Below are 72,089 nucleotides of genomic sequence, written 5' to 3'. Positions count from 1 at the left end.
CGTCCACATAAATTTTTGGAGAAGAATCGTTTTGGAACATTGCCACGTGGTAAAGTTTCAAGATTTGAGTGGTCTTGGGAAGATCAACACAATAAGGATATTAATATCGGCGATGGCGATTGACTGGACTGGGCTTAAGGGTGCCTGTGTGCGCAAGCCCGCCCATGCCATCCTGAGCCCTAGCCTGAGCCCTAGCCTGAGCCCGAGTCCGCATGGGCTATGCTTTTCAGCTCGCAGGTTATGTCGGATTCGGCTCCTCTCTTGCGAGCACCCTGTCCGGTGAGTGCCCAGTGAGGCATCCAACCGCGGGGCTGCTCTCAGAGCACTGGGATATGTACCTGGTCCCATCTCAACACGTATATCGGTGTGCACAGAGCAATCATGCCATTGGATGCCCCACTGAGCGGGGAGCTCGTTGTAGAGGAGCCCAATCTGGTAATGTCAGGGCTAAGATTTCTAGGTTCAGGTCAGGCTGGGCCAAGTGAGGTCAGGGTTGAGGTCTCTGCCAGAGTCCAATCCGACCTGGTTACAAATGATGTTGTAACCTAATTTGTCATGCCCTCATTTTTTTGTCATTGTGTGAGGATTTTTTAGGTTAAAATATTCAATTACAATACAACCTTTGAATCTTCACTTTTGACTGAAATGAAAATTACTAACTGGAACTGTAAGGGAACGGGGAGGCCCCTAACAGTTCAAGCTCTCAAGAACCTCTCCAAAACAAAATGCCTTGATATCATTTTTCTCATGGAAACTCGTTGCTCGGCAAGGAAGTTAGAGTGTTTATTGAAGCAGCTTCAATTGACAAATTTTTTCTCAGTTTCTCCAATAGGTACAGGGGGTGGTCTGGCAATTCTTTGGTGTAATCCTGTGGAAGTTCAGGAACTATTCTCCAATAATCACATTATGGACTGCTAGGTCTCTTCTCCGAGTCGGCCAAGTTTCTTTTGTACAGGGGTGTATGGTGATCCAATTAAAGCTCGAAGGCAGGTAATAAGCGTTTGGGTTCGGCTAACATTCGCATACGCTTTGACCGAGCTCTCTCAAATGCAGCATGGTGCACCAATTTTGAAGAGGTTGTCGTATTCACAGGGACAGCCATTGGTTCCGACCACTGTCCAATTATTATTGATACAAAAGGACAACCAAGCAGAGGACCTAGACCATTTCGCTTCGAATCTATGTGGCTTCGTCGCCCGGAATGTGATAGAATTGTTTTGAAGGCCTGGACGGCACAGTACCTGGGTCACCCGAGCTCTACTCTTCTTATGAAGCTTCAGCGATGTGAGAATTCCCTGAAAAACTAGAATAAGGAATCATTTGGGCACTTACAAACGCAGATTCAGAAGCTCCAACAGGACTTGAAGCATCTTCAGAGCTTATCGGTTTCAGCTGCATTCCAAGCTCGCGAGAATGATTTATCAAAAACTCTTGAGGAAGCCCGAAAGTGTGAGGAGGATTTTTTGTTACGAAAGTCCATAATTTCATGGCTCTAAGGGGGCGACAGGAACTTGGCCTTTTTTTCATGTTGTTGCTGCAATGAGGAAACAGAGAAATCGAATTTTGAAGCTAAGATTACCTTCTGGCGTTTGGACAAAATCAGAAAATGAAATTTATAAGGCTGTAGAGGGGCAGTACCAAGGCATCTTCAAATCAGAAGGACATGAGGAGGAGGCTTTGCATAGTGTTCTAAATGCTATCCAACCATCGATTTCAAAGAGAAGAGAACGAGAAGCTCTGCAGAATCCCTACTGTTGAGGAGGTGAAGAGTACTTTATTTTCCATGGGCCCTTTACAAGCTCCATGTTCTGATGGCTTTCCCCCTTTGTTTTTTCAAAAAAATTGGGAATTATCGTATGTGGATCTCTATGCCTTTGTCTCTTCCTTTTTCTCTATAGGAATCCTCCCATCTAAATGTAATGAAACCTTGATATGCCACATTCCCAAGGTCGCAAACCCAGAGGAGATTGATCACTTTCGCTCGATTAGCTTGTGCAGTGTTGCTGTAAAAGTGGTCATGAAGATCATTGCTACTCGCCTCAAAGAAGTGCTTCCCAGTATAATCTCCAGTTCCCAATCGGCCTTCATCCTAGGGAGAGCTATCGTAGAGAACATCTTCCAAGCTCACGAAGCTTTCCATTACATTAAAAAGAAAAAGAAAGGAAAGAAGAGGTGGATGGCTCCAAAGATCGATATGAAGAGAGCATATGATCATGTGGAATGGCCTTTCCTAGAGCAGATTTTACTCCATTTCAGTTTCAGCTCAAATTTTGTCGCTCATATCATGACTTTCTTAACCACCGTCAACTACTCCATACTGGTTAATGGTTCAGAGCGATGTTTAATCAAGCCACCTCGGGGATTGAGGCAAGGCGATCCGCTCTCCCCTGCCCTCTTTATAATAGTCTCACAAGCTCTCAGTAGCTTCCTCGATCAAGCTAAAGATGAAGGCCTTGTTGGCGGCATGAAGGTTAGAAACCGATCGATCTCCACCTCTCACACATTTATTGTTTGTCGATGATTGCATCTTGTTCTCAGAAGTTAACCTCAAGGAAGTTCATAATATAAAGGATTGTGTGGATATATAGTGTAAGACAAGTGGGCAATGCATCAATTTGGAGAAATCCAACTTATGCTTCAGCCCAAATACCCCCCCCAAAAAAAATCAAACGGTGGTTATGATCCAAATCCCCATGATTATTTACATGATTTTCCCCAATCAAGACCTAAGACCTTGTCGCCAGAGGGGCCATGGTAAACTCTCGAAGAGTCCCACTCAAAAGGCAGGATCGCACCCGCATCTAGAGGCCGCGGTACCTACAGAAAGTTCCCATGATGAGCTACAAAATTGGTCTTCTTATCGGAAAGTGTTTCAAATGGAAAGTCCTTAATACGTAAGGTCTAAATCTGGTATTAATCCTTTGCGGAATTGGATGGAGGCTCTGGCTTTATAGGGAAGTTTGGACTCCTTCGAGAAATACAAGCCTTCTACGGCATGTGCCAGGCAAGTAGTATTTATGCATATCAGGTGCGCTCCCCTATGCCACTTGTTGAAGAACCCTCAATCTTTTAATGCATATCATCTTTGAATTTGTACAGACAACATAACTCCCCCAAAAGGAGACATCTCATTTTGTAGCTTTTCTTCCTAATGAAATTTTGACCTGAATAACAAGAAGGGGGCGGGGGCTGATAACGTTTGCTAAGTTCACAAAGTGACCGCTTTGTAGGAAATCATTGCACATTCTTTCACATAGTTTGCTACTCATATGTCAAGTTTTAGCTTGAACAAAGTTAACCATGTGGCAAACCAAATTATTTAAAAAGTTAGTCAAGTGGCAAAGTAAAACATTTAAAAATGTGATTTTCTTATTGACATCCCTCAAGGTGTTAAATAATTTGTAACCTTACTTTTTGACCTTTTAGTATGAAGGGCATCGCACTAGTGTTTCAATTCAAGTATCTCATACAAAAATCATAAACCAAAAAATTCGATAAACACATCTGTAACAAAATCCTGTTAGGGTTTGATGGTTACCTTTAACACATAAGTGACATGTTCCTCCAAAAGAATGTAGCACGAGGTCGCGAACTCCATTGAGATGGCACCACCTTCAATGCTCTAAACCCTAGCTTGAGGAAGAAGAAGACTCTCTTTTTCTCTCCTCAAATCTCAGTCTTAATTGTGATGTGAAAAGTAGGGTTTGAATAACAAGAAGGGGGGGGGGGGGCTGATAACGTTTGCTAAGTTCACAAAGTGACCTCTTTGTAGGAAATCATTGTACATTCTTTCACATAGTTTGCTACTCATATGTCAAGTTTTAGCTTGAACAAAGTTAACCATGTGGCAAACCAAATTATTTAAAAAGTTAGTCAAGTGGCAAAGTAAAACATTTAAAAATGTGATTTTCTTATTGACATCCCTCAAGGTGTTAAATAATTTGTAACCTTACTTTTTGACCTTTTAGTATGAAGGGCATCGCACTAGTGTTTCAATTCAAGTATCTCATACAAAAATCATAAACCAAAAAATTCGATAAACGCATCTGTAACAAAATCCTGTTAGGGTTTGATGGTTACCTTTAACACATAAGTGACATGTTCCTCCAAAAGAATGTAGCACGAGGTCGCGAACTCCATTGAGATGGCACCACCTTCAATGCTCTAAACCCTAGCTTGAGGAAGAAGAAGACTCTCTTTTTCTCTCCTCAAATCTCAGTCTTAATTGTGATGTGAAAATTAGGGTTTGAACCTAAGTCATTCTTATATAGAAAAACTTAGTAAGAATATTCCAATCTAACGGACATGTTTGCGCCAAGTGGTATGATCTTAAAGAATTGCCCTTTAAGTTATCTTTAATTGTACCAAAGGACATCCCTACAAAAGAGTAACTTGAAAACCCCAATGGTAGAAAAGTTTCATTACACTTTACCCACGTACTTACAACACCCGCGATGGACCTCGACATGTATGGAATAAAAAACATCATCAGGAACCCTAATCCATCGTCCACAAAATCGTGAGTGCCAAGACAATTAACTGGGTCAAATTATTTGAAAAACCTCTCAAATAATAATATTACATATAATATTATTGATGCCCTGAATTCTAACTAATCAAAATCTGACAACTCAAAAACTTGGATGTTCACCCTAAACACAGTGTGGAAACCTTATCGAGGTCACTCTCATTCACGTTTATACCCTATACATTGAGCGTCTAGTGTAAAGTCAATCTTATCGGTAGATATCTACCATTGGAATACCACAACGCATAAAATATAGACACAACACTAAGTGCCTCCTAGATACGAGAAAAGAAACCACCAAAAATTCCCGTAGCGAAAACAATAGGAGGTGCACCATTCAAGAATTTCAACGGATGTTCAACACACTAAAGTGTCCACATTTACATTTTCCCACCATTAACCATCGAGAGAAATATACAATGTGGCAAACCTAGAACAAAGTGTCCAAATTTGTCCATAGTTGTGAATAATAACAATAAAAAGTGGAGTATGCACATAATCGAAATAATCACAATAAGCACATGAAATAAATTATAATAATTAATTTAATTACATTAAATTGGGTTTAATGGACACACGTCAAATTCAATAAGTCTAACATAGTATGGTACACAATTTTTGTTTCACTGAAAGTAATATTGTCATTTCACATTATACAAGAAAAATGTGCATAATAATGACACATTTTGATAACGACACAATGATATATATATTGCTTTTAAATTTGTTTTGAGAACCCTTTTATACCCGTATCTTAAATAACTTTTGGGAATAAGACAAGGGCAACTGAAAAACGAATTCTAAATACACCTATAGAGGTGTCGTCCAGACACTCCCTTTACAAATGGATCCATCATGTTGCAACTAAAGTGATGAGTTGAGAAGTAACCTTCTTTGGGTTGCCCTTCTCTTATTCCTAAAATTGCTTTACGATAGGGGTATAAAAGGATGTTCAAAATAATTTGAAAGTGGCTTATCAGGATGTTATTCTAAAGAGTTGCCATTGTCTTGCATGTTTTTCAAATACACATGTGAATTGATAGGATTTTAACCTATTTGAAAGAAGAAATGTATTAAACTGAAGAAAAAAAAATTTTAAAATTTCAGGCTTACAATTAAACAACATGGCTATACATGGGGAGTACAATGTTGAATTGGAGCTTAAATTTGACAACTAGTCAATTCAGATCATTTCCTAAAACTAAATCACCCTTCCACGTGTCATAACTAGTCATGTTGGCTAAGTAAAGTCATATGATCTGAGGGATTAAAATCCTGTCCAATTCCCTAAAAGTGCAGTGCAGTGCAGTGCAATTCGGGGTTGAGAGCTCGACACATAGAAGATGCTAAATCCAATGGTGCCAAGCTCGATTGACCCAGTTTTCTTTTCTTTTTTTTTTCTTATCAGTTCCACACCATTGGATTTTAAATCTTCCACGTGTTGAGCTCTTAGCCCTGAACTGCACCACTCTGCACTTTTTGAGGAATTTGAGTGGATTTTTTCCTTGTCGGAGCAGAGTAGGAAACCTTTCACCAAAAATGATAGCTTCTTCACAAAAATTCAACCCATTCAACCTAAATTAAACCTTCATATTTTTCCTCCAACTTTCTTGGAAGGAGCAGTGAATTTACTCCCTAATACGTAATCACATACACAGTCAAAGAAGCAATCCCAAAAACTTAGCACTTGTTTGATCATTTATAACTCACGCCTTGGAAATCAAGAAATTCCTTTCACCTGAGTCCTTTCTTCTTTATTAATTCTCCAACAGTACCCAGTAGCTTCCTTTCTCCGTCCAAAATTGAAGTTGGCCTTTTTCATGATTTTCATTCCGCCCACCTGACTACATAAAAACGCGGCTCCTCACAGCTATATATATATATATTTGCAATCTCTAAGAACACAAATACTTCAACCAGAGAAGCTTTATTAATTAAGTGATTAAGATCACAAAGAAACATCAAAAGAGATTAATTAATCTAATCATCTTTTGTGTTTTAATTATCATTGCAAGGTGATATAGAAAGAATGAAGAACTGCAAGCAGGAGTTTGAAAGTGTCTTCCACTACTTAGACAAGGATGGAGATGGCAAGATCTCACCAGTTGAGCTCCGGCAATGCATAATGAAAATAGACTGCAAAGCATGGCTTGAAGATGCCGATGAAGCCATAATCGAATCGTTAGATTCAGATGGAGATGGGTTATTGGATTTGGAGGATTTTATTGGATTAATGGAAGTTGATGGAGGAGAAGAAGAAGAAGCTAAGTTGAAGGATTTAAGGGAGGCATTTGGTATGTATGAGATGGAAGGAACTGGGTATATTACACCCAAAAGTCTGAAGAGAATGCTTAGTAGAATCGGTGAGTCGAGAACGGTCAATGAATGCGAAGCAATGATTAATCTGTTTGATCTCAATGGAGATGGTGTGATTAGCTTTGATGAGTTTAGACTCATGATGCTATGATTAATCTTTCATTCTTTTGTCACCCAAAAAAAAAAAAAAACTTTCATTCTTTTGTATTTGTTTCTTATTAGTATTCATGTGCCATTGGCTGTGGCTGATTAAAAGAATTAAAAAAATAAATAGTACGTTGTAATCAATTCAAAGGAGATTGAGAAAGAGGTGTAGTGATATCGACTCCACTGGGGATCGAACCCAGAATCTCTGGTTCCGTAGACCAGCGCCTTATCCATTGGGCCATGGAGTCTTTGTTATTAATAATTTGAAAATAATATTTTTTCTACTTAGAAAAAGGAGAAAAGCATTCCCTCCATTTTTTTTTTTTTGATGAGAACAGAAAAGGATAGTACTTAAGAAACCTAATAGAATACATATTGTTTGTCTTGCTCATAGGTCGCAAGGTTAAGGGCTATGGCTAGACATAAGTTATCTTTAAACTTGGTAAAGGATATATCTAGAGATCTATCACTTATATACATTAGATCTTTAATATAAAGATACACCCAAGGATAGTTAGTAGGGGATGGAAGAGCATTGGCAATAATTTGATTTGAGCACCAAATTTCCTTGATCTCCAAGCCTGTATGCGTTGCATGATCTAGACCAGTCCTGATGCTGTACAATTCTGGTTCCCAGACCGTAGTAGACAAAATATTCCCTGCAGCAAAACACAAAAACCTTCCATCCAACAAAAAAATGTACAACCAGCCTCCCAGTCTTACTCTTGGAGTCTAGATTCTTGCACACATTAAAATAGGATATTTAAGCTGAGGAATAGATAACCATGAAACCAAGTTACAAATATTGTCGTGCATCTTAAGTACTTTATTGGGAGAAAGGGGAGGGGGTTGTAACTGTAAATCCGCTATCCAGCGTGAGACTTGGTTAATCACCCATAAAGCATTCGGTTTCTCAGAACCAAAGATAACTTTGTTTCTGGCTGACCAAATGAAGTAGCATGTAATAATAAACACCTCAAAAAACCAAATGGTTGAGGCCTTATCTAACTGTCTTGAAGAAAAAAATTTAAAACAAAAGTCGTTCAGGGAATCGTAAACCAGAGATTCAGTACGTAGACCCAGAGGTCCAGCCACCCAAATATGTTTGACCAAATCGCACGAAAGGAATAGATGCCAGTAGGATTCAATACAATTTCCGCAAAAAGGCACAGGAGGGGTCGATCTGAAGCCATTTGGAAACGGAAGCCTTAACCGATATTCCTGCATGTATCACACGCCAGAAGAAAATTTTAAATTTGGGATGAATCTTGAGCTTCCAAAACAAATTCCACCATGAGGAAAAACAAAAGATTAGAGGCAGCAGGGGAGGAAAGAAGAAAATTAGCAGCAAGTTTAGTACTAAAGATGCCATTTTTGGCCAAGATGCACCAACATCTGTCATCAGAATTATTTAAGTTGAAATTAAAAATCATAGGATGCAGGCTAGCAGGGATTAGAGATTTAACAAAGTTAAGAGTAAGATTTGCCTCCAAGTCAATTTGGGCCATGGTGGTCCTTTTGTCCTTGATGGAGAGACAGGAGGTGGTGTAATTAATTAGGCTATAGGGAAGAGATGGATTCCACCTATCAGTCCAGAAGAAAGTATTTTCCCCATTCCCTAATTTCCTGATAACCATCTTTTCAAGGATGGGGGTTATGTGAGCAATACTGTTATAGATTTGTGAACCTCTTTTGGATCTTGTGGCTGGATCAAAGAGCGACGTCTTAGGAAAGTTTTTGGCCTTGAGAATTCTGGCCCAAAGAGAGTTTGGTTCGGTGATTACCCTCCATCCAAGTTTTAATAAAAGTGCCTTATTGTGGGTTTTGGCCTTTCGAAAGCCAAGGCCACCCTGAGATTTTGGGCGACACATTTTCTCCCATACAACGAGAGTAGAATTCCTGTTGCTGTCCTTGTTCCCAAGCCATAACTTGAGACAAATTGAATCAATGTCCCTGCAAATTTGACCAGGTAACAAGAAACAATTCATAAGAAAGGCTGGGGTAGAAGCTAATACCGATTGGATTAATACCCTACGACCTGCATAGGATAATAAATTAGATTTCCTTACAGTAAGCTTCTTTTTCATTCTATCCACAACTCCACCAAATTCCTTTTCTTTTAACCTGCAAGGAAACAGGTTAGTCCCTAAATACATAGAATTTTTTGCCATTTCTTTTATTCCAATTACATCAGAGAGGGACTTCTTAATTGAAGAAGGCACATTTCTGCTAAAATGGAGGCCACTTTTAGCAAGGTTCATTTCCTGTCCAAATAGATCTGAGAAGAGGTCAAGAATTGCTTTAATGGTTAGCAGATCTTCAGAAGAGGCCCGATAGAAAATGAAAATGTCATCAGTGAACAAAAGATGAGTAATTTCCAGGGCATTACGAGAAATCTTGATGCCCCAAACAAGATTCAAATCTCGATAAGCACAGATTAATCGAGATAAAGCTTCCATGGCTACAATAAAAAGATAAGGGCTGAGAGGGCAACCTTGACGAAGACCTCTAGAGGCCTGAAAAACCTCAAAAGGACTGCCGTCCAACTTAATTGAAAAAGAAGAGGTGGAAATTAGGGCATTAATAAGATTTTTCAATGATTGCCAAAACCCCAAAAATAAAAAAGAGATGTAACGAGTCCCCATTCTAGTTTATCATACGCCTTAGATATATCAATTTTTATTGCCACAAAACCCATTTTGCTTCTGGTATGTTTAAAAAAATGAAAAATCTCATGGGCTAAAATAATATTATTAGAGATTTGACGCCCAGGTAGAAAGGCAGCCTGAAAAGGGGAGATAATAGAAGACAGGATGGCTTGAGTCTATTAAAATTGATCTAGTCCATCAAGCGTGATTGATCTCAGCGTGACACCCATGCATTAAACCGGTCTGGGCTTGAAGCCCGGCCGGATCTTCTTTTTGTTCCTTCATATTCTAGGTACGGCACAGTTAGTTTATTGGTCTAGTCAAGTTCATTTATGGTTAAGATCTATGGGGATTACTTTCAGGTTAGCCAAAATTGATACTTAATCGGTTCTGGCCCTGATTGGCCCTGGCCCTGAGTCAGGGTCGGGTCGGGTTAGGGTTGAGACCTCGGGTCAGCCCGACCCTGATTTTGGCCCTGAAGAAATTTCTTTATTTATTAAAAAATAGAAGCTATTATTTATATATCAAGTGCTTAGCGCATTTGGTAGTTTGTTTTGTGTAAAAACCAATTCCAACCAAAAGATCTTGGGTTCAAGCCTCCTCTCTCACATCTTTCATGGTCTTGTTATTTAAATTTAATTATTATAGGGCCAGGGCCAATCAGGGCGGGCTTGGGCTGGGGTTGGCCCGTCAGGGTCAAGGTATTTAGGCCCTGAGTCAGGGTCAGGGCGGGCCTGGGCCCAGCTATGGGGACTCAGGGTTGGGCTAGGGTTTTAAAAAACCCGGCCCAACCCGACCCTGTTGCAGCCCTAGTTTAAACTGTTTAGTTAAACAACTCGGTTTGATTTTGACACCCTTACACAAACATCTATGGTCCATGGTGATTAGTGATCCATTAATAGATCCAACCTAATTGATTTTCTCTTGGGGGGATCTATCGTATCTAACTGCCCAATGGGATCATGATTTAAAGTATCGGTCTTGGATCGGTGGAATCGCCCGGATAGGATCGGTATCTACCAAGTTTGATCCCAATTCTTAGTTGATCCGATACCGATCCACAGGTATGACCTAAGGGTAAAAAGGTAATAAAAATCAAATTTTATTAAAACACAAGGACAAATCTGTCTGATCTGGCCCGATTCAAGGCGATCTGGATCTATATCGGATCAGTATCGATCGAGACCAATCTTTATTCGATTCACGAAAACAAAAGCCTTGAATGAGACAATATATTAGGAGGCAACCCTTTCAAAGCTTCTCCCACCTCCAACATTCTTTAGTATATTTTGTCCAATTTCAACATCGAAGAAATCAAGAAGTTTTCTAACAGATCAAAACATTGCTAAACACCCAAATGGATCAAAAAGAAACCTAGGGCCTACCTTTTTGTATCGAAAATCCCTCTTGAACTCATTGTTAGGTCTCCTTCAACCCAAGGCATGTTTTCCCTCAATCATGCAACGATCCTAAAGCTCCAAAACTCCCTTTTTCTTTTTTCTCCTTTTCCTTTTTATTTCCTCACTTCTCTATCTTTTCTATCTTTTAAATGACCTAAAATGAGCCAAAAACGAATTTAAAAGGGCTGTCTTGCGCTCTGACGGTCAACTGTAGGCCACCGACCCTCTTATGTGACTTTGACGGTTGCTTGACGGTCGACCAATGATTGACTATCATGATCCAGTCGACCATCAGCTTTGACGGTTTCAATTGTCAAGTTGCTAGAGGCTATGCTGTTACACCCGCGCACAAAATACACCCTAATATCCCGGGCCAAATTGAATTTTTTATGATGGGTGTCGCCACGATGCCAACGGTCAACACCTGTGACCTTGGACCTTAACAGTCAAAGGGAAAGCTCAAACACAAGGATTGTATTCACACCTTGATGGGTGAGTGGACCACACAATGGGTAAGCTTTGAACCCTAAATGTTTGATAAACATACTCCCCTTGAAGTCCTTGAAGTGCGGGTCAAAGCTTGACAACTTTCTTCATGTTTTTAGCCCTTACAGCAGCGATGGAGTCACGAACAGACTCACGAGACTGGTTCCGTCCGTGGATCCATCGGGGTTGTTCCTTACTTTTTAATTGTTTTACTGTGTGGGGCCCACGTCGCTGTGTCCTGGACCTCGGGGCCCTGCCCTCGGACATGGTGGACCCCACCCTAGACCTTTGAATGTTGATTGTGCTATGTAGTTGGGCCCACAAGATTTAACTAAAACAAATAATGGTTTTTCTTTTAATTGGACCAAGCCAAACAAGCCCTAGACTAAAACATATTTGTTGGCCTTAAGCTAAGCCAAACATACCCTAACTAATTGGACCTAAGGGCTTAGAACCTTAGCCAAACTAGCCCTAAGGCCCAACTTGAGTTAAAATGGGTTTTGGGGTTTAAGGACCTAGGCAAACTGGCCCTAAGGCCCATTTCATTTATAAAGGAGGAAGCTCTTAAGCTTTTCCTCATTTCTCCAAAGAACAAAAACGTGGGAAGGAGAGGACAAAAGGAAAGGAAGAAGGAAGGAGAAGAAGAAGAAGAAGAAGAAGAAGAAGAATTGGAAGGAGGGATCAATGGAGGGCTGAAGTGGAGCTCATTTAGAGGTAAGCTATCTCTCTCTCTCTCCCTCTGTATTTTATTTTTAGTTTTGGGGGAAACTCTCCAAGAGATGGGTTGACCTAGGGTTCCACTTGGGACCCAAGTTGAGACCATGGCCTTGTAAAGGACTCCATCAATGGAGTTTTGTACACTAATTTCGACCTTGAAAGGCCTCATTTGCAACCAAGTTGTTGTCCTAAGGTCCTCATGACCTAACCCCATGTAATGAACTAGAAAGGGATTCCAACCCATTAATCCTTAGGACCAATGATTAGGCTCGGTCACTAAGACCCTAATGAACATTAGGAACCATCCCTACAAGCCCTTGAAGCCATTAATGGCCTTGGGGATCGATTTGGATCAAGTTCGGAGTTGAAAAACTCATTTATGCTGCGAATGGACTCAGCGATGGACTCATCATCGTACCTCTATCCATGGTTCCATCTCCTCTCGAGTGTGTCTCAGGGTTCAAATGGATGCACGGACGGATTCACACAAGTGCCTCCGTTCGTGAATCCGTCCGCTGTTGACAGTTTGACTGATGCTCAGTATTTTGGCCATAACTTTGTCTATATATATCGTACAGATACGATTCAAGTTGCGTTGTAAAATAGACTCAAAGGGATATATTTTCTATGGAGGAAACTTGGACCCCAATCTGAATGAAAGACCCTCGAAAGTGGGTCCAAACCTAGCTGAAGTATTTTGACAGCAACTTTAGAACATAACTTTAGTCCGGTGACCTCACCCACATTGTGGCTGCTTGTGTAAGACTTAATAAATCTTATTGGGGGTTAATTAGCACCTAAATTATCCCCAAATATATTAATTAAATGACCTATCGAGGTGCCAAGGTCTACCCTTGATACCCTTAAAACCCCTTTGCTGTCCTAAGGGACTTGTGACTTCATCCTAGAATTTGGAAAACCCTAAAGTGATTCCAAATCTGTGAATCCCAAGACTAATGCTTAGGCTAGGCCATGATGGTCTTGTTGGATGTTGAGGTGATCCTCTTAGGGTCCTAAAACCATAACACCTATAGAGATGAAGATTGGAAGTGAATGACTTAAGAAGTTTGTGTTGTATTTTATCAAACTTAACAATAGTAACACTTGGGGAATCCTCATGGGATCCCACTTACACACTTCTAACACTATTCTCACACATTCCTAGGTTACTTAACTAGTACGAGAGAGCATATACCGAGGCAAACCTTATTAAATACCTCAAGCCGTGATCGAACAACAGGTGCGTGGGTTTTGGGTGATTGTTTGGATTTGCTTATTATTAAATATTCATTTACCATGCTACTTGTATGATTAAAAAGCATATTGCATATTTGTATTATTTATCTAGATTGTGAACTAATTCGAATGTGGATATGTGAATTACTTCATTATTGTATCGGATTACGGTGCCGGGTGTATCGGCACCGAAACCCCAGGAATGTTTATGAACTCTTATTGTTTATCATATTGGCCTGTATGCGTCGTGTCATGCTGGTACCCAGGTGTTAGATGAAATGGGACGTTGATGCACCCGAAATACCTCTCGAGACGATAGGGTTTGCATGTAGTATAACTGTTGTTAAGATCTTATTTTCCTATGCTACGACCCTTACCAATAGGGGTTTAGGTGTTGGGTGATCAGGGTTCCATGTTGCCTGTGGGGGAGAGAGGCCAGGTCAAGGAACCACTGATCATCGGGGTCTATCACTGGGTGATTTTGGTTGCTTCGACCGGCATAGGCCCTCTGTGACGATTGAGGTTTCATTGTGGCAATAACATAAGTGACCCACAGTGTCTCCCGAGTCGTCATAGTAGCATATACCCGGACTTAGAATTGTTTGTTAGGTGGAAAATGTACTAACATTTACATGCATCGTGGACTATGTGTGAATTATATGTTTGTGCATTCCCCATCCCCTCATTGGGTTCAGTGGAGCTTATCCCCGTTGCGCAACCCTTTTTAGCTGTATGCAGGTGATGTATGATGGTGATCCTCTTTTTTTGGTGTGGACTGATCGGAGCCCGTGATTTTGGACCTTGATGATGGCATACACTCATGGACTGTGCCATTGGGGCACAATTATATCTTTTGTTATTTTGTTTATCATGAGTATTGTATATATTTTGTATTATTTCTACTGTTTCAGTTTCTAGTTAATCTTTTGGGTCGAATATAAAACATTAAACTATCTATCGCGTAGACTTTGAATTCTTTATATTTGTAACGCTTTCGCTTATTTTTGATCTTTTGGAATGTAATATTCCTTTACTTGCCGCACTCTGATATTACTGTAATTTAATATTAGTTCAAGACTGTGAGTTGGTCACTGCATCGAGATCTTGATAGTGGTTAGGATGTTGGTAAGCATCCTAGTCATACCCCTCTAATAGTATTTTATCCCTTGCCGGGATGGGGGTGTGACATATGCTCTGGTGCAGATTTTGACCGACCAATCAACGCAAAATGCTCATAACTTTCTTGTCTTAACTCCATTTGACCCCGATTCTTTTTTCACAATACATGTAACTCGATTATCTACATTTTTTATGTTTTGGGATTCCCTAAATTCTGACTTTAAGGTCCTATAAAACTAATGTGAAGTCAAGACTTCACCTAAACTATAAAATTATCATTCTTTTCTCTTCGGTGTGGAACCTCGTTAGGGTCCACACTATACATAGGATCATTTTAACTTACGTAATGCGTGTAAATGATGAAAATTAATATTTACCTTTTGCTATCAAAACTCCTCAATTCGGCTGACTCTAACCGAATCCTATCAAAATGAACCCGTCTACGTTTGATTATCAAACAAAACCCAATATTAAATATATTTATGAGGACGAGGTATTACATTTAGGGTTTCATTTTTGTTCTCTCTTTATCAGGAAGACGAAACCCTAATGCCTTCAAGACTCATGTATTCAAGTTGTCAAGCCTTCAACCGAATCAGTAGCTGCTCTTGCAAGGCGGCAACACAGGTTTTCTCTCTCTTTCTCTCTCTTTTGCTTTGTACTTGTGTATTGGTTGATAATTTTTCTTTTTCCTCTTTATATGATGAAATACCATATATTGAATCAATGATGGTTATGAAAGTATGTTGGGGATTTAGTTTGGATTTGCTTTAGCTTGATAGAATGATTGTCTTTCTAGTTTTGCAATCCAAAGATTCAAAATGAAGATTTGATCTTTGATTGACAATATGATCCCTTCTGCCAAAGAGAGAGAGAGAAAGAGATGTTGAGAACTTTGAAGACATGGTTGGCAATTAGGCAATTGTTAGGAATTAAAAAAAAGAAGAAGAAAAAAAAGCAGAGAAAATCCACTTGTCAACGTAAAGAGTATCCCCATTCATAGATTAGCTTAGAAATATATAAAATACACATAGAGAATGTATAAAGGTGATGCGATTGGAAGTTGGAACTATATTCTTAATAGTTCTTAAGACTTCTTCAAAGTGGGTGCAAGTTTGGCCTTGTGAGACCTTGAACACTTAATAAATGTTAAATTTGAGTTATGTCATCTTAGGGGAAGAGCTAATACAAATACTCGTTATTGAAATACAAATTCCTGTAGAAATTAACTTAGCCAATCCTTACCCAAAACACTTTACAGCAACTAACACTGTCACTTTGAAATCTCGATGAGCATGCCTGCAACAACTGCCCCTACATCTCCCTTCACCCCCTCATGGTTAGGACCAATCAGGGTCAGTCCGGTCCAGCCCTGAGGGCGGGTCAAGGTTCGGTTTTTCTAACCCTGAGTCATGGCTGACCGGGGTCAAGCTAAGGAGGGACTAAGGATTAGAATAGGGTTTTGAACCCTAGTATTACATTTATTGGGAAAAAATTGTATACCATACTAAAAGGACAAAAAAAGTAATGTTACAAATTATTTGACACATTGAGAGGTGTCCATAAGAAAATCCCTTATTAATAAGAAGAAATAGACAAAGCTCCATACAAAATCAGGCTGTAGCCATCTCTTTAGATGCTGAAACATAAAGGAAAAACAATAAACATAGGAGCTAGATAGACATCGATTCACCTCTTACTAAAATTTCCATCCCAACTGGACTTGAGTATGGCCTCGAAGACATCACCACTGCATGATCTGATCACTTCCCCAATCCTTAAGGTCCTGGATTCCCAAAAGATGAAGAACCATCAAAGCTTTGTTTCAGCACTACTACTGGTGGAGGAAACCAGAAGTCTTCTCTAGCTATGGGTCTCTAAGTATATTTAGAATTGATTACATTTTCCCATTATTTTGTAAACAAATACATAGATTGATGGAACCTCCCTGAACAACTGTTAGTCATAGCCCAAGGGGCAACAAGTCAACAACCCTTGTCTTAATCCTTTCAAACAACATATTCTTCTGGAGAGTACAAATAAAGTAGATATGAAAAGGTTTATTTGATATCAATTAGTACAATTTGGAATAATCTCAATCATGTATGTATGGTTAGGAAAGATAAACTGCTTAAAAGTTGTCCCAGCCAAGATGCCAAAGTCCTTGAATCATTATCATTTGAGACACATATAAGCATTGCTTGATTGCTATCCAAACAGAATCTGATGGCTTAAGTTGGGGGTTATTTGCTTATCCAACTAAAAAAAGAAAAAAAAACCATTTACTTGCATTACGCATTAAGGCAACCCGGCCATTCCAGCCAAACTCACTACTCTAGTCTGGGGCATTGGAAAGGTAACATTGAAAGAAAACATATCCTCTCGAGGTTGAGGACTTGAGGTAGGTAAAGTGAGAAATCTGTCATTTTAAGGGCACTTTTGAAACTCCTCCTTTCACCTTCTTAGGCCCTTTTCTTGTATTTTCTTGTATTCACTACTGTCAAGAAAGAGGTCAAAGAAGCTTATACCCAAAACTAAGGCTGTGTTTGATGGATTAAAATCCTTTACAATGCGGGCATCTTGCGGTGCACTGCAGCGTGGCCTGAGAGCTCGATATGTGGAAGAAGCTTCATCCAACGGTGTAAGGTCGATGCAAGGCAGTTTTTTGTTTCTTTTTTCTTGAGCTTGGCACCGTCGGATGTCGTATTTTTCACGTGTCGAGTTCTCAGGTCCACACTGCAGTGCACCGCAAGACTAGGGCATTGTAGAGGATTTTTTTTTTTCCGTGCTTGATATGCATTCTCGGAATAGATTCTGGGCCTATAATATTTTCAGAAGCAGTGAAACTCGGCTCTTCTATATTTTGTTGCTTTAGAATGTGTTTTAGATGACCCAAATCTATTATGAGAATCCATACCAAACAGTTAGAATAAACAAAATAAATAAGCGAAATATATAAAATATGGTTCCATCTCATATGCCCCTCTCCTCCTCCCCCCACTCTCTCTCTCACACGGCGGGAAACGGCTTATTTTGGGGAAAGCGTCCCTCCAAAAGCCCGACTCTCACCTTCTTCAAAACCCTAAGAAAAAAACAAAAAATATTTAATCGAAAATAAATATAAAGAAAATTTACAGATTCACTGATTGTTATTGTTCCTTTGCTTTTGTTATGGTCTCCCTCCCTTCCATGGCGGTACCGTTGCAGAAGTTCATGCATGAAGAAGAAGAGAACGACACCGGAACTCCAAGAAGGTACCTACCCCTCCGCCACGTCTATTCGGCTACTTCTCCTTGCGTTAGCGCTAGTGGATCCTCGAACGTTATGTCGAAGAAGGTGAAAGCTCGAAAGCTTATCGAAGAACCCCTCGGTGACCCTATTGACGATTCAGGTAAAAAAGGGTCGCAGTCGCAGAAGCCCCCTCTCATTCATGTCTACACCAGGAGGTTGAAGAGGCCCCGGCATTGTGCGGATAAGCTCTCATTCTTCGATTATTTACTGAAACGAGTCGAATCAGAATCGAAGAGCTCTAATGGAATTGACCCAAGTGAAGATTTTGGAGGAAATCGGTTTGGGGGTAGCGATATTGACGACATTGGAGATGGTAATTTGGGGAAGATTCGAGCTGGTGAATCGGAGGTTGGGTTCGACTCGGTGAAGACCAAAAGAATCGTTAAGAGTAATAAGAAAGTGGGCAAGAATGAGCTGCTCAAATTGGGTGTAGATTCGAGTGTTTTTCGGGGTCTTGATGGGCCTTGGTCTTGTGAGAAGAGCGATACTGATGGTACAAGGAGACTCAGGTTGTCAAAGGGAATGCAGAAATCTGATACGCAGAAGGGCTCCTCTTGTTCATTTCGCACAAAGAAATGGGTTGAGTGAGTTTCGTTTATTTATTTAGTTTTTAGATAATTGATGCAAGCATTAATTTATTTTCAATTGAAAATGAATTTTTTCACTCCACCTGGTTAGCCTAATCTATAAGTAGTAGCTATATCGTGAAAGTAATACTTAGTTAATGTTGCAGGCTAAGTCTTGAGGATGTTAAACCAAACATATTCATCGGCTTAGAATGCAAGGCAAGTAGTTGTGCTGTCCATATAGACTGTGCTTTGTTTATTTTCAGCTCCATGATGTGAGTGCAACATGGTAGACAGAATAAAATATAGAGTCTAATGTTGTTCTTGTATGTATTTGATCATATATGATCCTACTTTCTAACTTACTAGCTAATTGAATACAGGTCTATTGGCCATTGGATAGTGAATGGTATTCTGGTTGCATCGTTGGGTATAATTCCGACATGAATCAGCATCGAGTATGGTTCTCACCTTCAACATTTAAATTTGGTTATCATATTGTTGTTCGGGATATTCTGACACTTTGATGTGCTAAAAGTTTAAATTTTGTTGTGGAGTCTTGGGCCATAGTTATCAAGGCATTGCCTATGCGACAAGGTGGCGAGACATGTCCAAGGCAACTAGGAGCCCTATCTATCTAGGCGCCCTGACCTGTTTTTGTCTGAAAATGGGGAAAATAAGTGAAGAAGGGGGGTGGGTGGGGAGGGGAAAAAGGGGAAGAAGAAGAAGTATAAAAGGAAGAAGAGGGGGAAAAAAGAAAGGAAAAAAGACAGAATAAGAAAACACATCTTAGAACAAGAATCAACACATGTAATGCGGCAAATTTTCCTCAAAAAGGTGCTTGCCTTGGTGCCCTGGCCTTGTCTAAGCGTTACCTAGGCACATAGCAACTGCCGTGGTTCACCTTGGTGTGGTGACAGCTGTGGCCTTGGTCTTAACTCCTAAGTTCTGTTTGCATTGAACTATGCTGTGTCTATATGGTCAAAATTCTGATGCATGATGAACAAAAGTGCAGGTTCAATATGTAGACGGTGATGCCGAAAGTTTAATTCTCTCAGAAGAGAGGGTCAGATTTTATCTCTCTCGTGAGGAAATGCAGCGATTGAATTTGAGATATAGTGTTAAGAGTGTGGATATTAATGGCCTGGATTATGGTGAGATGGTTGTGCTGGCTGCTGGTTTTGAGGACTGTCAAGAGCTTGAACCGGGAGATATCATATGGGCAAAACTTACAGGTTTGGTAGCAATTTACCTTTTTTTTTTTCCGGTTAATTTATTTTATATAATTTGAGGAGGATATTATCCTCCGAATTTTCATCCCAAGGCAGTTAAAAGTTGATTGTTGTAGATTCCTGAGTAGAATGTACCTTAAAACGTAAAACTGTATAGAAGATTTTCGCTGTGCTGTGTGGTTCCTACCACACAGTTGTTAATTCCCATTTTCATTTTTGGGGTGGGTAAAAGTTGATTGTCATAGGTTCTCAAGTAAACTCTCTTAAAAGTTTAAACTGCATATGAGAATTCCTTTGTGATTTGTTCTTCCTATCACATAATTTTTGGTGGCTACCATTGTTGGTTTGAAATCGCAGCTTCCTCAAAATTATATTGGCTCATTTGATTTCCTTTTCAATAAATGAGCTCATTTGAATTTATGAGGGACAAGAAAACCTTGTAGGAGATATCCTTGTTCTTATATTACATATTATCAACTCAATTTCACCTTTAATTAATGTAAAAGGGTATTCTTTTTCACAATAATTAGCTTAATATTATATGCAGATCAATGCATTTTTGAATGGATAGTGATAGGACAGTTATTAGAACGTCAAATCAAATGGTTTCATTAATGGAATAGGCCGCTTGTATGGAGGACCAGTCCCAAAGATGCAAAGGGGCAACTAAGAAAGCGGCAACAAAAGATACAATGAAACTTATCCGAAAAATAGTTAAAAAGACAAAAGATAAAACTAAACTTGTCCAAAGATAATTAAAAAAACAAAAGATAAAACAGAAACGAAGTCAGCATTGCATCATCTTCATTGAGGATGCCCTTGTTACGTTGCCCTTTTGTTTAGAGTAGCGGTTGGAGGATTTTGATCTCCATTGGTTGAGCTGTTCTGACTGCAGCCAAAAACTTATCCTCCTGATATGATAGTCTATATGCATGGATAATTGGATGCTTCTAAGCTGCCTTTAATCAGCAGCCTCTAAGAACCATGGGAAATAGCTCTCTGTGCATGTGGTTGGAGATTATGAATGATTCTGGACTTATGGATTACAAACACATGCAATCAGTATGGAGAGGATGGAGAGGAAGGTTGGACCTGTCTTAAAATAATCATAATATATTTTGCTTTGTTGTTGTTTTTCTAATTAGAGTTCTTAAGCTAGATTCTTGAGCAGCGAAGAACTGATCAAAATGACTAAAGGAATTTTCATATTGATAGTGGCCGATCCCTGAGATGGCCATTCTAACACGACTTTATCTGGTTTGTTCGAGTCCGAGTATTCCTCCCTTGACCTCTCATTCTTGAGGACTAGTACTCGAGGCTTGTCCTTGGGGATTTCCTATTCAATCACGATTTCAGCCTGATAGGTCACCAATACCTGATTTGAGAAGAGAAATGGTTGATCTGTAAACCGTGGGGGAATAGTTGTGTATTGTGAGGTTGGTGTTTCTCAATCTAAATGGGGTCGGCTACATGGATCCTTTCCCTCCAATCAGCTTGAATCAAAGCCATACTTGTAACAAGGCTAACCTATGCACATCTTTCCTCACCATTTCTCCTAGAGTCATTTTAGGTCTACCCTTGGCTCGTTTTGGCTCCTTCAATCTGAATCAAATCACTCCTCCGTATTGGAGCACCTAAAGGCCTCTGTTGCACTTGTCCATGCCACCTCAAACGACATTCTCGCAACTTACCATGTATCGGAGCTACTCCTAAATCAACTATAATACGATAATTTCTTATTTTATTATTTCTAGTTCTATCTCTCGTCCATCTCAACATCCTCGTCTCAGTTTTTTTTTTTTTTTGATGAAAAGAAAAGATTATATTAACTAAAATCTTTTCTTTTCATCATCTCAGTTACATTAAGTTTATCTATATGATGTTTCTTTACTGCCTAACAGTCAGCCTAATGCATCATTGCCGGTCGTATGACCGTCGTATATAATTTTCCTTAAGTTTTAAAGGAATATGTTGATCACACAGCACTTTGGACGCACCTCTCCACAGGATAAATGATTAATTATCCAACACTCTAGGGCTTGAGGTGATACTTTGCTGTGACTATATTTGCTGGACAACTGGTATCTTCTCTGGTATTTGTGTGTCAATGTTCAGTGCATGTGTGTGTGATATATCTTTGTTTCTGTCATGCATAGCTCGAAAATTCGGTTGAAATGACTGAAACTTCGTGAAATATTTCTGTTTCATAGAAGCCTCGAAACAAAACAGGGGTCGACTCTACAGCATACCAAATTCCGATCAAATTTTTTTGGCATTTTGGCCAAAATTTTGGTCATTTCGACTCATTGCGGCAAAATTTCGAGCTTTCACCCCCTTTCACTTGAGAACTCTAGAATTGCTAGAAAACCTCAATTTTTTTTTGGTAAAGTCCTTCATTTTTCTACTGAATCAAGACTTTGTATTTGTGTAGTTGATTTAGAAAGTTTCTTGCATGCCTAGAATACAACAACAACATCTTCTAATGAGGTAAGCTAGGCTGAAGTAACAAACAATAGCAAATCTATGAGAAACCAGAATCGCAGTGAACCAAGAAATTGAGAATATGGGCAGAAATTGAAAAAGGACTAGAACTAACAAACCATAAATATGATGGGGCTGATAATAGAGGTCCTAATGGGGTGAGTATGTGGTTAAAATACCATAGCGAACTGACGGTTAGATTAGGAGATATGAGCATGGACAGAAAATAGAAATTAAGAAAAACAAGAAAATAACAAGGAAGGAGAACTTAAATAATTCTCAATCCATCAGTGCGATGGTGCTCAAGTTTGGGTCGAATGGAGTAGAAGGGGAAGGGAATAACATATCCAAAATCCAGCTTAAGTTGATGGTTAAATGTTTTGAAATCACATACTCAACTTCAGCCTTATAGGTTGTCAAATAACCCTATTTTAGATATGAAACAGTGCTTAGAATTAACAGAAGATAAAGAGAACTTGAAGAGCAATATTAAAAGATTAATTAAACTCAAAAAGGACAGAAACCACCTAATAGAAGGCCGCGGTAGAGGGAGAAAGTTTCTGGAAAACCTGCAGAACAGTAAGGGAAAAAAGAGAGAAGAAAAGGAAAGAGGAAGAAGAGATATGGCTTGGCTTCACCACTAAAGCCTGCGGTTGGGCTTCACCACCCTCCCTCCAAAGCTTCAACACCGGGGCTGACTGATTCACCATAATGCACACTCACATAGAGCTAGTTTTTCAAAACATCCAAATTGTTGGGCTAGTGTGCCCCATCTCCTTTATTTATAATAGCCAATGGCCAGATTACAATAATAGAAACTCTCCTTGCTACTTGGCTGCCAAGTAAAGTCTAGGATAGAACCTAGGATGGAATCCTTCTATCCATTGTTAATTATCAAAATAGAAAAACTGCGTTCTACTACTACTTATTAGGGGCGTCAAAATCCAACCCAAATCGGCTGGGCTGACTGGACCAATCGAACAAAACCGGACCAAACTGAAATCTAAACCTTATCGGGTGGTTTCAGATTGGGTTTTTGGAGACCGGTAAAAGCCCAAACCAACTGGACTGACCGACTGAAGTGCCCAACTGAGACCGGAAGCTGAACTCGGAACCAAACTGACAGGAAACCGGTAAGAAACCAAAACAACGGAAAAAAATTTCTTTGTATTACCGTTTTTTCAAATACTTGTATGTAACAGCGAAACCGGTATTGGACCAATAATAATCCAATAAGAGAGCCTATAAAAACCCAGACCGAAACTGACTGAAATCGAACTCCAGCTTAACGGTTTGGTTTTGGTTGGCCCAGTACTAGACTGAAATCGGTTCAGCCCAACTGAATTGGACCGAACTGACTGATTGACACCTTTACTACTTGTTACTTTTATAAAGTGCATCTCCACCCACTCTTACTGTTTGTGTTTGAAGAAGCACCTCAATGTTTGCCATTTTTATGCAGGTCATGCTATGTGGCCAGCAATAGTTATGAATGAGGAACATATTAGCGCTCATAAAGGTTTAAAGCCAACTTCAGCAGAGAGATCAATTCCGGTGCAATTTTTTGGAACCCATGATTTTGCCAGGTTTGTGGGTACTTAGATGTATGAAGAGATTGTGGAATTTGACTCTGAGCTTGCAATTTACATCTATGCAGTGTAAAAATTCTTTTTTCCTTCATGCTGATATTGATGAAGTTCATAATATGCAAATGGTGGGCTTTGGTTTACTCAATTGTTTTAAATAGACTATACTTTTTGGTTTTCCTTTGTGGTGATTACCAGGATTAGTATGAAGCAGGTCATCTCATTTCTTAAAGGCCTTCTTTCTTCTTTCCATTTGAAGTGCAAGCAGACACGATTCCGTCGAAGCTTAGAAGAGGCAAAAATGTAAGGCTATCTATGAGAATCAATTTCCTTTTAGTAGCTTATGTCACCATATTTTTACTGCAGGGTCTTGCATTCGGGAAGACCCTTAATTATTTGCTGAAATAGTTTGATATGATATAATGAAGAGATTTCCCTATTATTACTTTTGCATCCATAGGAGTATGGGAGACTGCGACTGTCTGGTGCCTTTGCTGTTTAGACAGTTGATAGTGTCTGCGAGTCTCCAAGGATTTCCTTCTCATCCATCTTTCCAATGGCATTAATTAGATCTCTTTCCACCTCTAGGACACCCAATACTTATCTTTTTGAGGCCTTGTAGAACAAATTTGGTAATGCTTATCTAGATTAATTTGCCCCAAGTGTAACCATAATTCAAAAACTTCCCGAAATTTCGACATGTCTGAGACAAAACAGGAGTGAAACCTAGAATCAGCACTGTTTCGCTGAAATTTCGTTTATTTCTATCATGTTTACATTGTAGACAAAAATGCATTGTTTCGGCGAAATTTCGGCTGTTTGCCACTTTGCCCCCGAAACAAACAACAACAACAATTCAGCCTTATCCCAACTAAATGGGGTCTGCTACATGGATCTTCGCAAAGAAAAAAAAAATAATAAAAGGAAAAAAAAGGAAAGGAACATAACTACAACTACTACACTCAGTCTTAAACACGCTACCTGTGGTCTGCTACACGGATATTCCAGCTTTTCAGAAATGATCAAAAGGATAAGTTGATTTTATGCTGTTGTTACGGATATTCCAGCATATTGATCTCTTTAAAACATCTGTTCTGGTTGTTTGTTCGAGACTGAATTCTAATTCTGGGGTTCTGTTCTTGAATGTCCTAACCTCAGTAGGATTTTCTCATAACTCAGAACCCTTGGATTGGTCTCAGAAACAAACAACCAGAATAGATGTTTTAAAGAGATCAATATGCTGGAATATCCATAACAACAGCATAAACAGGTAACTGAAATAAGTATTCAAAGAATTAAGCTCAGAAATCAAATAAGTATGAAACAATATCAGAAAAAGATAATCAGTAAGCAAGAGAAAACAGTATATGGACAAGTATGACCTTGACATAACCACTATTACGTATAAGGACTAAACCACTATATACCCAAAAATACCCCCTGTTGTACTAAATAGAATAAACATGAACTTAACAAAGTATACTAGAACTAGGATACTTCTGAATTCAATAGAACTGTAAGAATCTGAAACCAAAATTAAATCAGAACTCAGCAGTGACAGCAGAACTAGAACCTGAAGATAGAACTCAAAAACATACCAAAACTTGAAGTTTAGAAGAGTCCTGAAATCAAACCAGAAAACAGAAAGGACTTTAAACTAAATTAAAATGGAGAATATAAATAAGAAGAAAAAGATAGAAAGGATTAGAAAAGATATAATCAGGAATCCCCACCTGATCTGTAGGCTGCAATCACCACCAGGGAGAAAACTGAATCACCACAGAACGAAAGGGCTTAAGCCAAATTCATTACTCAAATTTGTGTGCAGGGATGTAGCCTCTTACAAATTTATATAGAAGACTCAAAAAGGAAACAAACTAACCCTAAACTCCTCCAGCCAAAAGCTTATCATGTAGGTAGTCTTATGCTTACCAAAACTGGCCTAAAATAATGGAAAACAGCTTACACAAGGCTAGGCTCATAGGGACATAATCCAACCTAACTAAAACACCTTAATAATAATTAAAGTAAAAAAAAAAAAAGACTAATTAGACTAACTAATAAAGTAAATCACGTATTCATCTCTCCTACCCATATTTTAGGTCCATTAACTATTAAAGGGGCCTATTACAATAAAAACCCATTGGACCAAAGTCCCAACATGTATATGACTCAACACAATCCTTATTTCCACTAAAAGATGCCCAATTTTATTGATTTATCTGCACCAATTCTTCCCAGCGTGGAAATAGCTCATCCACGAGTTTTGAAGTAATACCGAATCCAATCCGCACAATCATCTTTCAATCTAAAGTTGAGTTTTGAGCATGCATCCATATTGCTTCCAATACGCTTCATATGTCTTTCTCATATCTGTAGTTCTCTTCTTTGCCGTCTTTAACACAGGCACCCTCACTTCATGATAAGTAAGGGGCCTATGACCTCAAAACTTCTTGCCTTTAGTGCATTGAATTGAATTCCACACTGATAAACCCAGTCTACAATGTGATTGTCTACTCTTTTTTTTTTCTCTTCAACTGATCTCATCCGGTTCTCTATTGTAGTCTGATTAGGAACTTTAAGCCTCCTCTCAGCGACCATTTGTTCAGGGGTCCGTCTCACATGAGCATCCATGGGACCCCTTACCTGTGGTTGAATTATGACACCTTTCTTTTTCTTTGCAGCTGTCCTAGATCTTGGAAAAACTTTGGTAGAAGACTAGGACCTACCAGGACAAGACTGTATCTGCTCATCAACCTCTACATGTGTCTCTCCTCCCACTTCCTGACCAACATTATCATTATCATCATCCAATAACTCTTCAAACTGCTTCTTCTTATTGCGCATTATAGCTGCATTCATCTCTTGAGCAATCGCTGCAGTTGTCTTGGTGGACTTCGCAACATCTCCATATTCACCCACCAAATGTTGCTTTAACCTTAATTCCCCTTTTGAGATCTTTTATGCACAAATTGCATCTGACAACGTTTTTGTCTGCAAGCTCAAGCCAATACCCATACTTCCACCTAGGGTCTTTTGATTTGGCCTTCCTCTTTGGGTCTTTGGATGGATCATACATTGCAGCGTTTGCGTTATCACCCCCACTACTAGAAACAGTACCATCCATTGTATAGTTAATCAATATTCAATAATTTGCAAGCTTGCAATTGTGCCAAGGCTGAGATAAAAGTAACTACAAGAATCAAAATACAAAGAAATTCATTACCAAAAAAAGAAAAAAGAAAAAAAAAGAAGGATAAGAAGCAATGTTACACAAAAGAGGATAAAAAAAGAAGTAGAAGAAGCATCGGCAGCATGTTAGCATCATTTGTTTCCCCCCCCCCCCCCAAAAAAAAAAAAAAAGAGAAGGATAAGTAGAAGCAGCAGCAGCATCATCGATTCATTGTTACAATGGGAAAAAAAGTAAACAAAGAAGAAGAAGAAGAAGAAGAAATAATTGTTTTTTCTTTCTTGCTTTTATGTTCTACCTTCTTTCTATCTTCTAAAGAAATATAGATTTCCACAGCTCCTTGTCTACTTATTTTTTCCCCCCTTTTTAAGGAATAATTCAGTATTGTTTTTTCTTTCTTGCTTTTTTGTTCCTACCTTCTTTCTATCTTCTAAAGAAATATAGATTTCCACAGCTCCTTGTCTACTTTTTTTTTTTTTTTTTTTTTAAGGAATAATTCAGTATTGAAAAGCAAGAGTACATGGTTCGATGAGTTCAATTTACAAGTGAACATCAACCTTCTTATTAATGGGTTCTCATGCAGCATCCTAAAATTATTTTTTACCAGGTACCTGAGTGAACAAAAGCTCCCAGAAGCAATGTTGAGTCTGCGAAATAAAATCAGCACTGACGATTGTCAGAATGCAAGTGCTGAGGGGGAAGGTAGCGATTCTGATGCTGTAGGAGATGAAGGGTCACATAGAACTCAGGAAGACATTCAAACTTGTCCACTTGAATTAGGGGATCTCCGTGTTCTAAGTTTAGGTGATTTTCAATATTTTAGATGTTCTATCTATTGATAAAAATTTTAATTTGTGCAATAGACCATTACACTGCAAAACTGTTGTTTCATGTGCATTACATTGAGTATCATGTTGTTGTCGATGAAGAAGTAGTTAATTGAGTTATCCTGCTTGAAAATAATTGAGAGAGGACTGGGGATTACTCACTCTTCTTTGTCTGCACATGATTATATTGCAGGAAAGATTGTCAGAGACTCGGATCATTTTCAAAATGATCAGTGCATCTGGCCTGAAGGTTATATAGCTGAGAGGAAGTTTACTTCCATGTCAGGTGAAGCATTTTTATCAGATGTTATATAAGTTTCAGTTGTATCTTTTTGGCTAGCATTTCCAGTGTGTTATTTCCTTGTTGCTTTCATTTGTTAGTTGTTTCATCATTTGAGGAGTCTTTTTATCGTTTACATAATTTTTGTTTTTAATCAGATCCAAGTGTAAGTACCTTCTATAAGATGGAAGTGCTGAGAGACCCTGAATCAACATTTCGACCTCTGTTTAGAGTTACAGCAGATACTGGAGAACAGGTTAGTTGTTTATATGTATTTCCTTTATCTTCTTTTAAAGTTTGGCACTTGGTGCTGAGGCTGGAACATATTATTGTGTTTATTTTGTGATTTTAAGGGAAATGTTGTCTTGTTACTTGGATTTCTAATTTTCGGAAGGGTGGTTTGGTGGTTTCTTTACTCTATATTCCTTCTTGCAGTTACTATTTAACTGTAATCTATGTACTCTGACCTCCTTATCATTCTGATGCAAACTCTGGCAATCTTTTGTCCATGACTAACGCAGTTAGAATGTCCAGGAAATAAAATATAGATGTCTCCTGGTTGGATAGGAGATGATGGTTCTGTGTAGCCAAGCTGCCATGGCATATTGTTTTGGTCAATATGACTCCGAAGTGTATTATTTCATTGCCATGTTTCAGCTAGTATACTATTTGATGTTAAATGGGTGGAAGAACAGAGCACCCTTTTGAATGGTGTATGGACTTGACTTGTGTGTTCTAACGGATAAGCATTCATATCTGTTTTAGTTATTATATATATATATATCCAGTCTAGCAAATGTTACATCCTCAATTTTTTGTTTGATACATGGATTGGAGTTTGTGTTAATAAATCTTGTGAGATGTATGCCAGGCTCTAGGCATAGATCTCTGGCTTAACTGGCTAATGGTGGGTATGAGATCACCTCCTGCTGTTGCTACAGGAATGGCCTGTCAACGTCCAATCAGGATGCTGAATACAGTGTTTAGCCAATGTATTATTGACATGTGTATCTCTTTCAGCATATTTATACCAACCTGCTTTGGGTTTTCATGAGTTTTCCTTGTGGTGTTGGTTCCTTGAGATTCCAATTTGCTACTGGTGGCATTGTGCACGAGGTAGGAGTAGAAAACACTGCAATCTATCCTGTTATCTATGTCAGATGATGACATCCACATTGCATTTGTTTATTTCTAGTGTCACAATTTCCTGATATGAAATCATCTCATTTTGAAAGTACCTTTCTTTTTGCAGTTCAAAGGAACTACTCCATGTGCTTGCTGGAACAAAATTGACAGAAGGATAAAAAAGATACAGGACAATTTATCTAATGGTGTTAGTGCCAGAGGTGGAGTGCAGATGGCTGAAAAATATGGTTCTTACATGTTTGGTTTCTCGAACCCTAAAGTTTTTGCTCTTATACAGGTAAATTTTTTATCTGTTATTTCCTGTATAAGTAATATTAATGAACCACTATGGTGGTTTCTGTTTCATGATGCATTATCATCTGATCTACCTTTGCCATGGTATGATCTACTGTCTTTCTTAAGTGGGCTAGGTCCTCTTCTATAATATTTTACCCTGAGTTTGTTCTCATATTTGGTCACCATAGCTTTTTTTTTTCTGGAGTTATTCAATAAGCGTATATCTCCTGATTATATTTTGAGTTGATTATCTTGATTGATTATTATCTATAACATAAGACGCCTTCAACTTGGAATGTGTTTTATTTGGGATCAAGTTTAGATCCAAACACTAAGTATTAAGCCTTTTTTTTTTTTTTCTTTCAAAAATTTGTTGCAAGAAAATCAAAATTTTTTTCCAGAAAAGTTAAAAAACATTTAAAAAATATAAAAAATCATAGATCAGCCTATGGTGTGTAACATATAAAAAATTGAAGGTCAACCACCAAGTATTTATCCTATTTTGTGTAATAATTAATTTATTGGGAAAAGCGAGATACCTCCAACTTCAAATCCTGCACAAATCTTCCAACAATGTCACAAATCGTCACTTCCAATGTGTTCTTACTGCCGAAGTACTTGTTCCAAGCTTGTACAGGAGTGATTTGGCAAAAAAAACCACAAAACAGGAGGTTTTGGAAGGTTTCCTGTCGAAACTGATGAAACCTGCGAAATGGGTTGAAAATTGTTCGAAACCATGGTTTTATTACTAAAGCAATGTAACATTTCAACCAAATTTCAGCGCAATGGAATATAGGATCGAAGTTTCGACCGAAATCTGGACATTTCACTGTATCACATAGCATTTTGTTTCGGCAGCTTTCGAAACCGAAATTTTTCGTGAAATCTTGAACTATACTGTCTGATGACAGCCTATTCTGTTTATTATTTATGTTCTTTGAAACTTATGGTCCTTATATTGAACTTATGCAATTTAAACATGCTTCAACAGGCCCAAAAGCACTACTTATGTCTATCAGCTTTCGTGTGATGCTTTCTACTTTAACATTTGATTTTCTCTGCCTTCTATTATGGTAACAATCTTTTGGTGCTTTAGCAGGAGTTGTCAAATTCTAGAGTGTCCTCAAAGTACTTAGGATGTAAGTTTCCTTCAGAAGGTTATGGGGACCTGCCGGTTGGTTACAGACCTGTTCATATTGACTGGAAAGATCTTGATAAATGCAGTGTTTGCCACATGGATGAGGTGACAATAGTGTTTTCTTCCATTCCTTTGTTAACAAGCTTTCTCTTTTGATGTAGCTACGTTTGTTTATTGTCTTTGTAAACTGTCATTTATTTTGTTCAGCTGGTTTTTTTTTCTCCTTCCTAATTTTGTATTTAATTCTCTCAAGTTTTTTAATTTCATATGGATGGAATTGACTTGTCATGAATTCTTTTTCCCCCAGGAATATGAAGACAACTTGTTTCTGCAGTGTGATAAATGCCGAATGATGGTAAACTTCCTCATTTATCTTATTTTGGATACATTTAAATGGAATACTTGTATATTGAAAGCAAACATATTGTATCTTTATTTTTCTGTTTTTCAGTTCCTAAGGTGTTTTTTTTTTTGGATTTATATGTTCTCAGTATCTCTTAAACTCCAATGGAGTAACGAATTATCTATGGGGAGGGTTTGTCTTAGATACTTTTTTCTTTATATTTGATTTTCGTTTCAATGGAAGCCGGCAGCTCGGAAATACTTTTTCCTTTCTTTATATTTTGATTTTTGGTTCAATTTTCCAATTATTGATCAGGTCCATGCGAGATGTTATGGTGAATTAGAACCTGTTGATGGGGCTGTATGGTTGTGCAACCTATGTGGGCCAGCGATGGCCAAACATCCTCCACCTTGCTGTCTTTGTCCTGTCGTAGGTATGTTAATGTTTAAAAGCTTTTTCAGTTGTAGTTTATAATTTATGCATCACTAAATCTGGTAATTGGATTTATTTTAGGAGGTGCCATGAAGTCTACAACTGATGGACGCTGGGCTCATCTAGCTTGTGCTATATGGATACCTGGTTCGTTGGCTTACGTCATAGAATCTGGTTGTTAGTTTGGAGTTACAAGTCATATACTCTGCTTGTTTTCTGACTCACCCCGGTATTCTGCAGAGACTTGCCTATCAGATATCAAGAGAATGGAGCCTATCGATGGGATTAACAGAATCAATAAGGTAATTAGTTATTTGTATTCCATGTGAGAAAAACTCATTCTCATGGCCCACTGGACATTTAGTTTTGGCCAACTGACTTATGGATTAGCTACATGCATAGTTGTCATGGTGTCTAGGTGGCCCAAAGCGTTGGAAGGGGCCTGGACATCAAGGCGATGCCAACAAGGTGCCTAGGCACACTGCTAGGGGATGCCTTGACAACTATGGGTCATGTCTAAATTTTTATTGAAATTCAATTAAATACCATCCCATGTATGTCCATGCATCCTTGTACTTTTCAGCTGTCTGTGTATGTTCATTCACCTTACTTTGGTCCCTAGAACGTTTAAAGCTTTATCTTTCCACTTGGTAAACTCCATTTTTTGGTGAAACTTGACATATAGGCAGTGGACCTTGAGGTCTTCCCTTCCACAGAATTTGTCCTCCATCTGATTTTCTATGTGGAAGATATTTGGACTGTTTCGGGAGGGCTTCCATTATGGGCCATGCTTATGATCTGCCATATTTTTGGAATGTTGTCATTTTTTAGAGGAACTCCAGTTTCTTTATGTTAATAAGTTTCAATCTATATGTGAATTCCCGGAGTCAATGATTTCTGATTGTTTTGAGTGGTTTTTAATGTCCGTGTCCTGAAATTCACAGGATCGCTGGAAACTTTTGTGCAGCATCTGTGGTGTTTCGTATGGAGCTTGTATCCAGGTATGATTGTAACAGTTTTAATCACTACAAAAACTACGTACCGTCAACCTGTTTGTCCATTGATGGTTTTTTAGTATTGCCGTTTGCACTCCCAGTGATTTTAGTTTTTATTTATTTACCTGTTCTGCACATTTTCCACTACAGTAAATGTTTTCACTTGAGAGTTAAGACTTTTAATAAATATCTGAATCTAAAGACAACATGATGCATCAGTTCTTTTGGTGTGGTATTCTCTGTTAAGCTTCTTGAATTTAATTCAAATATGGTATGCTTCAAACTAATTGAACTGACTGATCTTGCTATCTCTGTTAAATCTTGAAGCTTGAGTTTATCCATGACTTGTCATAAGTAATTCATAACATGTGTCATGTGTGAGCTGCGTTTGTTAAGATATTATCATTTGTATCTATCCTGTCTATATTATCCTTTTCTTAGTTATAATCTGGTTCATGCATGAGACTGAATTGACGTGAACAAAGCTGTGAGGTTTTTTCTCACAGGAAAAAAAAAGAGAAAACTTGGTAGAAATAACTTCAGTGGAAGTGTTCTTCAATTCTAACGATTGACTTGCTAAGCCTGCCATTAGATTAAAGGAGAACATTAAATAATATTAGTTGACCACGAATTTCCTATGTCCCGGTACATATGCTGTCTCTGGAGGTATCAAAGGAGTGGAAACAGTTGAAGCAAAAGCAAAGTTGAGCAAAGTTGTTTAAGGTTCGAATGACTGTAAGACTTGCCGTTGCTGGGCTTCCATACTAGTCTCGTGTAACTAGCCGTTTCAAAATAGGAAGTCACATTGGGAGCTATAGAAATCAAGAGCACAGTTTTAATTTTTTTAATATAGTGGCTTTAGGACAACATTATGATGAAGCCACTAGCTTTCCTTTGGAAATGAGGTGCTCTTTTCTAGATGTATCATAGATTCTCCAATGTCATTTCCACCTCAAATGTGTGTGTGTGCATATTGTGCTAATTGATACCTTGAATAAACTAATCAGAGGTATGATCTTATAGGAAATACGACTGACCACTGGGAAAATGAGGATTCTGATCCTCTAATGGTTACTCCATCTTCAGATTAGCTGGGATGTCCACCTGTTCATGTTATGAGCTTTCGAGATTTGTTCAATAGAAAATTATGGCCGCCTTTTTTTTGCCTAATTTATTTATATTGATTTACTGTTTACGATTTTATTATTTTCCAATTTGTTATGAATTCCTTGTAACTGGCAAATTTTTGCAGTGTTCAAATAATATTTGCCGTGTAGCATACCATCCACTATGTGCACGTGCTGCTGGCCTTTGTGTAGAGGTACTTATCCTTTCATCATGTCTTGTACTTCTTGTTTTTGTGTTTTTGCTTGCTCATTTGTTTTGCTGTTCATCTTTTCCTGTAAATGTTTGGCTTCTGACTTAGGAATTATGTTATATTTACCCTATATGTATTTAGCCTGAGGATGAGGACAGGCTGCACCTCATGTCTGTGGATGAGGATGAAGAGGATCAATGTATTCCTTTACTTTCCTTCTGCAAGAGGCATAGACAGCCATCTAATGAGCGTTGTTCACCTGCTGATGAGCAAACTGGGCAAATTACGAGGCATTGTTCCAACTACAGTCCTCCATCTAATCCATCTGGCTGTGCTCGTACTGGTATGTTTGTTATTGGTTTTCTTGTATTATGTGGTATAATCTAGCAATCAATCAATCTCACACTTTAGTGAGTTTACTTTTCCTTTTTGTGTCATCAGTCATGTTCCGTCATCTTCCTGCTTGGAAGGCGTTTTTCTTCACCCCTTACTGATGCACTCTATTGCACCCTGTTCTTAACTGCAAAAGTATTTTATTAAAATATTTATGGTTGTGTTGGTTAAACTAGATTTACATGTGATAATCCTCTTCTGATTGTTCTCATTCTTACTTTTCTGTTATGTTTCAGAACCTTTTGATTTTCGCCGGAGGAGGGGAAGGAAAGAACCTGAAGCCCTTGCTGCTGCATCCTTGAAGCGGTTATATGTAGAGAATAGGCCATACTTGGTCACTGGTTACTGTCAAAATGGATCCTTGGGAAATGTTCCCTCTTCCAATCAACTCATGGCCCCAAGATTCTCTTCTAGACTTAAAAATTCAAGAACCTCTCAGCACGAGACCCCTAAGAATATCCTTTCTGTAGCTGAAAAGTACGAATACATGAAGGAAACCTTCAAAAAGAGACTAGCATTCGGTGAGCATCAATGTCCTTGTACATTAGAAGTTGAACCTGCGTATTAATCATTTCTAATGTGGGTTTCTTGAGCTATAACTCTTTTAACATGGCTTTCTTTTGGTACATTTTTTTGATGGAATTACTCATGCTCGAAATCTACCATTTTACATATCTATCATCATCTTACCATGTGAGCACTTTCGGTGGTTGAGTCGAGTAGAGCTTGATCATCCTTAAGGATGAAAAGAAGAGGCTAGCTTTAATCTTGGTCAAATCTTCAAAATGAGAAGTTCCAACAGTCAGATTTTTTTTTGGAAAATGCACATGCATGTTTTGTATGGATAAAAATACAAATTGTTTCTTAAAACTTAATAAATTGAATTTAATTTTAATGATCTTGTGAATTTTAATCCATTTTATGATATTTTATTGAAGGCATTCTTGTGGTTAAAATACACCATTTGGGGGGGGGGGGAGGGAAAAGCAAGCAATTTGTCACCATGTCCTGTTTTGTCATTAAAGAAGAGATGGAAAGAGAAGGTCTTTTCAACTTCGAGAGAGCATTATAGAGGGAAAAGGAAGAGAGTTGTGATCTCTTACTGTTTAGTCTTTAAAGAAGAGACGGAAGTCTAGGTATTGTCGGAAATGTAGTTGCATATTTTGAAATGTGTATGACAACAACGACAACTCAGCGCTATCCCAACTAAATGGGGTCAGCTACATGGATCCTTGCCCTCCAATCAGCTCTATTCGAGATCATACTTGATAAAAGGCCCAAGTTACACGTCTTTTCTCACCATTTCTCCTAAGGTCATTTTAGGTCTGCCCCTAGCTCTTTTAGTTCCTTTCTGAATCAGATCACTCCTCCGTACTGGACCATCCAAAGGCCTCTGTTGAACATGGCCATGCCACCTCAAATGACTTTCTTGTAGCTTATCATGTATCGGTGCTACTCCCAAATCAGAACTAATATGATTGTTCCTTACTTTTTCCTTCATAGTTTTTCCACTCATCCATCTCAACATCCTCATCTCTGCTACACTGAGTTTATCTATATGATTCTTAATTGCCCAACATTTTGCACCAGACATCAGAGCTGGTTGTATGACTGCCCTATGAAATTTTCTTTTAAGTTTTAAAGGAATACTTCAATCACACAACCCTCCGGACGCACCTCTCCACTTCATCCATCCTATTTTAATTCTCTATGAAACACAATCCTCTATATCACTTTCTTTATTTGTGATTGAGCCTAGATACCTGAAATAATCACTTTGCGGAATTTCCCTCTCATCAATTTTCACCACCTCATTATTCGTCCTAGTTTAAATAAAGTTACACACCATACATATACTCCATCTTTGTTCTATTTACAGTTCATACACGATCCTTCTTTGTAATCCAAAAGCCATGCTAATCTTGTTAGGGAGGGAACGGGAATGGCGTTGGTTGCTAAGGATGTCACTTGTGATGTATAGCGACTAATTCATCCTGTTGAATTCTTGGTTATCTATATCTTTAAAGGGGAGGGGGGGGGGGGAATCGAAAGCCTACTTTAACTCTTTAAGAAGTTGAACAGAAGATTAGACACATGCCCGTTCATTTATTTCCTGCTTGAATTGTATAGTTTTAGACTTTTAGGACAGACTGTACATAGCTGCTTCCATTTCTACATCAAACTATCACTGAAATGAAAATAGCTGTTGTACACGGCATGCCACAAGATGTATTCCCCCCCCCCCCCTATTCATTGAATCTGGACTCGTAAGCTAATTTATTATTATGATTTCTTTCTTCTGAAGGGAAATCTGGCATCCATGGATTTGGCATATTTGCAAAACAATCACATAGAGCTGGAGATATGGTAAACTGGTTTGATTGTTTATGTTAGACTTTAGTCATTTGTTTGTTTCTTATTGCATGTTAGACATGTGCCTATCTTTATTGTCCTTGCAGATGATTGAATATACTGGTGAACTTGTCAGACCCCCAATTGCTGATCGAAGGGAACATTTCATATACAACTCATTAGTGGTAAGTTTATTAACTTTACTCCCTCCCACACGAGAATACCAAAAATATTCTCCTATGAGATATTACGATTGCATTTTTATGCCTCTGTGTTCTTGATTAAAGTTAGTATATGGAACAATTAAAATACCAAGGACATGAGCATTAAATGCTCATTTGTGACATACGTGGCTGCAGTCCTCTATGAAAGTGAGAGGACGCACACATGTGAGAATGTTATACGGAATTTAATGCCTGCCACAAAAGATCCTTTAATGCCCATGTTGCTATCACTCTACATGGTACAGAAGCAGCCTGATGCTAGTTTATCCTGTTATATTGAATTTTGTTGCTCTTTGAACCTGCTTTGTATTGCAAGAAAGAATTAACAGTCTCTAAAATAGTAAGCTGTTTAAATAGTTTCTGGTTTTCTTAAAATTGTATTAATAAGTTTGATGTCTATGCTAGTAAGTTGACTTATTTTAACAGTGATCTGCCCTACTGCTAGTCTATCTGTAATATTGAATTGCATTTGCTCTTTATACCTGCTTTGTATCATAAGAAAGAATAAATATTGCCTAGGCTAGAACTTATCCAGATATGTTCTGATTTTCTTGATGCTATAGAGTTAACCTGAAATTGGTCTTGTGTTTGTATTATAGTATTACTCAGATATTTAAAATTTCTTGTTTGGATTTAGATTCCAAATTCATTCAACCCCAATCTTTTAGTATGCATTTCTATGTGGCATAGTTGTCAAGGAGACTAGGCGACCCAAGGCATTGGAAGTCTGGAGGGGCTAGGCGCCGTAGGCGTGTAATATATGTAATATAGCGATGATAAAAAAGGGCGTACCCAGTGCACGAGGCTCCCGCCACTGTGGGGTCTGTGGAGGGTCATAATATACGCAGCCTTACCCCTGCTTTCGTAGAGAGGCTGTTTCCAGACTCGAACCCGTGATCACTTGGTCACAATGGAGCAAACTTACCGTTGCACCAAGGCCCGCCCTCTTAATATAGCGATGATAATTGTATATAAATATGCTTATATGCGACATAGGAGCCATATCAATGCAATATGATATAATTATGCTAGTAATGACCTAATATGAGAATGCCAACATATAATATACAAAGCATAGGATATTACTTAATCAAATTCATAAAAAACAAAGCAATATACATAAATCAACGTTACTTGTACAGTGTCTAAAACTGATATAAAATAAGGCATTCTGTCACAAGGCGATGCCTAGCCGTCCAAAGCGGCCGCCTCTCTTGTATCAAACAAGATGTGTTATCGCCTTGGACTCAAGAAGGTGCCTGGACGCCTAGGTGGTTCCTTGACAACTATGCTATGTGGTTAATGATATAGAACATCTTTCTTTATTTGTACCTCCTGCTTTCACACCATAACTTTCTGAAAAGGAATTTTACTAATTATATAACTTAATTAGTAGCTGAAAAGGAAGTTACTGATTATATATTTTTAATATTCCTCTAACATAGCTTGCAATTCCTCGGTGGGTAAAATGGAAAAAGATTAAAAAGACCAAACAGATGATTAAGGAGGTGAGATTGCTATATGCCGCACTTGGCAATGGATCCATCAAAGTTGGTAAAACTTATAGGGATATTAATGGGGGACCGAAAAGGAGAAAATAGAAGTTAGAAAGACATCAGAATTGCAGGGGGGAGGGGAAAGAGTAGAAGCTGTGAGAAGAAGCAGTAGAAGAAGCAGAAGAAGAGGGGGGGGGGGGAGAGGAGTGCACATGCACACAGCCTTAGGCTTCAATTCATTCTTCAATAATCTTTAATTGTTGGTTACACATCTATAAAACCTAAAATTAAAGAATCCTAATTACTTACCAAAACTAGGCTAACTAAAATACAAACCCAATAAAACTCAAATTGGAAATTTCCCTACGTGTCTAATAACTGCCCCAAAATAAAAGATTACATAATATTTTCCCAAGTAAAATAAACTTCCTAAAATCCTACTAGATCCAAAAACTCAAACTGGGCCCAGTTTCATCTCCGTGCAACTGGGTTTGGGTTGGTCCAAGGTAGTGCACCAATTGGGTCGGCCCAGCCCAAGATTCTCCTACATCAATTCTCCCAGAGTTCAGAAAAACTCGATCTCGAGTTTTGTAGAACAAGAGAATCAAAATCATGCAATCGACGTCAACTATCAGTCCACATCCAACTTGTATAAAATCCACGAGCTGGAATTCTTGATTGAAGTAACCATGGGAAAACACATATTCAAATGGATCAACTAAGCGATCAACCGTCACGATTTCTTGATGTTCATCGGCCAATGGCATTGCCTGGATTGAAATCTGATCATGGAATTTCAATTCCTCGATCTGACCATTGATTTCATTGTGATCTTCGACTGCCTGGGTCGAAATCTGATCATGGACTTTCAATTCTTCGATCAGACCGTTGATTTTATTATGATCTTCAAATGCCTGGGTCGAAACCTGATCATGGAGCTTTGACTCAGCCTTCAACAATTCATGGTTTGCTTGAAGGGCTCTTATGGCTTTGTCATGTTGTAGGAGCTTTAACTCAAACTTCAACCATTCATGGTTTGCTTGAAGGACTCTTATGGCTTTGTCATTTTGTTGAAGTATTCTGGCCCACTGTTCAGGATTCATTGGGGTAGTAGATTTAAAGATAACAATGGCAGTTTTGTAATTTATTAATTTATTAGACTGCAAACTAAAGAAGGGATATGAAGGGTAATAAAACTTATGGATGATGGGCCAACTTGGAATAAATTTAAATTAAAGGAGAAGCGATAAGAAAAGAAGTCTAGGGTATTTTTGGGAGATGCAGAAAACAAAATAAGAAAGAATCGTGAGCATGGTGGGTGGATATCGTGTCGATTTGGAAAACCAGCCGGGTTTTGAGTTCTCAGAATGCTTCCTCACGCGACTTCTTTGGTGAATATGGCGAAAGCCACGGAGCAAGGAATGCAAGTCGAACCACGCTGGGAAGTTCGACTTCCACTTGGATACGGAACCAGCAAGGAAGCTGGCGAAGGAAACCCTGCGAGGAAGACGTGTCGAAGCCGACCGGCGGAGATCAAGTTCAAGTTCAATAAGGAACCAGCGGCTGGAGATGGAGTTCGAGTGCGGCCCAGATAACAGTTCTCTCTCTCTCTTTGTTGCTCGATGTCACTCATACTCTTCTTTTCTTCTCGATTTTTTTTTTCCTGTTTCTGGTTCGCTGTCTCTCGCTATCTCTCTTCCTCCCTTTTTTTCTTGGCTCTGGCAGAAACAAGGAAGGGGGGGTGGTGGGTTGGGGTTTTGGTTAGGGAATTGAAGGAGATGGGTTGGGTAGCTGGAATCGACAGAAGGAGTGAGTCTCTCTCTCTCTCTCTCTCTCTCTTTTTTTTTTAAAAAAAAAAAACTTGGTGGAGGCCTAAGAGGGAAGGGAAGAAGGTGGGGGAGGTTCGATTGGGTCACAGAAAGGGGGAAAGAAAAGGGTGGGATTCAGGAGGGTTTTTTATTTTTTTGCCACAGAAGAAAAAAACAAAACAGGTGGGGTGTTGTTGCAGTAGGAATCAATGGGGAGGGGTTTTCCTGGAATCAAAGGTAAGGTGGGGGTTGCTGCTGGTGTTGTTCGGTCACAACTGCAGAGAAAAGAAATTAGGAAAGAAAAAGGAGGAAAAAGAACAGAATGGGGAAAAGAGAGACTGAGAGGAAATAGCAGGGAAGAGAGACTGAGAAGGTGAAGAATTCGAGAAAGAGAGATTCACCCAGGTTTGGGCTCTGATACCAGATAATGGGGAACCAGAAAGGAGAAAATAGAAGCTAGAAAGAAATCAGAATTGCAGGAGGGGGGGAAAGAGTAGAAACCGTGAGAAGAAGCAGTAGAAGAAGAAGAAGAGAGGAGGGGGGGGGGGGGAGAGGAGTGCACATGCACACAGCCTTAGGCTTCAATTCATTCTTCAATAATCTTCAATTGTTGGTTACACATCTATTTATAGAACCTAAAAATAAAGACTCCTAATTACTTACTAAAACTCGGCTAACTAAAATAGAAACCCAATAAAACTCAAATTGGAAATTTCCCTGTGTCTAATAACTACCCCAAAATAAAATATTACATAATACTTTCCCAAATAAAATAAACTTCCTAAATCCTACTAGATCCAAACACTCAAACTGGGCCCGGTTTCCTCTCCGTGCAACTGGGTTTGGGTCGGTCCAAGGTGGTGCACCAATTGGGTCAGCCCGGTCCAAGATTCTCCTGCATCAGATATGGATTATTAAAATTCACAAAAATTTGCCATTTTTTGGTGTGATAAAAGTTCAATTAGAAAGACAGTGAAAGGAGAAAAGCCCCCTAAACTGGACATGAGTCTCCATTTCTATATGGCTATAAAACTAACTGGACACTACACTATAAACTTGTATGAGTCCTTTTTTATCACATATACCGGAGTAACTCTGACCACTTAACTGAAGCCACCCTTACTCGTGATTCTTGAAAGCTCTATTGGTTCTTTCCATCAAATGGACCAAGAGACTGCTGCTGGCATAAAGTACCACAATTTCTTTCCTCTACTAGAAAGTTGTGATTTCCAACCCCATAGCAGATTAGTAAATGAATTGTGCATTATCCATTTACATGATCCGGATACAATTGGTGCTGTTTGCAAGATGCCAAGGACCCAAGGATTGTTCCTTTACCCAAAAGGTAACATTGAAGAGTTTCCTTTTATAACTTGTGGACATGTGAAATAACTCCTAGAAGATCTTCAAGCTCCACAGAAGGGTTTGACCGGTTGAGAAAAGATATTTGTTACTCCAGAGTCAAGACTCTCAGAAATCCTTAACATTGTAGTTATTCAAACTTAATTTTCCTCTGGAGGAATGTGCTTTCCTCATTATGAACTCGGAACGGTCTTCATGGAATGGGTAATTAAGGAGTTGATTTTATTTTGAACACTGATTTTTCCTGTTTGTGATGATGCTTGTTAGTGTGATTTCCCTGGTGAGCAGTGACATCATGTGCAACATTTCCTCCCATGTTTGTTGAGGCTTGAGCAACGTCTGGGCATGAATTTGCAAAATGCTTTTGCTTTTCTTTATTTCTTTTCTACAGATCATTCTGTGGCCAGTCCTTAATTTGATGATTTCTTAGTTGCTTTCAGCCATATTGGAACTTTTATTGGAACTTTTATTTGTTGTATGATTAAATACCCTCCTTTTATTGCATTTAAATGAAATCATTTGTGTTAAAAAATATCTTCATCAGAACAGTTAAATACCGTATAAGGCTAAAACTTTCAAGTGTACACTCAGACCGGAGCAGTTAATGAAAAAACTGTTAAAATTATTTTTTGGGTTGCTTCTTTTCTTGTGCAGGGTGCTGGGACCTATATGTTCCGAATTGATGATGAGCATGTCATTGATGCCACCAGGGCAGGGAGTATTGCTCATTTGATTAACCACTCATGTGAAGTATGTATCACTTTGAAAACTCTTAGGCTTTGTTCATTTGGTTGATCACTCTTTTGGTAATATCACTGTTCTAGGACTAGGATTTAATGTAGTACTGAATTCGATTGCTCAAACCAGTAGCCAGACAAGATCTTTTCATAGAGATATAGTTTCAGATATTGGGAGATTATCAGTAGCAAAAAATCAAATGGTAAAATAGGGCTGAAACTGAAATTGACTTTACCAATTAGAGAGGGGAATGTATGCTGAAAATCTGAGGTCAATTGGATGGTCAGATCAGCATCTATGGGTGACTCCTAATGGCATAAGGAATAGGGATAAAACAGCAAATTAATTACTGGAATTAGGGTTCAAAGGTTGAAGAAAGATTGCAGGTTTTCAGACATGAAAATAACCTATAAACAATAGCTTAATAGGTTCAGCAAATCAGAACTAGAATCAAATCTGTAAACAGGGTTCTAACAAGGCAAAGGGTAAAACATAGATTTCACTCCAGCAGCCAATCGGTTGGTTAGATTTGAGTGAAAACTTGCATCGAGTTCTCAAGTTAGGGTTCTTAAGATTTGGTTAAAGTTTCAGTAAAATCAGATGGCTGATTTGCTTAATCTCAAAAAGCCTTGTATATGAAAGTCTAAAATCGAAGGTTCTAGTTGCAGAAATCTGAGAATAAACTTACTTGTTAATGGCTGAAGTAGATGATGGAAAAATAAGAAGAACAGAAAATAACACCCGGGGTTCACACCGCAAGGTGGTTCGATTGGATCAAACACCAACCTAAACCTTGATCACACACGAGGGGTTCCTTGATCAAACACAAGGGATTCTTCAATGGAGAAGACAACAACTATTTTATTTATCAAATTTGTGTACAATGCTGGTCCTCCTTCCAACCTTATATAGAAAGCTCAAAATTAGACTCAAACACTAAAAAGGAAAGGCCTAATCTACAGTTAAGAATATTTTTTTGCTGATTCTTCCTGATTGCTGATTCAGGCTAATTCTTCCCAACTTGGATTAGAATCAGCAGCAACTGATTCCGATTACTCGAACCGTGGGTACTATGCATGGCATGTATATCCTTCATATATAGTTAGATATTTAATATTCTATCCCATCCTTCCAGATTCGTGCAATTTCAGATGCCGCATGCTCCATGAGAAAGTTATGAATTTATCTGTTCTAGGGTTTATCTACATCTTACTTCTTGATGAGCTATACACATTTAAATCCCCCTCAACTGTTTGGGTCCTCTGTGTGCACATTATTATCTGAAGTGGTATGTTAAATGTTGCCTTGGAATTTGGAAATGTGATCTTTGTAGCTGTCCTCCATTGTATTTTAATTTTTCCTAAACCATGTGCACTTAGAACTTGGAATTTAAAAGAAAAAAAATTATACTATTTCAACTAATTTCTGATACTGACATGGTGATAGCCTACTGGGTGAATGTATTTGCATTTATTTTTTCTATACTTGAATTGTTATGGTATTGTGGGATTAAACTCAAAGCTGCGTGTTGTTTTTTTCCCGTGTATTAATTTTATTTTTATTCTATTTTTTCATGCAGCCAAACTGTTATTCAAGAGTAATAAGTGTTCATGGAGACGAGCATATAATTATTTTTGCGAAAAGAGATATTAGCCAATGGGAAGAACTGACTTATGACTACAGGTTCCTTTCAAGTCTTAGTGCTCCATGCAGTTCTTCTAGTCTTCAGATCATCCATGGGTTCTTAAATTTTGTCTTTTGAATTCTGTGTGCAGATTCTTTTCAATTGACGAACAACTAGCATGTTATTGTGGGTTCCCCAGATGTCGGGGAGTAGTTAATGATACTGAAGCAGAGGAGCGAATGGCAAAGTTGTGTGTACCTCGTAGTGAATTGATTTACTGGAGAGGAGAATAAGAAGTAAGACGAATTATAAGAAGAATTTTTATCTAAGCTTTTCACAGTTCTCTTGATTGCAGTGAGTCATGCAGCTGAATTGTTGTCTTTGTCAAGATTAGTAGTCCTTTCTCCTGTGCTGTCGAGGGGTATTTTGAGGTGTGGTTTCTTTATGTTTAAGTAAGGTTGTAAGGTTAGTATAGTCCTGAATTATACTAATGGTGGGTATACTTATCTTTGTACTTATTCTCTCCTATTTTATGCATATTAAAGATGCTGCTCACAGTAGAATCCAATTCCATTCTACCTTGAGCTCTGGTTTACCCTCTCACATTAGACTTCCTTCTCTTCTTCTTCTGTCCACCTCTGTATTACTTGTGTATTGTTTTGATACTGCTAGATGGTATCAGAGCTCTAGGCATTCAATAGCATCGATCCTTACTTCCTTTTGAGGGTCTTTTAAGATATTCTCCCTTATGGTTTACAGCAACCTATGCTATCTTTGCTTTGTCTGAAACCCTAGTTTATAATACGTGACAACTAGGGTTTCCCACAGTGTTGATAACTGTTGCAAGAATGACACTTCTACTCAGATGGAAGAACGTTATCTTCTGCTGATTTCTACAAGGGGCAGTAACCCTGTTTTTGTCCTTTTTGCTGCACTGTTGGATTGAAGATCTCTCCACATCTAACGGTTAGCTGATTGAGTTTTTTTGGGGTTCATTCATATGGTCAGATCTCATATTATTCCAAAGTTTGCCTGATCCGACAAGTAGTTGGTTGAATCTTGAAGATTTATATGTTCTGAAATTTATGAAAGTTCTGTTTTGATGTGTCTACCTATTCTCCATATCAAGCCATTGGACTAATATTTTGGGCTTATTTTCTGCTAAATCTAAGCCCTGCTCGATCTGGTTCTATGCTTCATCTGAGGCCCTGATTTGCTGCTCATGTTTTCTCTTGGGCGTCTTGTTGGTTATCTTCTGCGGTATTGGCCGTATGTGGTGATTTTATTTTCTCCTTTAATATAGATCATTAGCTTATGATCTTGAGGTGACACATTTCTGCTGGTTTGTGTTGATTCTACTTAATTGTGACATCTTCACTGGTTATTGATTACGTACATTCATCTGTGAACCTTTTTGATTTCCTATATTGGTATTTGGTTGGTTCCTCTCATATTGTTGCTGTTGCAGTGTTGGTTTTTTGTCATTATGGGTGATTCTAAACCTCCTACAGACTGTTAATGTCCATATTACTACCATTAAGTTTCAATGGAGCTTCTAATTACTTATTTTGGGCTTAAGTTGCTAAGGTGTATATCAATGCTAAAGGGAAATTAGAGTATTTGTCTTCCTCTCCTCCAGCCACTACTGATACACCATATAAGAATTGGATGCGTGTAAACGACACACTTCTAGTGTGGTTATGGAATAATATGGAACCAATTATTGCTGTCAATTTGATGTTCCACACTACAACAAAGGGAGTGAGATTATTTGAAGGAAAGCTTCTCTTAAGACAAGAATATGGCTTATTTATATGAATTGTATGAGAAAACTTCACGTTCAAACAAGGAGATCAGTCCATTGGTGAATATTACGGTGCCCTTGAGAGGATGTGGAAGGAATTCAATGTTTACCTATTCTCACCACTGATTTAGATTTGTTGAAGACACAGAGGGTTGACTTTGAGTTGCAAAGCTATTTGCTGGGTTGAATTCAGATCTACAACCAGTTAAAGGCCAGAAATTTTCTGGTCAAAGGGTACCTAATATGAATGAAGAATTTTTCCATATTCAACGTTGTCTTTTCTCCTTTTCATTCCAGAGTTGACTCATCCTTTCAAGTAAAGTATTGCATTCGTTACTGGTAATGGTGGCTGTGGTTCTAGTTTACCTGGTAGAGGTCGTGGTTCAGGGGGAGGGATGAGGACATGGCACATGTTGTTGTGGTGGCCAGCAGACTGTTCTGCCTGTCCCGACAGTTCTCACATTGTGGCAAGTTTATTCATACCGTAGATAAATGTTGGCCAAGTATGAAAAACCCCAGTGGGCACAACAAATGGCCAATGCAGCTGTCTGATAGGAATTCTGACATAGTAGCACTTGGTGACTCTAAAACTAGTTCCTCATCCAGAGTGAATTCATTAGGATCCTTGTCTCATGATGCTCTGGTCACTCTATTAGGGACCGATTGATAACCATCCCGCTCCCAATTCCTTGATTTTGGATGGAATTGATTATTTTGGATTCCATGATTTTTGAGAGTAAGATTGCCGCTTGGTAAACACTGCTGGAATTGAGTGAGAGCAAAATTAGCGTTTGGTATGCAATTGATAGAATTACTCTAATCCCTTCACTGATATTTACTAAAATGCCATTTTAATAAGGAAAATGCCATTCTTCAAGTTTTTAATCTCCCTACTATAAAAAATGCCATAACCATTATCCAATTATACTAACATTTAAAACTACTAAAATGTTACCAAGGGTACTAGTACAACGAATAATTCCGATAATTTTATTTGTATTATTACAATGATTTGAAGGCACAAAATAGTAGTTCAAAGTCCGAATCACTTCACGTACGTTGTATAGATACAAGCATGTCAAAAAAAAAAAACCCATGAGACCAGGAAGATTGTTAATCTATAGTAATGGATTAGCGGGGTCTAGTCAACTTGAATTTCATGGCGCACATGTCAGGTGACCCCAAAATTAGTCACACGTTGATATGAATCAACTCCTCGGTCCGCCTTCCCTTCGTAGTCATCCACCCACATAGATGCCCGTGGATGTCACACCAATGATCCGTATTATCATCCTTCCATTGCCACAGTAACACATTGGATTCTTGTTATCATTCATTTCTTGCTCTTAGTGAGCAATAGAAATATTTAAGCATCCATTGTGTAAACTATGTCTATTGTCACTAACATATACTTTAGGTGAATCAATAAATAAAAGCACTCAATAAATACAAACTGTATTAGATATGTTTAAACTACCTTGCATAAAACAAGTTAAAAAAAAAAGAACAATTTGCAGCACATAAAATCTATTGCATTTTCTGATGTCTTGCCATCTGATTTGCTATCTCCTTCCTTAGTGCATGCATCTCTCTTGCTATGCCACTCTGATTACAAGATTTTGCAACTATTCCATGTGCATCCTCAACAGCAATAGACTCTGCCTCTTGTTCCTCATCTACAAAGTCATAAACGCCTAGTCTAGCAAACTCTCTGTCTGCTACTTTCTCATCCCTCATATAATTATGCAAAGCACAATAGGCAATCATGATGAAACTCTGGATCTGGAAGGGGTAAGGAGGCTTAGGCTTTAAAATACCAAAACGAGTAATGTAGTCCTAGATTGGTAGGAGACCAACTAGGAGCCAATCAACCAGGATCTGTAATGAACAGGTGAATCGGCTAGGCCAAAATACGGTTTGGTGAAATTAGGGTTAGCGTTTGGTTAGGATTAGGATTTGGTGTTAGGGTTATGTCAAGTCAAGGTAGGGGAGTCTAACAGTGAAGGTCCTGAGATGTTTTAATGAAGGGAAGTATGTTGATTTGAATTAACAGCAATTTAGGGTTAGAGTTTCGGTTTTTGAAAAGTGTAAAATAGGGGAATCTAGGGTTTAGAGTGGGAGGATGGGGCTAGGGTTTGGATCAAGTGCTATAGGGGTAGGGGTGGAGAGTTTGATCTAAAAAAGGAGGGGTTTTGCTGGCTGGTTTGGTCTGGGCAGAATTTAGGTTATGGGAATGTTGTTCAGTGATGGAGGGGATGTTAGGGTTTGGTGGTTTAGAGGATTAGAAGAAGGATGGGGATGGGGATGCTTCCAACTTACTTGTAATAGCAGAAAATTATTGGCAGCAGCTTGTTGATGGAGGAACTGGAATAAAAATTGAATCTTTGACCGAAACTAGAAAGTAGAATTTGAATAAATATCAGATTTTGAACTTGAACTTGAAGGAGATCTTCAAAGAACTTGAAGGATAACTTCAAAAGAACCACCCCGGCTTCACACTGCTAGGTGTCGATTGGATCAAACACCAATCCCACCAATGAACCACTTGGGCTTCCCACCGCAAGGTGTCAATCGAATCAAACAACGATCCCACCAGCCTTGGTCAAATACAAGACAAAATTCTTCAATGGAGAAGAAGAGCAGCAAAAGCTTTTCATTAATATCAAAATTCGTGTTCAATGTTTGCCCCCCCTTACAACCTTATATAAAAGACTAAAAAATAGACTCCTACTCTAAAAAAGAAAGGCCTAATCCAATCCTTAACCTATTTGGTAATTTAAATTGACTAGGAAACGGAAATAGATTCAAAACGGAGTCCTACTCCAGCCCCACTAAACATTTAAAAGAAACTACTAAAATCTCTTAAAGAACCATTGGTTGAACCAGTTCAATTTTTTAACAAAAACACCAAAATAAAATTATGGAACTAAAACAACTAATCCCGTATAACCCATTTTTTAGGCCCATAAAAGTGATCTATTACATAAAAAACCCATGGGGATCAAAGGCCCATCATGTATATAACCCAACCTTAGACTTATTCCCATCAAAATAAGCCTCTTTTGGTGATGTATCTGTATCCCTTTTAACACCCTAAATACTTGTTCAATCACATTCCTTAAAGAGGAATGTCTATAATTAAACAATTCCTTTGTGGTTCTAGCCTGTCTTCCCCCTCCCCTGTAATCGCACAAGTGATACCACTATCCTTTAAAAGGTGTTAAATAACCTCGTAGAGTTGGGTGCCCAGAGTCTACGACTTAGTACTTTCTTATAATTTAGTTGTTAAAAAATAATAATCAGAAAGAGAATAATAAAGCTAATTAACTTGAGAGATTGCCAAGGTTGAAGATTTAAAATGATCTACCTAAAGGGGGGGGGAATTTGAGGAAATATCAACTGTTCATTTTGAAGTGCTTCGGCAAATATTCGAGAAGAATGATCGAACTTAACAGAATGCACTTCTAGAAGCACTTCTAGAAACCAGAACCGAGAAAGGAAGAGAAGAGAAGAGAAGTGGAAGAAGAGAGGAGTGCCGTCAAGAATGATCGAACTTAACAGCCTCTGATGTAGATCCCAGTCCCATGCATGAGCTGACATACAATCTAAGGAAGAAGATCTAGTCCAGCCAACTCGAGCCTAACCAGTCCCTAACTTTGGGATAGAATTGTACCAGCCAATTTGTCTTCAAATCAAGCCATTCTCATCAGCAGCTTCTCAGCAGCAGCTTGTAAGCGGCTTCTCGTCAGCAGTTTGTAAGCAGCTTCTCAGCAGCAGCTTACAAGCAGCTTCTCAGCAAGTATCTACTACTATTTTCTTAGCTAAGCCCTCATTATATATAGAAGCCTTATTATAAGTTTTTGAGGGAATAGAATGAATGAAAAAAATGAAATTTGTTTTTGCAAACCATTGTCCTTGTAAACAATGGAGGTAGAGAAGAGAAGATGAGAAGAGAGGAGAAGAGGAAGAAGAGAATGGAACCGCAGCCGAAAATCTTCTATTGAGTGAATAACGAAAGAGATACAGGATATTTATTAAGGGTAGGGGCAAATAAGGAAAGACAATACTAAAATAGATTCTCGAGACTCACTAATACACAAAACTTCTAACACTCCCCCTCAAGATGGAGCATATATATCAATCATGCCTAGCTTGTTACAAATATAATCAATACGCCCACTACTCAAAGGTTTTGTAAACACATCTGCCAGCTGCTCTCCGGTTCCGACATGGCTTGGAGGAATTGGACCACTTTGCATCTTTTCATAAACAAAATGACAATCAATCTCAATATGCTTTGTCCTCTCATGAAACACAGGATTTGAAGCAATATGAACAGTTGCTTGGTTATGACACCACAACTGCATGGGAACTGAGGTTTTAAAACCCAACTTAGACAACAATTGTTGAATCCACATTAGCTCACAAGTCACATGAGCCATAGCCCGATATTCCGATTCAACTCAACTGTGCCATGACACTTTGTTTCTTGCTTTTCCAAGAGACAAGGTTTCCTCTAACAAAAGTACAATATCCTGTAGTTGACCTCCTATCAACTGGAGATTTTGCCCAATTAGCATCTGAAAAACCCTTAACTCGGTTATGACCATGATCACGATACACTATTCCTCTACCCAGAGCCTTCTTGAGATATCGTAACACCCGGATAACAACATACTAGTGAGGAGTCCGAGGAGAAGAGAGAAACTGGCTCACCACACTAACAGGAAAAGCAATATCTGGTCCGGTAACCATTACATAATTCAGCTTACCTACCAGTCTTCTATATCTTTCTGGATCATCAAGGACATCTCCCTCTTCAGCAGTTAGTTTTACATTGGGATCCATAGGAGAGTCAATAGGCTTGGACCCAAGTATACCTGTCTCAGTTAGCAAATCTAGAACATACTTCCTCTGCGACAGAAACATATCCTTTTGAGATTGAGCTACTTCAATTCCCAAAAAATACTTCAACCTCCCCAAATCCTTAGTCTGGAACTTCTGTTGGAGATAAGGCTTCAAATCCATAATACCTGCTGAATCATCACCAGTGATAATAATATCATCAACATATACAATAGGAAAAATCCTCCCTGCACTTGAGTGTCTATAGAAGGAGTGAGTCACCACCACACCTAGATAGACCAAACTCAAGAACCACCTCAGTAAACCGACCAAACCATGCACGAGGGGACTGTTTCAGCTCATACAAAGATTTTCTTAATCGGCAAACCATATCAGACTCCCCCTGAGCAACAAATCCGGGAGGTTGCTCCATATACACCTCTTTTTGCAATGTACAATGCAAAAAGGCATTCTTGACATCGAGCTGAAACAAAGGCCAATGATGGGAGGCAGCAAGAGATATCAAAATACGAACAGAAGTAAGCTTGGCAACAGGACTGAAAGTGTCTAAATAGTCCACACTGTACACTTGAGCATAACCCTTTGTCACAAGTCTCGCTTTCAAACGAGCAAGAGAACCATCGGGATTAACATTCACTGCATACACCCATCTACAACCAATAACTGTCTTGCCCTGTGGTCGCGGAACTAGTTCCAAAGTCTGATTCTCATGTAAAGCCGATAATTCTTCCTCCATAGCTGTCCTCCAACCAAGACTAGACAATGCCTCTGCCACCGACTTGGGAAGGGGGTGAGCCTCAACAGTAGACCATAAAGAACAATACGGGGAAGACAACCTCGAGGAAGAAACAAAGCTAGCAATAGAATGTGTGGTACAGCTACGAGTACCTTTTCGGTGAGCAATGGGAATATCAAGATCAGAAAAATAGGTTCAGCGGAAGATGAACTACCATCAGGATATGCAGTTGGAGGAGTCATGGCTGTGTCCGTGAGCACAGGGGAGCAGCAGCTACCTTCGGGTGGTGACGATAAACATGAGTAATAGGAGGACGACGAACAGGAGCAGCTAGAGCAGGACCCTGAGGCAAAGAAGACTGAACAATATAGATAGGAAAATCATCATCCAACTCAGAAGCATTAATCGGTTCAGCATGATAAGGGGTGGACTCAAAAAATGACACATCAGCCGTAACAAAATATTTACGCAAAACAGGTGAATAACAGCGATATCCCCTTTGAGTATGAGAATAACCAAGAAAAATACATTTTATGGCTTTTGGATTCAGCTTGGATAGACCAGGCCGATGGTTACGAGTAAAACATATACACCCAAAAATGCGGGGTGGCAAGGAGAACATTGGGTCTTTAGGAAATAACAAAGAATGGGGAATCCCCCCTTTCAAGATAGATGAGGGCATATGGTTGATAAGCTAGTTGGCGGTCATAACAGCATCAGCCCAAAAAATTTTAGGAACTCGCATCTCAAATAACATAGAGCGGGTACCTTCCAACAAGTGATGATTTTTCCTTTCTACCACTGCGTGTCTCTCAGCTACATCTCGTCCCTGGATTATTGATTCAGGGTATTCATGTCGGATGAGGAGTTTGCCCGGTACAATCAGTTCCAGATATCACAACCCACTTCTTCCACTGCCTTACCCAGTACCGGGGCAAACTCCTCATCCGACATGACAACTAACTTACCTTCAGATGGTTGAGATTGAGGGGCTGATTCCATAGAAGTGACTGAGTCGGCAAATTGCTGCTGCTGAGTTGGTTTCCCATGGATCTTCCAACAAAATCTCTGAATATGCCCATGCTGATCACAATAATGACAAGTCTGTATATTACCATCAGATGTAGGACCTGATTGGCCAAAACCTTGCTGGTTTTGACTCCTTGTGCCACGACCACCTCCACGGCCACGGCCACTTCCACGACCTTCACCTTCTCCACGACCAACACCATCAACTCCTGTTTGTGAGACAAGGGCTGAACTTTCAACAACAGGGGCAGCGTCATGAGAGCTATCTCGAGAGACCCCAAGTACCCAAGAAAAAGTATCGATGAGGGATGCAATAGTCTCAACCCCAAGAATTTGGGACCTAAACGAATCATATTCCTATCCAAGGCCTCCCAAAAAGCCCATCACTGCCAATTGTTCCCTTTGAGTCTGCATCTGTTTCACATCAGAGGAGATGGGAAGGAGAGAATTCAACTCCTCATACATTCTCTTAAAATCAGCAAAGTACTGTGTAATTGATCTCCCCTTCCTCACTGTCCGATAGAAGTCCTGAGCGAGCTCATAAATTCGAGACAAGTTATTCTGTCAAGAGTAGAAAACTCCTAAATATTCCCAAAGTTCCTTCAGAGTGTCGATGTGAGTAACCAAATCAACTATGTGGTTCTCCATCGAATTCAAGATATGGCCAAGGATTCGAGCATCAATAGTCTCCCAGGTTGTATCATTAGCAGGTTTATTGCCTGTCAGATATGCCTGCTGATCATGATCTGTCAACACAAGCTGTACAATTTTCTTCCACTGTTGAAAATTTGTGACCCCTTCAAGCTTCTTCACTGTGATTCGATTGCAGGACGAAGAAACAACCTCAGTAACCATATTCTTCCTCTCATCACCCATAGTGAGACTATGCACAAACAACCAAACTCAACACTCACCGAAAAATTCAGGAAGCTCCACAAAAAATTGAAAAACACTAGAATCAAATCACTGGCAGCCACGAACTGCTCCAATCAAATACCGCAAGCCCCAATCAAATACTGCAAGCTCCAATCAAATCACCATAAAATTTCCAGAATATCCAATACACTGATTGCCGCCATCAAATCCTTCATAACATCATCGAAAATAGCCTTCCACAATTTGCTTTTGTGTTATATTATTAATTAATATATAAAAGCAGATTTAAGCCATAACTTCAATCCTCAAAATTGCAACCAACACTCCAGCCAAAAGAAGGGGTGAAAACATCCCTGATTTTTAGAACTGCAAGTCGCTGGTTAGGAGAACCAGAGATCGCAGAACAGAGAAAAGGAAAAAGGGAAGAAAAAAAAGAAAAGGAGAATTCCACAGGATGTGGACCAGTCCTGATAGACTTGCTCTGATACCATTTAAACAATGGAGGTAGAGAAGAGAAGAGATGAGAAGAGAGGAGAAGAGGAAGAAGAGAATGGAACAGCAGCCAAAAATCTTCTATTGAGTGAATAACGAAAGAGATACATGATATATATTAGGGGTAGGGACAAATAAGGAAAGACAAAATACTAAAATAGATTCTCGAGACCCACTAATGCACGATACTTCTAACAGTCCTGAGAAAGACTGAGAGATCAACTGAGGGAGTTGAGGGTGAGAGGCCCACGGCTGAGACAGCCCTCTATCCTCATTACCCTTCTATCCCTCCTTCTTCTCTTCTATCTTCTGTTTTATTTGCTGATTTGTTCCCTTAATCTGAAGTTTATTGATTGAGATCAAGATCCTGCCTGGGTTTAGATCATTCGTGATTTAACCTTACATTAGCCTCCCTCACCCAGTCTTTATTTTATATAAAAAGATTACAGCCAAAGGGGATTTCTAATATGATTAGGAATCCTAGTTACAATAGGAAAATAGAAACTAATCATATTAGCAATCCTAGTTACAATTGGAAAATAGAAACTAAACAGAAATTAGAAACTAGGACAAGGTAATCCTAATTATAAAACACAAATAGAAGAGACGCATAGGAGGGAATCTCGATCAGAATAATGGAATATTCTAATCGAGTTTGCCCTTCCTGCTATGTGCTTGATATACTTCAACAAAGGATGAAGTCTCCTAAGGTTAAATTTTTATCTTCCCTTTTTGAAACCCATAATGGGTTAAGCAGACTTGAGGTTGAAAGTTACAATGTCTTTGGATCTGAATAGTTCTTTTTCAGGTCAATGAATTTTTGACTGGATTTTCAGATGCCTTCTATGTCATTGATTTGATATAAATATAAAACATTTTTGTTTTTTGGATATCCGAGTAAGAGCATTATAGTCATGGCATTCTAAATTGACTGAAATGTCAAAATTTCAGTGACCTATTCCGGTTTTGACATTGGTCGAAACAATATGGCATGCATATTGAGGAGTCTTTGTTTTGATTTTTTCCCCAAAATGAACCATATTTTTGTGCCGTTTCGGTGACATATTTGGGTTTAGACTGTCGAAATCCTAGTTGAGACTGAGATCTTGATACTTGATCGTAATGGATCCTTGATATCAGAGCATTTGCCTTGTGGACACTAGGAAATGGTGAGTATATTATCCTTTATTTTGACCAACTCCACAAGGAAATGGTGTGTATATCATTCTTTATTTTGACAATTTTTGCAGTTTGAAACAACTAGACTCCGTTCCTTAACTCCTTTCTCCTATTGATACCGAAGCCATTGTGCACCAAAATGGCCTCAACTACCTCTTCCTCTTTGTCTAAAGTAAATGAAGATGGTCCTGTTGTTTCCGTCCTCATATATGTGCATTGTACTTCATTCTTTTGCAAGTAATGCGGGTGAAAAAAAAAGGAAGATATGGGAAATAACAATCCAGCAAAGGGAAACTTGAGCTGTTTAATTTCTGTGGTTGAAATACCCTCCCACAGATACACAGTCTTCCTGCTAAGGAGAAACCACATCTACTTAAACTACCCAGCCCTTTCTATTAGAGTATAAGCAACCTGTTTAGGCCATGCTGTTTCCAAATTTTATCCAGTCCTTCTAAGCTGTCTGATTTTACTGCAGTTCTTAGACCCTTGGCCTCTCCCATAGCCACCTTCGGCATGATGACCATGATCAAGATTAATAGAATTAGGTACCTTTTTGAATTACCCAAAATATACAAAGATCTATCTGTTATTAATAGATGGTGATCAGGAATAACAACTACATGAATGTGTTCACAGATTTATTAGGAGATTGGAGAGTTCTGCTTACAATCCTTGACCTTACCCAGCTGAACCTGTTTCACCTAATATGGGCTGGTATCAAGCTGGAGAGCGTGGCCTGATTATTGATTGGACTCCTGGGATCTGTCTGTTAGCTTATTAGCTTACTCCCTTCCTCAGTCTTGACCCCGTCCAAACCCCGCCGAACTAATTGCCCACCTGAACTGGTTCTGTTACCTGATTAACACTTTCTCATGTAAAAGTAAGATTTCATTTTCATCATTTCATATGTCCAAAGCCATTCCATTATAAATGGGCTGGCCAGCCCATTAGTTTGGGCTGGGCTTATAGGCCAACACATTTAGAGTCTAGCTCAACCTGCCTAACCCACATGGTCGTGACCCTTAAAGGCAACTATCAATAGTAGCCAGGATTTGACATTGGACATGCTCATATACTTAAGAATCAGTCCAAGGAGAATTGTGCCACCTAGAACTCTTGCTGCCTCATTTGTGTATCAAGGACATGCGAGCCTCATTTGGGCATCAAGGACATGGGAGGGGTCAAATGTCTTGGTACTCTATAAAATCTTCATCCACTAGTTGGAACAGAAGTATACTTTTGACAACTGATGAACGTGGGATATATTCTTTTACATGGAATGTATTTCTTGTAAATTGTGCCTTTGTTTGACTTTATTGAGAAACTTGAGATTGTCCCTTACAATTGAGTCATAATAAATATTTATCCTTTGCCAAATGATTGTAGTTGCTCGTCTATTTGTGAGGAGGATCCTCAAGAATAAACTTCTGGTTACTTTTACCACAGATAAACTTGCATTGCTTGTCTCTGAAGTAGAAAATTTTCATGATGCAACTTTAATATGGTGAGTTGTGTACCAACATGATCTGCTGCTCTGGTAATGGGATTCTAGTCTAATTTTGAAAATTCTAAAATTACTACACTGATAAACTCAACAAAGATTTTCTTCCCCATTTTTGTTTTTGGAGTTTTTTTTTTTTTTTTTGGGGGGGGGGGGGGGGGGGAAAGGTTAATTTGCATGACAATTTGTGTGACCCTATATAAAATAAATTCCTCTGAGAGAAAGAATGAAAGTTCAGTATCTGCAAGTCATTTTTAGAAGATGCATGGTGGATTTGGATGGATTGCATACATACGCTGGAATATTGAGACGTTAAATACTAAAATACCATAGGACTGTTTGTTCTAATGCTTTTTTTTTTTTTTGGGGGGGGGTGATATACTTGTTCTAATGCTTACATGACCATGAATCTACATGAAATTACTTTAGCTGTGTTATAGGACAGCACTGCGTTGAGCATACAAAACCCTGTTATGAAGCTGATTTTCTTAAAAATCAATTTTTATGAAGTAATATTGATTTAATCTAAAAATAACAAAACAATAAGTTTATCAGTTATGAGCTGTTTAAATTCTGATTATTTTTTTTCCACTTTTGTATAATTGAAAGCAATTTAAAGTATACAAACACACACTAATAACTCGTTCATGTGTTATTTTGTTTTAAGGACATAATGTTAAAGAACAGAAGTGAAATAACAGAAGGATAGTAAGAAAAAATTTGTAATAAGAGATGCTTTAAGCAAAATTTGGAAATTTGAATATCACTGTTTTTATCGAAACCTGGACTTATGGAAATTTTTTCACTGGAAGGTTTAGAATGATTTGTCAGAACTGCGAAACTGTAGAGTAAATGTAATAATTTCAATTTTCAGTAGTGGGAATAAGAAAATATGCATGATTAACCATTAGGATCCAAAAACTACAAAATATCTATGGGTTGCGGCAAATAAGAGATGACTAATAGGTAGTCTATCCCGGGGGGGGGGGGATGAGGAACAGGTTCATGCCAATCTATTTTTGAAAAAAACAGCAACAACAATGGTGTATTAATACTTTAATTTCTCAAAAAGAGAAAAATTGTGATATAAGTTATGACACCCCCCTCCAAAAAAAAGAAAAGAAAAAAAGGTATTTCATTAATGCATTATCAGAACAAACGTGAAAATATACATCACGGAGAAGCCGAGGAACCCCAGCTTGAAGAAAAACAGTTTCTATCAATCCGACAAAAAAAAAAAAAAAAAAAATCCTCAGAACCAAAACCCAATAAGGTACCAGCCAGTTGCACACCATTACCACATACCTCTTTATTGGTTTGATGTGGTTGTACATTTATGTAGGCATTACCTAGTTCAAATGATATTACTTCTGGTGATTCTGCTTTTTGACAAACTGACAGTATTATGTGATGATTATAATGATTGGATAGAAAGGGAAATGTATGGATTGGCCATGTGTCAAATTTCAGACTCAAATCAAATATGCTCCCATGTATGTCAATGCGCTAATGTATTTTTGAGCCATCCATGTATTGGGCATGCACCCTCTCGTCGTCCTGAATTTTCAAGGCTTTATCTTGCCACTTGGCCAACTCCATTTGCTTTGAAAAATGACGTGTGCGGGAGACCTTCAGGTCTGTTCGTGAAATTTGGGCCCATCCAACATGCCACATGGCTGATATTTACCTTTCAAGGTTGCCAGCCAGATAAATCTCTCATAGTAGTTCTAGTGATGGTGGTAATGTTGATGATGATGATGGTTGTATGAAATGTTTGCAGACCTAGAAATTTAATGCTACTAAAAAAGTGGCAATTCGTTGTGTAAACAGCAATTCAACCCAATATTCCTATGTTTCAATGTGTTTATAGTTCAAAGCTTTTGGATGATTGAAAGTGGTATCTGGAGCTGCTTTGATTTTCTTCAATTCTGTTCTCATTGCTCACTATATTCTTCAATTTGTCTTACAGACTGCTAGAAGTTCAGTGCCCAAATTTGCTTCAGCAAATGTACCATGCCCTTGCAACTGGTAGGTTATTCAATTGGGACTCTTTCTCTCTTTCTCTCTCAACAATATTTATGTAGTTATTTATTTTTGACCTCAGCAACCTTCAGGTTTGTTGATTGGATTTCCTTTTGGACTACACCCAGGTCCTCTACTTGCATGGCGGGAGTGTAATTTCAGCATCCTTGTGCATTTGGGAGCTTTGTCAGAAAAGATATTGTACGGATTGTCTCCTTTGCTTCTTTCCCCTTTATTTACAGAATGAAGTTGTCTACTCGTTCTGTGAATCACAATGAGGAAAGCAAGAATTCTACTATGAGAATTGAAAATAGAAGTAGTCGAGCTGGTGTATACTGTACAGTTTAGAAAGTCTGATACTTGTATTTATTTGAACCTCCACAAGCTGAATTGGCACCTGTAAGATGATTTTTCCCAATTCAATATACCAGAATGAACCTCATTATTTATCCTTATTCATGTTTTATTGTGTCCGTTCATCTCATTTTTCCTTCATATTTGGCATCATATGTTGCACCCAGCCATCCACTATATAAACATACCTAATTAAATATATCTGGATGAGTATCATCATATTTTCTTGTTTGCCTTCACTCTTCTTTCTTTCTTACCTTTCCTCGTCTTTGGTATCATCTTTTATGCTTGTGCCACATACACAACTCTCATAGATACACTAGATTAGGTCCTTAAAACATTTAAATCCAGGTCAATGGAGCTGATATATTCCAATGGTGGGTTGAAGCAAGAGTTAGCAACTATTGGCAGATTGAATGGAAGAGCTAGAGTTACGCCCCCTCTTTGATCGTGATAGCATGTCTGTGGTCAGTTTTTTCAGCTGTTTGGTGTGAATTGGGTGTCACATGAAACAAGTGATGTATTCTTAGCATGGCCTTCATCTGGATTGGGTGTCACAGGAAACAAGGGATGTGTTCATAGCAGGGCTTCCAAAATCCTTTGTTGACAAAGGAAGAATATTATGCATCTTGCTACATTCTGTGTTCGGATAATATGGAAAGAATGATATCAAATTTTTTGTGTGGATGTGACCAAAGATTACCAAGAATTAGTTCTCCAGATCAATTCTTGCACTATTAAGGGAATTCAGACATTTGGATTGTACATCTTTTTTGCAATGTGGGTACAATTTCCCTTATGTAGTATTCCCATATATCTGTGTCTCATTCTTGGAGAACTTCATTTGGATTTTGAATATTACCTCTCATTGTTAATGGATGTTCTAAGCTAACAAATTCCCTATTGTTTGTGGAGGAAAAAGAAATGGATGTTCTAAGCTAACAAATTCCCTATTGTTTGTGGAGGAAAAAGAAGTTCAAGAATGATGGTATAAGAAAGGAAGGAAATATAAGTAGAAAATGGACCATTATCCTCCAAAGTTGCAATTTGAGTTGGAATAGGTGTTTATCTGATAAAGCTGTGTAATTTGAAAATTTGAATAGTAATTCAGGAAGAACCATTAAAAAAATGAACTTTTATTGAAACGACTGCCTATAAACATGCTAATCGATGCATGTAACGGATATGTGCAAGATACAAAACTGTAAACGTCTAAACATGGAATCGTGTCAAAAAATGAGAATCAGGAAGCAAGGATTTATGGTGACAGGATTATGAAGAAAACCTTGGTTGGTCAAGCATGGTTCCAGTTTGTCAATCTCACAGGAAGATTATGAAAGCAGGATATTGCATCAAAGGTGAGTGGGCAAGAGTGATGAATAAAAATTTCATTTCCCATTAGGGCTTTATCTCGGCCAAATTTTAAAACAATTAAGAACTATTGGTTCTGATGGGTATTTAACAGAGATAAGGAAATAAGGGAGTTGGCTAAATTTTGACCTAAATGGGATCCATTTTGGTTTTTTTTTCTCTTTAAAAGCTCTTGTATGGTTCTATGCTTTTATAGTGCACTTTATTATAATTTTTTATTTTTATTTTTTATGAAATGCTTTATTACAGATTATCATATCTTTCAGGGGGTTAAAATTGGAAAAAAAAAGAGAGTAAGACTAATAAATAAGCCTTAAAAATGTGGTAAGTGGCAAAAGGAATACTATCTTCATCATCTACTACTTCTTGTGATGAATGTTGAATGATAATTGATTGATTGGTGAATGCTTGATTTGATTAACTAGTAAATAGACTAAATATTAACATAACTTGGTCAGAAGAAACCCATGTTATCAAGGTGAACTCTTGGCTGGTTCTGCCATGGCTCATCCAGGCAACAAATTTAATGATATTAATTAAAACAGAATTTATCCAACGTAGAGCATATATTGCAATTGATACCATGATTCTTTTTGAATTTATCTCCAAATAATTCTTTCAAGTTTGCTTCACTGGGCTATTTAATTAATACCCTGAAATTCATTAAAAATAATTTTTTAATCCATCATGAATCTTATATCTGCATTAATTCTCATGATTCATTAAATTTCTTTAAATATTTTCCTTTTTTTTTTTTTTTCCAAAGCTCACCTGACATAATAAGCATAAAAGACCAATAACCATAAAAATACAACCTTTATTGTTGGAGTGGATGGAAGGCCAAGAAATCTTGCAGTAGCAATGTCAGACTCAAAGCTAAATAGGCCATTGAAGTAATTGCCAGTCCTATTATCTCACCATGCATTAATTCAATGATTAACTACTCTGTTTATTCAAATAATTGCTCCATGTGAGTGTGATTAGCCCCTATGAGGTGCTTAAATTATTCGTAAATTTTGGTTTTCAGTGTTTGGTTCTCTGTTTTTAATAAATTTTGGATAATTCATACTTTGATTACATGGTTTTTGTTTATTGTATGTTGAATTCTGATCGTGTAATCATTTCTCTTAACTTGGAGCTTTAGTGAAACCTTCAATGTATTTCCTAAGTTGAATTCTATTAAGCCTGTTTTGCACAAACATAATTTTGCATTTTAGTGATGAAATTCTTCCTTGTTTCCTCTTAACCAAAAAAAAATAAAATAAAATAAAATAGAAGGGTATTCCCCAAGTGTCTTCCAATAGACATAAAACCCACACACTATTGGAAATTTCCATTTTCAGAAGGGTGAAACGATGAAGACAAAGTAGCTCTAAGAAATAAAACACTAAACTGCAGCCAATTGCCTCATCAAAAGACTTGGGCTTGAGGGAAAACTCTAGATATCTCTATGGTCTGATTGTGGGGTTAGGGTTTTTTTTTTTTTTTTCTGTGGGGGGATGGGGTGGGGGAACTATTTTATTAGGGTTTGGATTTCGTTTTTTTATTTGTTCTGTTAGCCAAACTATTTATTTTGGTTTACTATTTCTGAGAAATTAGAAGTTTACATTTTAGTAACTATGAGGTTCACTATTTGTATTACAGTGCAGATCCATCCTTGTAAAAAAAAAATGAAAATTAGTACTAATTTATTGTAAATGTAGAGTTGCACTCGTAAAAAGGGGGTACCCAGTGCACAAGGCTCTCGCCATTGCGGGAACTGGGGAGGATCATAATCTATGCAGCCTTACCCCTGCTTTCGCAGAGAGGCTGTTTCTTGACTCAAACCCGTGACCACTTGGTCACAATGGAGCAACATTTACCGTTGCGCCAAGGCCCGCCCTCCCAAAATAGAGAACTGTAAAGCAGTGTAAAACTAAGGAAAGGGAGAAGACAGCATGGAAAGAAGTCAGGTGGTTGATGTTAATCGGATCCGGGTCTTGGACCGGATCCATGGTGCCCATGAGGGGCGACCTGACCCTATCTGCAAGCAAGAGGAGGGAGCCGTTCACTTTATGTGAACGACTCCCTCTCCCCCTTTCCTTGTTTGAGTGAAAGACTGCAAAGGGGGGGGGGGGGGCTTAGGGTTTTGGCTATAAATAGACGCTCTAACCCTAAGTCCCATCATTACATTGAAAACAAAGATTTGTCTTTCTCTCCCTACTCTCCAAGTAATTGTGTGCTCTTGGGATTCCATCTCTTCCCAAGGATTTGTGGTGTGAAGTTCTTCTTCGTGGAGAAACCTTTCAAGATATTAGAAGATCGTTCGAGTTCGTGTGCTTGTAATTAAAGGCTGGTTCTTGATCTATTTCGCTGCATTCCTAGATCCGTTCAGGTATGATCCGAATCCATGGGAATCTCTATTTGTTTACAGTTGAAATTTTTTTGGATCATATGACCTTACTTTGACCTAGTTCTAGGGGTTGTCACTATGGAGTGATGGTAAAACACTTGGATTGCGAGCATGAAGACATGGTTTGAGTTTTGAGGATAGCCACTTCATGCAAAAAATGCTGAATTTTAGGATAGACTCCACTCCATCCCTCGCAGGACCCTGAGAAAGTGGGACTTTCATAGGGTTATACATCTTCACTTTGGCTCTGTGCTCCTTGTCCCCTTCTTTAAATGTCAGAGTGTAAATTTGTGAGGGCAAGAAAATTCTCAAGTCTACCTATATTGGCAAACCTCCAATTTCCCAAATTTACAAACCATAGCCTTGGTTATAACTAATTGATAGTTATATTGTTACAGTTCATTTAGTCATTTTCATTGCTAAAGAGCATGACCAAAACTTAATTACTACAAGTATGTCTCTTTTTTGGCTGTTAAACTGAAGTCCAACACATGACATGTGGTTGCAAGCAGTATTTCAGCCAAGAATCATTACATATGTTCTTAAAGAATTTATTTGTGCATTTCTGGAGGCTTTGAGGGGTCTGTTTACATTTCCCTTCATCCTATTTGATCAGATTCCTAAGGTGATTAATGGATCTGGATCAAATGTATGATGTTCTTGAGTCCTGGATGAAGCTATAATTAAAAATGTTTTTTTTTTTACAGAAACGAAGATATACCCTTAACCAAAGCTTTGGCACAAGAATGATACGAAGACTATAGCTAAAGAATAACTAATAGTGTCAATGGAGCACACTATTAGTTATTGTTTTGTATTCTTTCTTTCTTTTCTGGTTTTTATGGGATTTTTACTTGTGGCATATAAGATTTTAGCCCATTTTTTTGTTGATTGGATCTCTCAATTAGATGAAAAATCTCTGCCTGTTTTGAAGCTAAATTTTCCTGTTTAGCATCCACAAACTTCTTAGAATATTAGTGTAGTAAAAGAGCTAAGCATGCTTGCTTAAAATCCATGCTTCCATCTCTTTCTTTTGGCCTTTAGATTTGCCAGAGCTAGAGGCTTCAGTTTGATTGAAGTTGGAGGTGCACTCCTCTACTGTCATCAGATGTGTGCAGAAGGATGCTGAACTGTGGGACTGGTCTTGAATCATGTTTTTCATGGTTGTTTTTGGGATCTTTTATTAACATCTCATTCCAATGGAAGTAAAGATCCACTAAGGAGATCGCTGCTGTTCTTGGTTTGTTTCCTCACTTGTTTTGGGTTGTGTTCATTTTTTTTAACCTTCATGAATAAAATCCAGTTGTTATTTGTGATGAGGTTTTCTCTATCTAGTAAGTTTCTTTAGTTCCTCTCTGTGAATAGGCAACATGTTGCAAATGAAGAGTCTCCATGAACTGGCTTGAAGTGATCCTAAGCTATGATTTAAACAACACTGCAATTTTCAATGGGTTGATCCAAGACACGCTAAAGACACTGAGATTAGTTGTCGAATCTCTCCTTTAGCATTAGAAAACAACAAATATACTCAGAAACTCCAAGGCTTTGTGAGGGAAATAGACATTCAAGAAATAACATTCTTTTAATCTTCAGCTCTGTATATTATGTGTTTTGAGTGGGGAATCTGTAAGTCATCTTTTCGTTCTATGTAGTTTTGGAATCCATCTTAGGAGGTCCAAAACTCAATAATTTTGGCAATCAATTTCTGTTCATTGTAGCGATCGATGTGTTCCTGGATTCCATTTAGGTCACTTGGGAAGTAGAAAGGAACAAGAAGATTTTTAGAAGGCATCTTCGCATCCAGAAAGCTAGAGCCTTCCTTACATATGAGGCAAAATTTCTCTGTAAGGTTGCGTTCTGCCAATTCTCTAGCTGATGAATGGCTAAATCAAGGATTACTAGGAAATATTTGTATTTTGGTGTTTAGAGTCCCCAAAACTTTGCCGGGTGGCGATGGTGGTGGTGTATACTCTTTTTTTCCAAATTTTTTTTTTTAAACTCACCTTGATAAATTTGTTAAAATATATTTAATCACAATAGATTTAATAGTGAAATTTGCACAAAAAATGTTAGCCAATCTCACCAACTTGCTGCAGTCCCAACTGCGAGTCAACCGACTACCAGAGTATGAACTGAGCCTTCCTCTCACCCCACAAATAGTCAAATATTGATGCTCAAGTCTCAGTTTTTCTTCCATTATTCATAATCATTTCAGTGAAATTACTGAAAGTCAGAAGTGGCAAAATTATCAATAACATCAAAATTTTTATCTCATTAAAACCACTTCAAACTCATCTGAGTTGTTCTGTCAATCAAATTTTTATTTAGGTTGGATGCAAATTAAGAGGATTTGTCTTCTTGGGCCTCTAGATATGAGAAATCTAACTGAACCAGGCAGGTAGGGAGTTGAGTCAACTTGGTGAGCAGATGAACCATTGGAAGCTGAGAATACTTGGTTCTTCAGTCACCTAACTTACTAGAGACTTTCATTGCACTTCCATACAATAACTCCTTAGCTTGGAGATTATTGAGTGAATAAGTTTTAGGATACCATGGCACAAGAGTAGCTGTTCAAGATGGATGGATGTTATAACTAACATATTCATCTTTTCTCTTTGGTTCAAAACTAGATGTTTTCAATTGGTAGGTGAAGCCGCAACAAAATGAAATTTTACTAGGAAAGAGAGATGATAAATATAATGTACAAGCATGTCTAAGAGAAAGAAAAATTGAAAAAGAAGTATACAACAGAACTGTTTTACAAAATACATTAAGGACTTGATCTCCAATCATTTGTTGCATATTGGGAACCCTTCTGTCAGCTCATACATTACCCTGAATGTATAATGGAAAGAGGATGAAAAAGAAAATCATAATTTGGGATTTGTGGGAATTTTGATGATGAAATACAAGCATCTGCTTTAAAAAATGAGCTGGTATTGGTTGTCAAGAATGAAAAAGTTCCCTGCAGAGAGACACCCAAAGGTCTCAGTCATGTTGGAAATTCCTAATGAATAATAATTGATCATTAACAAAAGATAAGAGATGAACTGAACCTGAAAAGTATCAGTGCTTTGGAACTTAATGAACCAACTCGGAGCTAAGCGAAGAGACGAAGATTGCACAGGGGATCAATCCAAGATCTCAACTCCTGCCAGTATTCTGTTTAGAGTTCTGGATTGGAGGGAAATGAAAAAGAGAGAAGATTTTTTAAACTTCCATGATGCCAGGGGGAAGGAAGTGACCAAGAAATAAACTCTCTCTATATAATCTATCCAATTAACAACTTCTATGGTAGCTAATCCTTTTCTTACCAATTAACCACGAAGTGATCATATGTACTCATCAGGAATATATATTGGTTGTGGCATCCTACTCTCTTCAAACCTCTTCAAAAATATGCTTAGCAAGTGGAGAACACTTAACACTTAACATCACATTGGAGTGTTTGCGACTGACATAGACAAATACATTAACTTTTTGAGTTGGTTTGTTGGGCAATTAAGTGGGTGATTATCTTCATCCAACCTAATGGGATAAATTAAAATTATGAAAGAATGCGTCACAGATCACCATGCCCAGATTTTTCAAGAGATGAAATCTTCTCCTTTGTTGAGTGCCTACTACTCCACCTTGCTTATATCTTTAGAACAACCAGTTCTATAGAGTTGTATTGTGGCAGGAGGATATCTCAAATTGTTTGAAGGATGACTAGTCTGTTCAGATTGACTTAATTGTGATGAAATTATTGAATGTAGAGTCTAATTCAGGATAGAGAAGGCATGTTGAATCAATCCTCTTCTTTTCAACAATGAACCTTGGATAGACACTATATGAACATAAGGATTGTGGAACCTTATGAAATGTTTTAGTATTGGAGAAGGGAAAGGAGATTGATACACCTAATTAGTGTTTTGAAGGCAAATCTTCAAAGAAATAATCATTGTAGTCGACGACATAAACCATGAAAACATTGGCAACAACAAATCGACAGTTCTATTAATAGCACTCAATGCAACAGATGGTGAATTACTACATGATACACATACAAAGACTTTGGTTCAAGGATTAGAGTATCACAAATTTCAGTAGTATGACATGTTTTTTCTATGCTGTCTCACTGATCTGAGCAAAAGTTCCTTTTTTAGCCTGAAACTTATGAATCTATGTTCAAAGCACAGCTTGCTCACCTTCAAAATGATCTTTTGACTCCCCTGAGTTGGTCCAACTCCTCGAATTCAAATCACGGAGATGATTCCAAGTACGCATTGGTCCTCTGAATCAAGTCCCAGGGTGTTGTTATTTTTCTGAGTCTTTCCATGTTACTTGACTTTGAGTACTGTATTCTTAAACAGCAAAAATAAAGAAAAAGGAAATTAAATTGACCTATCCTTCCTAAGGGATTCCATAATACCCATTGCAGAGGATTTTTCTTCTAGAGCATAAAAATTGAGAGTTCCTCTGTTAGTCTTTAGTTGAAACACCTCACCTCTTCTTAACAAATCCTTCTCCTAACTTATGGGGTCTGCTGCATGGAACCTATATGCCACACTTCCATGAACATCCTCCCCTCAGCTGTTTCTTTTTGGTCCATTTGGACCAACTGAAAGTTATATATTTAAATTGATTAATGAAAATTTTAAGATCTAATTATTTTTTCTCAAATTTTATTTTACTCTATTACAATGAACTCCTTTCTTTGTGTTGGGCATAAGGCAGAAGTGTTGTCATTGTTGGACAACACAGTTAGAACCAATACACTCAAGAGCGTCTTGGTAAACAGCACATTCAGTGATAGTCACACTCATACAGAGATTCAGTCATTGGTGGATGACTGATGGCTGCTTGGTCAGTACTTCTGGCAGTTGAAGGGACCATAGAACAGGTTACATGGTAGTTGAGCAGTGGCAGTGTAGTACAGTCAGCAATGCGATGTACAGAAGGCAGTACAGACTGATGTGCTGCAAATAGTGCAGTGTCAGCAGTCAGAGTCAGATGATGGCGTTGGTGCAGTGTGGCATGTGTCAGTACAGTGAGGCATTCGGGGATTGAGCTCATTTTCAGGGAGCCCAGCATGCCCAGGGAGCATCCAGCCGTTGGGCTGTGCTGCACACATTCCTAGGCATGCATCGAGATATGTGCAGCACAGCTCCACCCTTAGATGCCCCCTGGGTGTGCCCTGGGTGCTGAGCTCCCTGGAGAGGAGCCGGATCCGGCACTCGGCAGTAAAAATGTGTACCTGTGGCAGTATAGATGTATATAGTGTTATGGTAGTACTGTGTGTGATGTTTTGGTAATGTACAGTTACAAACAGTCAAGTTTGCAGAGTTACTGAAGCTTCCGGACATGTGTGAAAATGTTTTATAGTGTTTGATGACATTTTGGTGAATGTTCGGATGATGTACAGTGTTTGTGGCAGCTTTGCCAATGTTTACTGATCGATGAGTTGGCAGACTTGGACTGGTCAGAATGTGACATGGCAGTTGAACAGTGTTCTGGAGGCATTTGGCCTTGTCTGGCATTAGTTGGCAGCTTATTATGGCCTTACACACTGTTTGGCGGAAGGTAGAAGGAGCAGGCGACGGCTCCGTACAGTAAAAGTGGTGAATTCATAGGTTTACGCAGTGACAGTATGTTCGGATATATTTTTTGAACGTTTAAAGGTAGAACTGGGCAGAACAATCTACATAAAAAAAAACGTAGTTCGTCAAGATGCCTTTCCAACACCTCATTTTTTATATCAGATAAGGGAGTTATTTGATTTTCCGTATCCTCACATAGAAATGAAGCAAAATGGGTGAATTCTCGGATTTTTAAGGTGTGAGTTTTTCCTCAGAATGCATATGTGGAGTTAAGCTCTCAACTATGACAAACATGGTGGTGATGACGAAATTGAAAATTTGTCAAAATGACCAAGTTATGGCCTAGATACCCTTTTGGGTTTTCTGACGGCTAAAGCATCCTATTACTATGGAATTGGATGCACAGAAGCACCATAATAGACAACAGAGATTAGGCCACATCGGCCGATTCCAAATTGGAGGCCGACAATTAAGCGTGCGTTAAGATGCGATTTGGTGACGAATGAGATGCTCTTGCGAGCAATCTAATTGGCTGGGATTATTGAATGATGGTATGCTGTGCTATATAGAATCAAGAGCTAGATACTGTGTAATGCACGTACAAGCAAAAATCCTGAAGATTTTGTTTTGTGTCATTCTGTTCATGGCTCTTTTGAGGACGCCATGGTGTTATGCCTGTAGCAGATCAGAACACAAGATTACCAGAACCAAGAGGGTAGAGAAGAGAAGAGATGGAGAAGAGGAACCGGGACTGATAGAGACGATTGTCAAAAACTACCAGTCCCCTCTCACTGCCTTTATTTATATGTAGATTACAAGTACAGGGAAGGACTCCTAAACATATTAGGATCCACAACCATAGACATAATAGGAATTAGAAATTAAACTACTCTTAGTTATAATACATAATAGAAAAGGAGCCAATTAAGAGATTCCCCTTCACCACTAATGCTCGATATTCACTTCAACACTCCTCCTCAAGCTAGCGCGTACAAATCATGTAGATCCAACTTGGAACAACTCCGATGAAAAGTAGGACCAAACAACGGCTTTGTAAACATATCACCCAGTTGATTGGTAGTGGAAACAAACGGAGTAGAAATTAACTTCTTCATAACCGCATCCCGGACAAAGTGACAATCAACTTCAATGTGCTTTGTCCTCTCATGAAACACTAGATTACTGACAATATAAATGGCAGCTTGATTGTTACAAAACATCTGCATAGGCAGAGTGATAGGAAAACCCAATTCTTGAAGCAATGACTTTACGTCATCAATTCAGCAATAGTATGTGCCATGGGCCGATACTCGGCTTCAGCACTAGATCTAGCATCAGTAGTTTGCTTGTTGCTTTTCCAAGCGACTAAGTTAGCTCCCATAAAGGTGCAATAACCTGTCGCAGAGTGCCTATCACCATCAGCACCAGCCCAATCGGCATCAAAAAACCCAACCAAGTTAATATTTCGATTAGGTCGATAAATGAGACCTTTGCTAGGAGCACTTTTTAGGTATCGCAGCATACAGTAAGTAGCATCCCACTGAGTCTTCTTTGGTCTGTGCATAAATGACTAATAACTCCAATACAAAGGATATATCCGGTCGAGTAATAGTAAGATAAATGAGTTTGCCAACTAGACTTTTATACTGATGTACATCTGTAAAATCCTCACTCTCATTGGATCCAAGTTTTTGATGGGGATCCATGAGAGTATATGTTGGTTTGGAAGGAAGTATGCCAGTTTCAGACAGGAGATCAAAGACATATTTCCATTGTGATAAGCTAATACGTTTCATGCTTCGCAAAACCTCAATACCAAGAAAATACTTGAGAACACCCAAGTCTTTCATCTGAAAGTTCTGATGAAGATAGAAATTAACTTGAGCAATGTCAGAGGCATCATTACTAGATATAATAATGTCATCCACATAAACTACCATCACAACCACCTTTGAACTCTGGCGAAGAACAAAGACGGAATGGTCAGAGTAACACCGTGAGAACCAAACTGAGTGACAATGGATCTGAACTTATCAAACCATGCTCTTGGAGATTGTTTCAACCCATAGATAACCTTACAAAGTTTGCATACTGTTGGAAAATACACATTTATGTAAATCCCTTTTTATAAGTTTTGATGATAACAAACATATGCCAAAGAGAACAAACCATTATACTAACAATTTGCAGAAAGCTCAAAGAAGAAACAAGTCTCAAAGAAAGAAATGAAAGCAAACAAAAAGAAAAGTATGGAAGCTACAAACCTCAATTTGAAGAAGACAAGAAGAAAGAGGAGATTGAAGATTGAAAGAATTGAAGACCCAAAGCTAAAGATTATGTTATAGTTAGAAACACGAGTAAATTACTTGGACACCCCCTGTACTATAGCCATTTTGCTTACGATTACCAATGTTTGAAACAATTACTTGACACCCCCTCGAAACCTGATGGTGTTAGTCTGTTGTTAGAGCTTGAATGGAAATGTCACTTGACACCCCCTCGAAACCTGATGGTGTTAGTCTGTTGTTAGAGCTTGAATGGAAATGTCTTTTTTACCCTTATATTGAAACTTGTAAAGTATAAATTACAGACTTACCCTTTACATGTTTTAACCCTAAAAAACTTGTAAAGTGTAAATTACAGACTTAACCTTTACATGTTTTAACCCTAAAAAACACTAAGAAATTGAAATCAAAATCTTGGAACCGTTGGAGAAGAAGCTTGGCAATGCTCCATTGCCGGCGACAGGATAGAGTGAAAGTCTCAAATCTCCGGCAAGAATTGACCGCTGCAACTCTCGGAGAGGCATTTTTCTTCCTTTCCTCTATTCTAATTAGTTTTGTATATGCTCTACCTAACCTCTCTTCCCCAGATGATTTGAAACTAGGGCAAATCCCTAAGGTTTTGTTCCTTTTGTAAAATTAGTGCTCCCATTGTGTTTTGATTCAATGTTTGAAGCCACGACAGGCCCTGAGAGAAACCCTTGCTACCAACATTGTGTTTTGACTCAATCTTTAAAGTCACGGCAAGCCCTAAGAGACTCCCCAAGCCCTTCAATCCCCTTCTCTGCTCTGCTCTTTCTGATTCCCCTCTCATCCCTTCTCTGCTCTGCTCTTTAAAATGGAAAGAAAGAAATCCCACTAGATTCTAATCGGGACTCGGAAGAAAACAAAACTAGATTAGTACTCATAAACTAGGATTTTTTCTTTCTTTTCTTTTGTTAAAATTTTAGCTTGATGGTTGTTTTTCTCACCCCAATGTTCATGAGTTTCCAATGTGGGGCCATCGATGTGTAAAACTCAGGTAGGACCATTAGATCTTTTGATTGTAGTAAAAAGGAAATTTCTGATCTCACATATGATGCTTCTTGGTCTTGGAGGAAGTTCAGCTCGCGAGAGTGACGGTGGTGGTGCCTTCACCCATGATTGTTGTCAAGCTCATTTCTTTCTCGAGTATCCGATCCAGTTTTGCTACCACATGGTTCATGGTAGGCCTCCTCTCACTAGAGAATTCTATACAGTGGACAATCAGCTGTACGAACTCTTTCATGCCTTCAGTTGTGAAACTGCTGCCTATTTTGCGATCTATAATTGAGGATATGTTGCTTGAGTGCTGATAATTTTGTGCCTTCAAGAAGCCATAAAAATGACTTTACTAACAGAGAACCTACAACTGAGCTGATACCTCGAAATGTAATTCAATTTCCTATGTATGTAACTAAGCTGAAACGTCAAAACGTTAATTCCGTTCTTCACGGATGTGGCAATGACATTTGCAAGTAGTTCTATAAGAATGGTTAGGAGTTTGTAGGAAGTACCATCTACCAGTTGAGATAAAGATGAGGAATAATTATTTCTCCACATTAAGCCTACTACTACCATCATGATGAGGAGAAGGTCAAGAAACAATACTTCCACCTCAAAGGCACATAAATGGTATAAGAAAGGTCTATTTGAACAGTTAGGATTATCTTATCAGTAGCAGCAAGGTATGTGGAGTGTGAATTACCCATTCAACCAACTTTTGATCAAGTCCAGAAGATACTGATTGGTCTGCTTCTTGTCCACTCACCAGCTCCAGTAGAAACACTCCAAAGCTATACACATCACTTTTTTCCGAGAATCTTCCAAACTCTTTCACCCTACACATTACAATAATATGAGTAACAAGTGATAATGAAATGTATGATC

The 72,089-nt window shown here is 38.4% G+C and overlaps 2 protein-coding genes and 1 non-coding gene across 5 annotated transcripts; 2 read left to right on the top strand and 1 right to left on the bottom strand.

Moving 5' to 3' along the window:
* The first annotated feature begins 6,497 nt into the window (after positions 1-6,497).
* LOC122656883 (putative calcium-binding protein CML19) lies at positions 6,498-6,995 on the top strand. The gene has a single exon (XM_043851572.1). It carries the CDS (start codon positions 6,558-6,560, stop codon positions 6,993-6,995), a length of 438 nt encoding a protein of 145 aa, XP_043707507.1. The 5' UTR covers positions 6,498-6,557.
* Positions 6,996-7,166: 171 nt separating this feature from the next.
* TRNAR-ACG lies at positions 7,167-7,239 on the bottom strand. The gene has a single exon. It is a non-coding gene; the product is annotated as a tRNA-Arg (tRNA).
* Positions 7,240-17,598: 10,359 nt separating this feature from the next.
* LOC122655741 (histone-lysine N-methyltransferase ATX2-like) lies at positions 17,599-58,655 on the top strand. Of its 3 annotated transcripts, none has more exons than XM_043850048.1 (26): positions 17,599-18,472; positions 18,622-18,673; positions 18,838-18,912; positions 19,470-19,689; positions 23,630-23,753; positions 23,952-24,056; positions 27,551-27,747; positions 27,964-28,056; positions 28,209-28,306; positions 29,303-29,473; positions 30,572-30,715; positions 30,918-30,965; positions 31,269-31,386; positions 31,467-31,532; positions 31,626-31,687; positions 32,330-32,386; positions 33,633-33,701; positions 33,840-34,041; positions 34,328-34,612; positions 36,397-36,458; positions 36,551-36,628; positions 41,988-42,083; positions 43,651-43,754; positions 43,847-43,991; positions 58,148-58,206; positions 58,329-58,655. In XM_043850048.1, the coding sequence occupies exons 1-24, from the start codon at positions 17,769-17,771 to the stop codon at positions 43,986-43,988; spliced, it is 3,372 nt and encodes a 1,123-aa protein (XP_043705983.1). In that variant the 5' UTR covers positions 17,599-17,768; the 3' UTR covers positions 43,989-43,991; positions 58,148-58,206; positions 58,329-58,655. The 3 variants fall into 3 exon arrangements, with proteins under 3 accessions (XP_043705983.1, XP_043705981.1, XP_043705982.1); XM_043850046.1 differs by having other exon boundaries at positions 30,569-30,715; XM_043850047.1 differs by having other exon boundaries at positions 30,569-30,715; positions 58,283-58,655.
* Positions 58,656-72,089: the final 13,434 nt, after the last annotated feature.

The sequence above is a fragment of the Telopea speciosissima genome, chromosome 3, assembly GCF_018873765.1.
Source record: "Telopea speciosissima isolate NSW1024214 ecotype Mountain lineage chromosome 3, Tspe_v1, whole genome shotgun sequence".
In the NCBI taxonomy this organism is placed as follows: domain Eukaryota; kingdom Viridiplantae; phylum Streptophyta; class Magnoliopsida; order Proteales; family Proteaceae; genus Telopea; species Telopea speciosissima.
This window is presented reverse-complemented; position numbering and strand designations above follow the sequence as displayed.

Bases quoted from the DNA above. Each gene is read 5' to 3' on its own strand.
- LOC122655741 (XM_043850046.1), top strand. From the start codon at position 17,769: ATGGTCTCCCTCCCTTCCATGGCGGTACCGTTGCAGAAGTTCATGCAT. The intron at 28,307-29,302 runs GTTAGTTGTTTA...TTCTTTTTGCAG, and splicing joins CAGCAGATACTGGAGAACAG to TTCAAAGGAACTACTCCATG. The intron at 31,387-31,466 runs GTATGTTAATGT...GATTTATTTTAG, and splicing joins CTGTCTTTGTCCTGTCGTAG to GAGGTGCCATGAAGTCTACA.
- LOC122656883 (XM_043851572.1), top strand. From the start codon at position 6,558: ATGAAGAACTGCAAGCAGGAGTTTGAAAGTGTCTTCCACTACTTAGAC.